Raw genomic sequence first — 69,987 nt, forward strand, 5'->3', positions numbered from 1 at the left:
GCTTCAGTGCAAACATGCTGTCATAAATTGCGCTTAAATAGACATGAAAAAATAAAAGTAAGAATAAGAATTAAAAGTGCTACGTGGAAAGATATATGCATGAGCTATACATGAGATATATGCATGAGAATAAGAATTAAAAGTGCTACGTAGAAAGATATATACATGAGTGCAGGTGGTGATCAGTGCCAAACATGGAATGATGCAGTGAACACAGCGTAGGGTCATGTGTTAGTGGCGGGGACAGTCATATGGTTATTGTTCATGTGTCCAACAGCAGAGGGGAAGAAACTGTTCTTATGGCGAGAGGTTCTGGTGCGAATGGACCGGAGCCTCCTGCCTGAGGGGAGCAGGTCAAACAGACTGTGTCCAGGGTGAGAAGGGTCAGCTGAGATCCGAGCTGCACGCCGCAATGTCCTGGAGGTGTACAGGTCCTGCAGAGATGGGAGTCTGCAGCCAATCACCTTCTCAGCAGAGCGCACAACACGCTGCAGTCTCTGTTTGTCCCTGATAGTGGCTCCAGCGTACCACACGGTGATGGAGGAGGTGAGGATGGACTCGATGATTGCGGTGTAGAACTGCATCATCGTCCGTGTTGGCAGGTTGAATTTCTTCAGCTGCCTCAGGAAGTACATCCTCTGCTGGGCTTTCTTGATGACGGAGGTGATGGTGGGCTCCCACTTCAGGTCCTGGGTGATGGTGGTACCCAGGAAGCGGAATGAGTCCACAGAGGTGATGGGGGTGTCAGTCAGGATGATGGGGGGGAGTGGGGCTGTGTGCTTCCTGAAGTCCACAATAATCTCCACTGTCTTCTGGGCATTCAGCACCAGGTTGTTGTGGCTGCACCAGGACACCAGACGTTCAACCTCCCTCCTGTAGGCAGACTCGTCCCCGTGCAAGATGAGCCCAATAACGGTGGTGTCATCTGCAAACTTGATTAGCTTGACAGACTGGTGGGTGGAGGTGCAGCAGTTGGTGTACAGGGAGAAGAGCAGAGGAGAAAGAACACAGCCCTGAGGGGAGCCGGTGCTGATGGTCCGGGAGTCCGAGAGTAGCCTTCACTACTGCCTTACAAGTAAATGCTGCCCAAAGAGAGTCCTTCTTGTTGGTATAATAGCTACAATATTATCTATAATATCCATTGCTTGTTCCTAACTAGTTTTATGGCCTTTGTTGTAGAAGCACAGTTCCCACCTTGAAGCAGCCCTCTATAAACATGCATTTATGCAGCTGTTACGTTTTATCAAGATTTGTTTGACCGTCTTGAGGAATATATGGAACATTTAAACATATGCTACAGTCATTGTACGTCATAGCTAGTCATAGCTAGAGGTCACTTAAAATCCATCACTAAGATCCATTCATCCTTTATCACTTTCACATGCAATGTGAGGTTTGTGCTTCTCCCATTATTATTAACATTGTGATTCTTTTTACATGGATATTCACTGCTCGTCCAAAGCACACAGCATGCAAGTGAGCTGTCTGAGCTATGACCCTCAGACTGATGTCTCAAATCCAATGAGTCATCAAAGACTTAATATTTGTGAAAGTAGCCTAATGAAGTGGTGTCTTCATTTGTTTATAGATTTACATTTACAGATCACCCCGTCCTTTGATTTCTCAGTGCTCAAAATCAGACATGTTTTATGTGGGTTTAACACTGGGGCAACCATTTATTACTGCCAACTCTTGATCGTGGACTTAAACTATACTAAAATGGACTCATGGATTAAGCTGTTTCAATAGGAATAACAAAGAGCTCAGATTTTAAGGGAATTCTTACTGATTCAGAGGTTTTTGTGTCAGTCTCACAGTGTAATCAGCTGTAAATGACTGGTTGGTGACATTTTTATATTAACATAAACAATGATGTTGGTGTTTCAAACCTGTCAGTGTTAGCAGACATATTACAAGACTTCATAAAATATGATACAAAAGCATGATTACAAACACAATAAATGCTTCTGGATGGCAAATGCTCTGTTCAGTACACACGTTTTACTTTGAACACATAGGTATGCAGCATGCACACAACATGCATTCATCCTTTTTGGTTGAGTCCATGGCGATGGCCTGTGTCTTTCCGAGTTCTCCTCAAACACTTTGGCTTCCCTCTACAATGTTAGGCCTCTTATTAACCTTTGTCATGTCATGCACACATTGCTCAAGAGCTGTTGCCATATTGGATGTGATAACCTGTAGCGATCACATCCAATAACTCATGTGTTGTTTACATACAAATGATCACTGCTTTTTTTTTCACTGCTGTGCTGCTGGTTGCAGCAATCACCAGGGATAGAGATTGCTCTAAAACAAGTGTATAATACTAAATGAATAATGCTTGGTCAGCTACCACTACTTAAAACATAACAAAAAATAACTGAGCAGTCCGGACCATCACGGCAAACGAAGCTTATGACCTTCAAAAGACCAAGTGCCAACTCATCATAAGCACAATTGCAAGGTGTGTCTGAAATTATTGAAACCACTCTTTTTAACAAAAGACAAACAAATTAACAAATCTTCTAAACGCTATTCAGTTCATTTCAATCATTAATTATTAAACATGAAAGTGATGATTTATGCTTTTCACTGATTCTCTAAAAAACCCGGAAACTGACTCAGGTATTTAATATTTTAATCAATGTTGTTTAATTAACTACCACTTTAAACTTAGCAAAAAACATAATTGAATAAAAGACCACAAAGAATAATATGATATCAGTGGTATGTAGGCGCGTGCGGCCCTCTATGCTCGAAGCCTTTCCCCTCCATAGATCAGTCAGACATTCACGCTGATTGTAGCTTTTAACCCTTAATTAACTTGAGCACAACTCTATAATAAGCAACAAACTGCAATATTTATAAGTTGATCATGGTCACATCTGCAATGAAAGATCATATTATTCTGGTACCTGTAAGTAAAAAATCAAACTAGAGTTATAACAATCACTGTAATACAAAAGCTAATGTAAGATCAAAAACTTCAGTATATATTTAATGCAAAGCTGGTTATATGATTCTAATGAACTAATAGTGCCACATTAAAATAATGAAACTAGAAGAGGAAAAAACATCCCCTTTTTATTCTACAACTTCTTCCACACTAAACTTTTTCTACAAGCTGCGTGAGCGCACACCAAAGGTAGGGGAGGTGCTCAGGTTCACTGTCATTGATCATAATCGATCGATGGTGAAAAGTCCCCGCTCAATGCTCAGCTCAAATGCACAAATATATACAATTATGAGATATTCATGAAGCATTTTTATTTTATTTTGCCATTTATATATGTTGTCACTAACAGTGCTCAAGACAATATTTAAGTCTCGAGACTGGTTTATTTGTCTAGAAGGAGACTATCAATGGTAAAACTTTCACAAAATGTCTTTTAGAAAGACAGATTTATTTCTCCCTGTGGGGAAATTGGCTTACAGATAAAAGAAATTCAAATTAACATAAATATACCAACAAAAAACAAACAAACAAGTAACATGCAAACATATACAAAATATTTAAAACGACACTAAAAACTAGCAAATGCACAGGTTCTTACAGAAGCACGGTTCCTATAGGATGGATCTATAGGATAGATTTCTTTTTTACCTCCAAAACAGAAGAACATAGAATTAACAATATTGAAATTTAACCAAGTCACTCTCATGGAACTTAGGATTGACACCAAAATGAAAACTTTGGCGATTAAATGCCTCATTCCTAAATGATAGCCAGTTTTGTGAGTTCATACACACCAAATTAAATACTTAGAATTGAATATAACTCAACATATCGCCCTTAACTCTCTGGGATTGCGCTAAGGCATAAAACATAAACATATGCTACAGTCATTGTAGCATATGAGAGGTTGCATAATATCATTTGCAAGTGCCAGGAAAAAAAGGGAGGCCAGGCGGTGTGAATTGGAGGCCAAAATAAGGCACCTAGAGCAACAACACAAAAAAGCACAAACAGCCAATTTGCTTTCCGATCATAGTGAGATTAATAGTTTAATTAACGAAGAAAATTGAGGGCAATTTAAGATGACTTATTCTGGCTGATTCTGGGCTGTGGAGAGAATTTAAATGGAAGGTGGTCATAAGATATCCTCCTGAGACCCAGCAGTTCATTTTTGTGCACTGTAGTACACATTTAGTTTTTGCTTGTATCTCTCATACTCTACATGCCACTCTGCTAAGTCCTGTTGTTTCTTAGAGAGGACAAGTGTACCTTTAAAATGATGTCACATGTGTGGGGGTGTGGCCTTGCCAACTATCCTTTTCCCTCCTTTTCAAAATCGCTGGCATCCCTACAAGCACATTTTATGGAAGAAGGAAAGGTAAGCATGATATTTACATTTAAAGTGTTTTTGCACCTCATATTTTGATAAATTTTCAAAAATAAACATCTAGTAAGTAATTTGAGGAAGTTTTCAGAACTAAGCTTATTTAATTTCACAGAGCAAATGACTAATTTATTAATGTGTACTCCAGTGCACGTCAGGACTTTGTACTTATTTTTATTTCACATTTTTCTAGTAGACAGCTCTTTGACAGAGGCAGAGAGAATTCTTAACAGAATCATTGAGGGAGATTCAGACATAGATCTTTCAGAAGATGAGAGTCATGTGAGCCAGACAGGAGAGGGTGAGAACCCAGATGAGGGACCAGACGAAGATGACCAAGATGCAGGGCCAGATGTAATGGAGAAAGACACAGGGCCAGCTGAAATCTGCCGTCGTCCTATCTGGTCCAAAACCAACATGTAGGAGAATCTGGAATTTTTGATTTTGAGTACAAAAGTACCAGTAACATACAGAAATGTTTTACAGTAAATTAATTTAACTTGTAAAGATAGTGTAAAAGTGTTTTAAGTGAACTATATCGGATATTTGAGTATAAATAATTTTTCTGACTTTTGTTTTGCTAAGTAATTTTCTTTATCTTAGGTTCATGCCTGTGTTGAAAGAATGCAGAATTCGAGATGATGGCACACTAATGACACGTAATGATTGGAGCCCACAGCGGTATTTCCAGCAGTATGTTGATAAAAAAACTAATTCAGGACTTGTCCTTCTTCACCAACCAGCGTATGGTACGGGATTCAGGGTGTAATTTAAACACAACACCAGAGGAGATCAATACCTTTTTAGGAATCTCTGTGTACATGGCATGCCTTGGATATCCGAGAATTAGAATGTACTGGGCTGCCAAAACAAGAGTCGCAATTATAGCTGATTCCATGACACGTGATCGTTTCTACAAGATCAGGTCCTCGCTGAAAGTGGTTGACGATCTCAGTGTGCCAGAAAGCGAAAAGAAAAAGGATCCCCTGTGGAAAGTCAGACCAGTTCTAAAGAGGGTCCTCCAAGGTTGCCTCAATCTGCCCAGGCCAACCAAGGTCTGTATTGATGAACAGATCGTTCCATTCACTGGCCGTTGTCCAGTTCGTCAGTTTGTACCTGGGAAGCCAAATCCAACAGGATTAAAAGTGTTTGTTCTTGCAAGTCCAGGTGGTTTAGTGCTTGATTTTGAAACCTACATGGGAAAGAACACCTTCACTCAAGTCCAACAGATGGGAATAAGTGGAAATGCAGTCCTGCGTTTAACAGAGACACTTCCTAGAGAATCACTAGTCTACTTTGACCGGTATTTTACCACCATCAGTCTTCTGGATGCTCTTAAAGAAAGGGGCCTTCTAGGTACAGGAACAATTCAAAAGAATCGAATCCCAAAAGAGTGCCACTTCACGGCTGACAACATCCTGAGCTCAAAACCAAGAGGTTCGTCAGAAATGATTGTACGGAGACCTGATGAAATAGCAGTCACCAAGTGGATGGACAACAAGCCTGTTGTCATGGCATCAACTGCTCATGGAATTGAGCCCCAGGATACCTGTTCCAGATGGTCAAAGAAAGAACAGAGACAAATCCAAGTCCCAAGACCTGCAGTGGTTGCAGAATATAATATCAACATGGGAGGGGATGACCTATGTGATGGCATGCTCAGCTTCTCCAGAATATCTAGCCGGACCAAGAAGTGGACTGTTCGCACCATACTTCATTTCATTGATCTAGCCATCACCAACTGATGGTTTCATTATCGACAAGACAGCGAGGCCATGCAACAAGCTGAAAAGAATACACAGTACCTGGAGTTCAAGCTCCTCTTGGCTGAAGAACTGATAAACAAGGGACAAACATGGGAACTAGGGCTGCACGATATTAGGAAAACCTGCGATGTGCGATAACTGTGATCAATACTGCGATAACGATATGACTTGCGATAAAATAAATAGCAAAAAAAAAACAAAAAACAAATACATAATTTCCGTTTTACTGCACAGTTTTATTTAATGAAAGCTGCTGTATTAGCAGTGTAACAACAAAGTGCAGTCAAACATTGAAACATTGCCCCCATAAAAAAATTTCTGAGGCTTGAATTCTGAAAGACATCCTTCCCGGTCTCTATAATTAGTTTTAAATAAACATAACTTAAATTATACTGCAAATTATCTCTATGCAGTTGTTCATCATTTTACCACTCACCAAGTAGTTATGATGCAAGTCAAAACTGGAGTGGAAACTTTACTAGATTAAACTATAGGTAAGAACTTGTCTGCTGTGGGAACACACCAAAGAACAATTGTCTACCTTTGTGGTCGTACTGGCCAAGACTAATATTATCAACAATTAAGAACAATGTAGGTAGTGTATTTTTGTAATTTTTTGAAAAAAAAAAAAGGTTTCTCTATCTTGCATTCATCCTTCCTGAGTGAATGTTTTTTATGGCAAGTTCTTGTTAAGGAAAACCAACATGTTTACTCTCCAAGGTTTTAAACATGTGCGCTGACATGTTACTATGTTTCCTGATGTACTAAAAAGTCTCTCTGAAGGTGAGCTACTTGCAGGTATGCAGAGATACTTCCTTGCAAGCTTGCTTAGCTGTGGGAATGTCATTTTGTGGAGTTTCCACCATGCCAAGGGGTCTTCCTCACTGTCTATGGCCGTGGATAGCAAGTAGCTGTTAAGCTCAGCTTCAACAGCTTGTGAGAGATGCATAAAAGAGGAGGTAGGGATTGGAGCTGCCTTGAAGAAACTGCCCAGGGACTTTTTTGCCTTCTTCAGGGGACGACTGGGTGGATCATCTGTCTGGGCCTCTGGTTCAGCGGAGCTTCTCTCCTGGAACAGAAAGCAGATTATAAGAAAAGTAAACATTTTGGACTAAATATGAATTGAAAGGTTTTATATATAAGCATGCATGAATACCTTCTGTGCCACTGCTTCCATTTCTGACATCACTCTGGTCTTGATGTCTGAGACTCGATCAGTGCTGGTGTAGCTGACTTTAAATCTGGGATCCATGAAGCACGCCATGTCCATAAGTTCCTGGGTAGCTGGATTTTCATATTTAGTAATCAGGTACTCGAGGATTTTCTTCTTAATTGATTTTGTCAAATCACTGTCTTCTTCCTTCTCTGCAAGCACCGACGTCTTCATCAGATGAAGGACTGGTTTTACATATGAAACACTAACGTAGCTCTCACCAGACAGGGCATCTGTAAAGTCTTGCAGGGGGTGTAATGCCTGGTTGACAGACTCCAGTACCTCAAGATCCTGCCAAGTAGGAATCAAGTGTCTTGATTTCTTGTCTGCTGAGATGACATCAGAAATGGCCCGCTGCTGCTCCAGGACTCTCTCAATCATCTTCTGCCTGGAACCCCACCTGGTTGGGCATTCTGTGATCAGTGTGTGCTCTGGGAGGTTGAGCTTCTGCTGTGCTTTTTTCAGAGCCATCTTTGCTTTCCAGCTGTGGCAAAAATGTCCAACTAACTTTTTGCAAAGTCCAATGGCTCGGGCAATGCGGGCATCATCTTTGATAGAATTTTCTGGAGAAATAAGAGGAAACAAAAAAACTGTCATGTTTAAAACCTTTTTTAAAAAAAAAAAAAACTAATTGAAATTTATAACTAAAGTTGTCTAAAAAGGTAACATTATCCTTATCAATATCAATTTGATAATAATGTATAGCACATTTTCATTGCTAAAAAGATCTGCCTTGAATAAAACTTACCGATTGCAAGGTGCAGCCTGTGTCCAAAACACTGAAGTCTGACCCAGTTGTTTAGCTCCGTGGCTCTCACAACATTGGCACCGTTGTCTGTGGTGATGCACACTTGTCGATCTTCTTTAACCTTCCTGCCTTCTTGGGACCTTTTTGTGCCACTGCTATGTGTTAAATGGCTGCCATTTCCACTGTGTTCAGTGGAATATAACCAAACTTGCCACAGGATAGTTTTTACCTGTCAATGTTAATATTCCAGTGTGAATTCCTTAAATCAGCCTAAAATGGCTGAGCAGCAGAAATCCCCACACCCATCACCCTGGGGACCATTTTCTGCCCATTGACTTCCATTATAAACGCTATTTTTCAACCCCAAATTATCATCATATGATTTTATTTTTTCTTCTTTTCTTGGATGTCAATGAAGACTCAGGGCCTTGAAGTTTTAATTTTTAAATTGCAAAAAAAATGCAAAAAAAATAATGGCAGGTCAAAATGTATGTTGGTGCCAATCTTTGGTCCATCTAAAGGCCTACTTATAATGACAATCACATATTACTTCAACTGGTTTTTTGTGGAAATATTTAGTTTCGTTTTTTGGTTTTTGGGGCTTATAACACAGGGCGCTCATGTAATAACACTGGGATTTGAAGGGTTAAAACAACGAAAATATAATTAAAACTTTACATGAATATTTCAGGGAGAAGTAGTTTTACAAGGTTGGCTAATTTAAAGTGGAATAAAATATGGATATATGGTCTTTTTATGGCGTGGCTGAGAATGGTCCCTAGGGTGATGGGTGTGAGTTTTTTAAAGGATGGCAGGAGGGTTAAGATCCCAGCTGGCTAACACTTCACGTAATACATGGGCTATATTTTCACTAGTGTGGGAGTCTGGAAAATACACAGTCTCTAGACACCGTGTTTTCAGTTCAAAGTCTTCGGTGAGGAAGTGCACTGTGAAACTCATATATGGTTCCGTTGTACGACTTGACCATAGGTCTGTAGTGCTTGCGTAGTTTTCAGCTTGGCTCAGTTCAAACATGACGGTCTTGCGGCATGTTTCATACATTTGTGGAATGGCGACATGTGAAAAGTAGTTTCGTGAGGGGATGCGGTATCTCTGGTCCACTTTATGTATCAGACTGGTGAAGCCCTCTCTGCTAACTGTATTTATAGGCATCATGTCTTTAGCCAAAAAATGTGTAATGGCCTCTGTTATTTCTTTGTACCGCTTCGACGTTTTCTCATAAGGAATTCCACTTGAAAAACTCTGATACAGAGACGGCTGTTGGACTGCTGCGCTCTTTGTCTTAACATTAGCAACCTTTGTTTGGCTAGCCCTATCTTTCTGGAACTCTTCAAACAGTTCTCTGTGGTTGTATTGAAGATGATGGTGGAGATTAGTCGTGTTTCCTCTGGTGGTTGCCACGAGTGTTCGGCAAGTTTTGCAGAGTACCTGTGTTTGGAGAACGTCGTCTTTATCAAATCCAAAGTACCTCCAAATAAGTGAGGTACTATTTTTTTTTTTAGCCACGAGTTCAGTAGCATTCTCGTCACGCGTCTCGCTCTCAGCCATTACAACTCTGACTCGTTGCTGCAGCGTTGTTCGCGCCCGACCTGCGTAGGAGGCGGGCCTCTAATCCATTTGATTGGTTAATGCCGTGAAGGGCTCTATTCGACTGGTCAAATGTGTAAATGGATTTCTTTGATTGGTAAATTCTTTACAGCACGTGTGTAAACATTTTAAGGTACCCAATTATCGCAGTTTACGCCGTCTTTTGCGATGGGCCCATCGCGCAGGCTGATATCGCGATGACAATAAATTTTCGATTTATCGTGCAGCCCTAATGGGAACAAGACCTAAATAATACCAGTGAGGAAGAGTTCTCTCCAGAAATCAAGAAAAGGAAGCCCCAACCAGATGAGAGTGTAAGAAAATATGGTGCACTCCACTTGCCTGAAATGGTTAACAGCCCAAGGCCTTTCCGGTGCAGAATGCTTGGGTGCAACAGTAAAACATATGTGAGATGTGTGAAGTGCCAAATGTTCCTCTGTGTATCCAAAAAATCATAGTGCTTTCTTAGATATCATAAATGAATGGAAGTTTGTGAAATAAATTTAAAAAAAACCCAGTGCAATCAGTTTTTCCTAGACGAATGGCCTACAGCCAGTGAAATGTCAGTGACTTCTAAGTTGACCCATGATCTACTGTTTTGTGATGTTTTTATTAGAGATGGCACGATACCACTTTTTTATGTCCGATACTGATATCATAAATTTGGATATCTGCCGATACCGATATGAATCCGATATAGTGTGTTTTAATCAACAAAACTGTTTTTTTAAATATCTTGCTGCATTTTGTATAAGTTCATACTCAAGTTTAAAACAACAACTACACTAAAGCTATTCTGTTATACCTGTTTGCAAAAAAAAATTTCATAGTTCAGCAATACTGATCAATCTAATAAACTTAAACCTGCACCATCCTCCCTATTCTGGTATTTTAAAGAGTACTTAGCGTAAATATTAAGCAACCTAACTAATAGGGTTCCAACTCCTAGCAACAACAAAAATAAATAAATAAAAAATAGGGAACCACCCCTCACGCTCCACCTCATGATGCTTAATCGACGTAATCAACCTTAATTTGATGCAGTGTGAAAAAAAATGCACAGAAATAAATTATTTTTCAATATATTAAAATATTAAATAGATTCAACATCTTTCTTCAACAAAATTGCAGACTGCACAGATGGTACCTTCCCAAAGGAAAAAGTACTATAGCTTACTAGGGTATATTAGACTTAATAGTCACTATATACAGTAATGGACTTCTATTCATTTTACATCAAATTAAAACTTTGGGTGTCAGATAATTATTTATTAAAAGCTCGACATTTTAAATGAGAATAAGAAAGAAAAGTATGTCTTTGTGCCCCCTTTTCCCTGTTCATGCCCTATCGGCCCCCCTGGCTAAACTTTGCTAGATCCGCCCCTGCACAGTTACATCAGCAGTAGAAAAAGATCCTCCAGTAGAAAGTAACATTAAATAAATTCTAACAACAGCTGATCAAGCTTAAACGTGCTGCTGTTGTTCAGCCGCTGGTTTCCTCTTTCTGGTGCAAAGTGGGCCAAAAACAAACAAGAGAGACGGACTCGCGACAGAAAAGCCGATCAGCTGATCATTGATCAGTTTCATGATTGAAGAAGCAGCAAGAAGAGGCAGTCACTCCATATATCAGTTGTTAAGCTTAACGCAGGAATGCTTTACAAACATTCAGAGATGGACTTACACACTTGCTTTACTTCTCTCGGGGATAACTTTGTCGGTGATGAAATGCCAGGTTGCTAGCGAAGCTCCACATGCTATCCAGACCACCGACAGGTCCCCATGCCACAGCCGCTCTATCACGTGATGCATACTGCTCCGACTGCTAACGTTCTGAGGTGAGTTACGGCATGTTGCAAGTTTTGTGAGGTGCTTTCGTGATATTTAATGGATCGGATTACATTTTTTATTTTTCTCCGATATCCGATCCAGTAATTTAGGTCAGTATCGGACTGATACCGATACGTAATATCGGATCGGTCCATCTCTAGTTTTTATGTAAATATGTTTTAAAATCCTGCTTACAAAGATTTCAGTGCAGCATTTAATTTTTTTAATCAGCTCTTGAATTTTGTTAGTTTCACATTCGTGATCAATGAACTCCCCTTGTGCACTGCAGTGCACATGTTGTAAAATTTAAATAAAATCTGTTAAAAACAAAATTGTTTTTGCAATGTGTTTTTTACCAAGCCAATACTTGATTTATATTAAAAAAATCAAAATCAAAATACTTTTTTTTCCCTGGGTCTCAGGAGGATATTTTAGAACCCCCGAGATAATTGCTAAATCGAACCCAACAACTCCTGACACTTGTTGGCGAAATTGTGGTCCTCACTTAGGAACCCATTCACACATATTATGGTCATGTCCAAAAATTTGCTCATTTTGGACATGACATATTTAAAGCTCATGAACATGCAGCACTGAGGAGAGAAACGAGAGGTCGCTGCAGGAACTCACTGCTGTCAAACTTCCTGTTTTATCCTCATTTCTGACTCTGGCAGGCCCAGGCTGTGTCCCAATCCAGCGACCGCACGCGTACTATGTACGGCGCGTACTATAAGTACGAGAAGTGCGAAAGTGAGAGGCTTGTGAAATGGGACGGTCTAGCCTTCGTCGCGCTGTTCAGGTTGCCTAGCAACCATGATACTAACCGTGAGAAACGTGTCATACGGCTTTGTGTGACAGAAATGAAGGAGAACATATTTTGTTCATCTGAGACCAAAGGACTGTAAACATGATTGTTGGGCTTCATTTCTGTGCTGAACAGTCATTTAAGATTAGTTAGTAAATAACAATTAGCTGATGTTGTTTATGAGACTAAAGTCATCTCACTGTGGCAATGTAAATATAATATGGCCAATATTATATGTATTGTCAGATTATTATGATATATATATATATATTACAGGATATATTACAGCAGTGAGCTTGAACTCTGGGTCAGAGATTCAAGTTGTAGTTATTTATGTCCTGAATCAGTCTTATTAGGTAATGTTCAAATAATGTTATCATCCCAGTGTTTCCAGTGTGGGAGAAAGTACTCAGGGCCTTCAAGGTACACACTATGAAAGACAAAGCTGACCTTTGCATTTAAATCATTCAGAAATTTAACTTTTTTGAGCTTTAAACCTCCAAAGAAATGTCACAGGGAACGTCGAATAATCCATCTGGAAGCAGAGATCAGTCAGACCCAGTGCAGCCAACAGTTGAATCTCTACATAGTACTTAGGAGACTACACAGAGAACTCCTTGAATATAACGCAAAACTCAGGAAAGAAAACAAAAAACTCATGCATGAAAACACACAACTCCAGCGAGAGAATACACAACCCAGGCAAGAGCCCATACAACCCAGTGAAGAAATCATACAACTCAGGCAAGAAATCATTAAAACTACATCAAGAGAACTCACTCAGTCAGACCCAGTGCAGCGTACGGCAGTTGAAATTCTACATATTGTTGTTAGTCAAAACTTAGACATCGCTGCATTTAACACACGCCTCAGGGAAGAAAACAGACATCACAGGCAATCGAGACAACGCACAAGTCAATCGAGAATACATGGAACTTGGGCAAGTGATCACACGACTCAGGCAACAGAACGAAGAACTCAGGCAAGAGAGAAGACGACTCTGTGAAGAGATCAGACAACTCAGGGAAAGGAACGAAGAACTCACAAATGTCGGATGGTTCATTGTTCTTTCTGCAGCTGCTTTCTGGGTCGCCTCTAAGATTTTCGGCTGAAGCGAATGTCCCGCTCTGTGGGGTCATGATTATTGTCATGACCCCACAGAGCGGGGATGGCTTGCGTGTGCTTGCATGCACACGTCCCATCGACAATTGTGGACTGTGGTCCACATCCACAATTACAGCTGTAATTGTGGATGTGGACCAGTTACCCTTTAAAAACAGTAATGATCTTTTCCAGCCACAGTCCACCTTCATCCTGGCGTTGTTCCCGCTGGTGCAGGGTCCGCTCCTCAGCAAAGGTTTCTCCGTTTGGTTCTGTCCAAGGCGTCCTCAGGTGACGCGTTGATGGTCTTAATGTCTTCCTTGATTTTGTCCATCCACCGTTTTTTCGGTCTGCCTCGAGGCCGGCGCCGTCTGGGTCGATCCTTAATAGTCGTTTTTGCTGAGTTCTCATCGCTTCGAATCACGTGTCCATACCACCTCAGGCGGGATTCGAGCATCTTTTAAACTCGAGCCACAGTCCACCGACCTGTGCTCTCCTTTATGTTTGATTTTATTTTGCCCCTCACCTCCCAACCAGTCATGGCAGAAGACCGCCCCTCCCTGAGCCTGGTTCTGCCAGAGGTTTCTTCCTGTTAAAAGGGAGTTTTTCCTCTCCACCGTTGCCAGAGTGCTTGCTCATAGGGGATCATTTGATTGTTGGGTTGAATTTTTGGATTTCATTTCATTGGCTTGAACTGAAAAACCTAAAAATTCAGCTGAGGGGTTCACATAGTGGAGAGCACTACATTTGTTAACTGCACTTTGTTTATTTGTGGATTTTGTAGTTCTTCCTACTACAAAAACTACAAATGAAAACAAGGCAGTTAGCAGCAAATGAAAATAAATAAAACACATTAAAAAAATCTGCTACTGCTCTGTGTGTTTACTTTAGTGAACACTGTTTGTTTTTGTGTTAGAAGATCATAGATTGTCCTGACGTGTCCACAGACGTGTGGATTTGTGTGCTGCTGTGTTCACTTGTGTGTTTTTGTGCACTCAGGAGGACGGTACCTGTCTCGTCGTCATCTCGTAGACAAATATTTGACGACGTCTAGAAGAGAAGTCTGAGTCGCCGTCCAAACGTCTGCCTGCAGCACAACCTCCGTCTCTCAGCGCTCGGCATGCACGCTGAATAAGAGCCCTCAGGTGAACTTCTCTCACCTGCATAAACACTTTGCATCGGTTTCTCGGCTGCAGGTCCATGAAGGCACTTTTGGAGGAATGTTATGGTCTGACCATCATCCTTCAGCTCACTCTGAACTCGCTGAGCAGCTCTCTGGCGTCTCTGTGAGGACCTGCAGGAACACTTCTCCAGACTTCTTGAAGGACATTCAAAGCTCTTCTGCCTTCTGTTGATGATGTTGATGACTCCACACTGTTTATGTCCTGCTGAGCTTTGTGCTCTGGGAATGCCAGACCATGACTGATAGTGTTATTGTCACTGCTTATATCTGAAGTCCTGCTGGCAGAAATGCCCTTCAGTCAGAAAGGTTGATGGTCAGGATGAACCTGGACACTTCTTTGCACACGTGTGTCGTATCTTTTGAATGATAAGTGCTGACAGAGACAGACGTGAGTCTGTATTTATATTTCTTGCAGCCTGTTAGCACTGTACCTCCTGCCTTTCCAAACGGCTCTTCTGTGTTTCTGTCTCATCGTTCTGCTGATGAACATTTGTCGCCCACTGTGATCTCAGCATGTCGTCCTGGTTCTGGAGAGCAGACGTGTGTTGATCTGAGTCCTGTGATTTCCAGTAGTGATTTATTCCCAAGACCAAATCAAATCGTCCTCTGCTGCCGTGTTGTTGCACAATAAAAACGATGCAGCTGTCAGAAACGGTCCGACCCTGGTTATTGTCTCAGATACGACGCTCGTCTTATCCTGTCTGCTTCTGTCGGTTTCCTTCATTTACTTCTTGTTATTTTCCTAAAATGTGCTCCAGAGTGACAAAAATATCTGCTGGAGTTGATGCTGCCCTAAAACCTCTGTGACATCGTTGCACTCACTTGCTTGACTCAGTTGTGCGTTTTCTTGACTCAGTTGTGCGTTTTCTTGACTGAGTTGTGCGTTTGCTTGACTGAGTTGTGCGTTTGCTTGACTCAGTTGTGCGTTTGCTTGACTCAGTTGTGCGTTTTCTTGACTCAGTTGTGCGTTTGCTTGACTCAGTTGTGCGTTTTCTTGACTTTTGGCCTGTATTTGTATAGCGCTTTTACTTGTCCTTAATGGGGAGAAGCATAACATCTTTAGCTAGCAGGTAGAACTGGGTTAATTTACTGTCATTGTCTTTGGCAAAAATAATTAAAAGTTAATTACTAAACTCTTACTGCCTATATTCTACTCAATAAAGTTCATCTTTTCTTATTCTGTTTTCATTCCTCCATTCTCTCTCTACAGTTTTTGAATTTACATACTGTAACGTACACGGCAGTTTTTTTCTGTACTTCTGCAACCTTTTCTTAGGTTTTCCTATAAGGTATTTGTAATTAATTAACATGAAATTTCCCCTTGTGGGACTAATAAAGGTATCTTATCTTTAAAAAAATTATTCTTTATTTGGCTTTACTGGATTCCCACTCAGGTAACTCGGCCATTATGCACTACCCAGTAAACAAAATGGCTGAACAGTATCTTAAATGTTTGAACATGAGCTAGTCATGCCATGTCACGTAATATTCATGTGCAGTGTAACAAGCTCACCTTATAGGGGTGTAAAGCATGAGGCGTATGAGGTGATTGTTTAAATTACAGCAGTAGATGCCTGCAGCTGAAACGGTTTTCTGATCTGAACCTGACCCTACTGGTCACGTTTACGGTAATGTTACCAGATATGCCTTGTACTATAGGAAAACGGTGGTGGATCAGTGTGCAAAAAGCCCCCAAAAGAAACACAGCTTCTTTAGCTCAAACACTGTCTGATCTCTCTCTTAGATACTGTGCTGTTCCATCTAGTTATTGGTTACTGAGAAATGTTTGGTTATTAATTTATTAAGACAGTGCAGCTGTTCAGTGAGTAGGAAAATGCAAAACATGTTACTATAGCTGAATGCTGTGTAAAATACTAGTAATAAATCGAACTCCCATTTATGGCTTTTACTACTGTGGGGCTAAATAAAAAATTACAGACATAATGAAATCTGCTACAATTACAAAGCTTAAGTTTCAAACAATTGTTATTTATTAAGCATTTGTTTTGCTCTTTTTAAAATTCTTTTTGCTAATAATGGACTCAATTTTATTATCAAGTTCAAAGACCTATTAAACTTTTAAATCATTAAATCCAGGAAATTAAATGCTCGTAAATGTACGAGACCCTCTTTATTTCGTGCTAACAATGAAGGTTTCATAGAAGATTCCATAGGAACTGCTTGGGGTCATTTTCGACCCCACTTGTGGAAGAGTGGGATAGTGATAAAAAAAACTGCTTTTTTTTTTTAATTAATGAAAAAATAAATAAAAATAGAAATGGCTTCATGTTACAAACATATTTTTTGAGGAGTACCTGGAATATGAATATATTACAACTTTTCATTTTAAAGATTTTGAAGAAAAACAACCCGTGGGGTCATTTTTGACAAGAAAGATCGTGATGACACTCAGGCTGTAGGAGAGGGAATGGGGTCTTTCAAGCAGTCACACTTCAACTGTGTAACTCCCTTGTGGTGCATTGACACTATTGAAACTTTTCAAAAGCAGTCTAATGTTAGAAGAGCTTTTAGGTAAACTGTTTCTGTTGTTATTATTATTCTTATCATCATTATTATATATTTTATTAATTATATTTTATTATGATGTTGATTTGGGTGACAATTATTTGACAAATATTATATATTAATTTTCTAAACATATTAACCATCCCTATGCTTAAAAAAAACTCTTAAAAATAATTTTTTTCTTTTAAACTTGTGTATTGTTTTCACTTTTAAAATGTTTGTATCAGGTGTAAAATTACTTTTTAAATAAAGTTTTTAATGTGAGCAGCTCCTATTTGCTCATTTAAAAAGAGGGAGGAGCAGATTGCACCGCCTAGCGTCTAGTCTTCGCGGTCTTTCGTCAGTTGCGGCCTTTTGTCAGTTGCGGCCTTTTCTCTCCCTGGTGTTTGAGAACGTGGAGGACAAAAGGATACCAAAGAATCGAAAACTATGACAAAGCTAAATACTGAAAGTTTGATAATTTTTCATCCATGATTATTTTAGTAACTTTCTATAGTTGCCCTAAACGGTATAAATGGTAAATGGCCTGTATTTGTATAGCGCTTTTACTTGTCCTTAATGGGGAGAAGCATAACATCTTTAGCTAGCAAGTAGAACTGGGTTAATTTACTGTCATTGTCTTTGGCAAAAATAATTAAAAGTTAATTACTAAACTCTTACTGCCTATATTCTACTCAATAAAGTTCATCTTTTCTTATTCTGTTTTCATTCCTCCATTCTCTCTCTACAGTTTTTGAATTTACATACTGTAACGTACACGGCAGTTTTTTTCTGTACTTCTGCAACCTTTTCTTAGGTTTTCCTATAAGGTATTTGTAATTAATTAACATGAAATTTCCCCTTGTGGGACTAATAAAGGTATCTTATCTTTAAAAAAATTATTCTTTATTTGGCTTTACTGGATTCCCACTCAGGTAACTCGGCCATTATGCACTACCCAGTAAACAAAATGGCTGAACAGTATCTTAAATGTTTGAACATGAGCTAGTCATGCCATGTCACGTAATATTCATGTGCAGTGTAACAAGCTCACCTTATAGGGGTGTAAAGCATGAGGCGTATGAGGTGATTGTTTAAATTACAGCAGTAGATGCCTGCAGCTGAAACGGTTTTCTGATCTGAACCTGACCCTACTGGTCACGTTTACGGTAATGTTACCAGATATGCCTTGTACTATAGGAAAACGGTGGTGGATCAGTGTGCAAAAAGCCCCCAAAAGAAACACAGCTTCTTTAGCTCAAACACTGTCTGATCTCTCTCTTAGATACTGTGCTGTTCCATCTAGTTATTGGTTACTGAGAAATGTTTGGTTATTAATTTATTAAGACAGTGCAGCTGTTCAGTGAGTAGGAAAATGCAAAACATGTTACTATAGCTGAATGCTGTGTAAAATACTAGTAATAAATCGAACTCCCATTTATGGCTTTTACTACTGTGGGGCTAAATAAAAAATTACAGACATAATGAAATCTGCTACAATTACAAAGCTTAAGTTTCAAACAATTGTTATTTATTAAGCATTTGTTTTGCTCTTTTTAAAATTCTTTTTGCTAATAATGGATTCAATTTTTATTATCAAGTTCAAAGACCTATTAAACTTTTAAATCATTAAATCCAGGAAATTAAATGCTCGTAAATGTACGAGACCCTCTTTATTTCGTGCTAACAATGAAGGTTTCATAGAAGATTCCATAGGAACTGCTTGGGGTCATTTTCGACCCCACTTGTGGAAGAGTGGGATAGTGATAAAAAAACTGCTTTTTTTTTTTAATTAATGAAAAAATAAATAAAAATAGAAATGGCTTCATGTTACAAACATATTTTTTGAGGAGTACCTGGAATATGAATATATTACAACTTTTCATTTTAAAGATTTTGAAGAAAAACAACCCGTGGGGTCATTTTTGACAAGAAAGATCGTGATGACACTCAGGCTGTAGGAGAGGGAATGGGGTCTTTCAAGCAGTCACACTTCAACTGTGTAACTCCCTTGTGGTGCATTGACACTATTGAAACTTTTCAAAAGCAGTCTAATGTTAGAAGAGCTTTTAGGTAAACTGTTTCTGTTGTTATTATTATTCTTATCATCATTATTATATATTTTATTAATTATATTTTATTATGATGTTGATTTGGGTGACAATTATTTGACAAATATTATATATTAATTTTCTAAACATATTAACCATCCCTATGCTTAAAAAAAACTCTTAAAAATAATTTTTTTCTTTTAAACTTGTGTATTGTTTTCACTTTTAAAATGTTTGTATCAGGTGTAAAATTACTTTTTAAATAAAGTTTTTAATGTGAGCAGCTCCTATTTGCTCATTTAAAAAGAGGGAGGAGCAGATTGCACCGCCTAGCGTCTAGTCTTCGCGGTCTTTCGTCAGTTGCGGCCTTTTGTCAGTTGCGGCCTTTTCTCTCCCTGGTGTTTGAGAACGTGGAGGACAAAAGGATACCAAAGAATCGAAAACTATGACAAAGCTAAATACTGAAAGTTTGATAATTTTTCATCCATGATTATTTTAGTAACTTTCTATAGTTGCCCTAAACGGTATAAATGGTAAATGGCCTGTATTTGTATAGCGCTTTTACTTGTCCTTAATGGGGAGAAGCATAACATCTTTAGCTAGCAAGTAGAACTGGGTTAATTTACTGTCATTGTCTTTGGCAAAAATAATTAAAAGTTAATTACTAAACTCTTACTGCCTATATTCTACTCAATAAAGTTCATCTTTTCTTATTCTGTTTTCATTCCTCCATTCTCTCTCTACAGTTTTTGAATTTACATACTGTAACGTACACGGCAGTTTTTTTCTGTACTTCTGCAACCTTTTCTTAGGTTTTCCTATAAGGTATTTGTAATTAATTAACATGAAATTTCCCCTTGTGGGACTAATAAAGGTATCTTATCTTTAAAAAAATTATTCTTTATTTGGCTTTACTGGATTCCCACTCAGGTAACTCGGCCATTATGCACTACCCAGTAAACAAAATGGCTGAACAGTATCTTAAATGTTTGAACATGAGCTAGTCATGCCATGTCACGTAATATTCATGTGCAGTGTAACAAGCTCACCTTATAGGGGTGTAAAGCATGAGGCGTATGAGGTGATTGTTTAAATTACAGCAGTAGATGCCTGCAGCTGAAACGGTTTTCTGATCTGAACCTGACCCTACTGGTCACGTTTACGGTAATGTTACCAGATATGCCTTGTACTATAGGAAAACGGTGGTGGATCAGTGTGCAAAAAGCCCCCAAAAGAAACACAGCTTCTTTAGCTCAAACACTGTCTGATCTCTCTCTTAGATACTGTGCTGTTCCATCTAGTTATTGGTTACTGAGAAATGTTTGGTTATTAATTTATTAAGACAGTGCAGCTGTTCAGTGAGTAGGAAAATGCAAAACATGTTACTATAGCTGAATGCTGTGTAAAATACTAGTAATAAATCGAACTCCCATTTATGGCTTTTACTACTGTGGGGCTAAATAAAAAATTACAGACATAATGAAATCTGCTACAATTACAAAGCTTAAGTTTCAAACAATTGTTATTTATTAAGCATTTGTTTTGCTCTTTTTAAAATTCTTTTTGCTAATAATGGATTCAATTTTTATTATCAAGTTCAAAGACCTATTAAACTTTTAAATCATTAAATCCAGGAAATTAAATGCTCGTAAATGTACGAGACCCTCTTTATTTCGTGCTAACAATGAAGGTTTCATAGAAGATTCCATAGGAACTGCTTGGGGTCATTTTCGACCCCACTTGTGGAAGAGTGGGGTAGTGATACAAAAACTGCTTTTTTTTTTTAATTAATGAAAAAATAAATAAAAATAGAAATGGCTTCATGTTACAAACATATTTTTTGAGGAGTACCTGGAATATGAATATATTACAACTTTTCATTTTAAAGATTTTGAAGAAAAACAACCCGTGGGGTCATTTATGACTCCACGTGTGCATCTAAGGGTTAAAAGGAAAAAGCTGAAAATTTAAATAGTTAAAAGTTGAAATGTAAATAGTTGGTTTTTGTATTATATGATTTATTTATTAGATTTTATGTGGAGTGAATAAATAAAAGTTTATTTATGGTGCCTGCTAGAGACAAAGCACGTAAAAATTCCAAAGCACGTAAAAATTCCAAAACACGTAAAAACTCCATAGCACGTACAAAGGCTGTGTAATTTTTAAAAGTTTACGCACTTTGGAGTGCAGTTACGTAAAGTCACAGTTGTTGTACAAAATAAATGTGAAAAATGTTGTTTTGTGTACCCTCGTGATTTTTGAAATGGTTTTATTTACAAACTTGTTTTTGTTTGCGGTCAGCTTTAATATATTTGGTGTCGTATTGGCCGTCTGATAAATTGATTTTGTGACTGTTTTGCTACATTGGGCCCACCCAGTGCCAGAAATTAGCCAATTCAAACTAGAAGTAAGATGCAACTACAGAACCCACTGATAATGCATTTCCAACTTTTTAGCTCATGTTGTACCCACAAAAAACTTGAAAGATGGGGCCCGGGTGGATTTCTATGTACTTTGCCTAGTTGGGGCCCATTTAGTTCCCAGATTTTACCAACATAACACCTATAAGGTGTCGGGATGAAATATTATTTTATATTCATAATCTATGTTACTATTCATAATCAGTATTATTACTGTGGCATCACTTATGATTCATCATTATTACTATTTCATTGACACATTTATTGAAACCGATGATGTTATATTAAAGTCTGTATTTCAGGTGTTGGTATAACTACACTATAATCTTATATACACATATATATTGCTTTTTGTGCTGAGTAAAGGGTTGAAGTTAATTAAGATAAGATAACCTTTATTAGTCCCACACGTGGGAAATTTGTTTTGTCACAGCAGGAAGTGGACAGTGCAAAAGTTATGATGCAAAAATTAGAATACAATAAGAATAAATACAGTACACAGCTGTACAGAATAGAATAAAATAATATACTATATACAGTAGAATAAAATAGAATAAAAATATACAATAAGATAAAAATAGAATACGAATGCTATATACAACTGAGTAAAAATACAACGATGCCAGAAAAGATTATTGCACTTAGTATTATTGCACATGTGTGGATGTGTGTGTTTGTTCAGTTAAAGTCTTTGTTGTGGAGTCTGACAGCAGTGGGGAGGAAAGACCTGCGAAATCTCTCCATCCCACACCGTGGGTGCCGCAGTCTCCCACTGAAGGAGCTGCTCAGTGCTGTCACAGTCTGCTGCATGGGGTGGGAGACGTTGTCCAACAGGGATGACAGCTTAGCCGCCGTTCTCCTGTCACTCACCACCTCCACTGGGTCCAGAGGGCATCCTAGAACAGAGCTGGCCCTACGGATCACCCTGTTCAGTCTCTTCCTGTCCCCAGCAGAGATGCTGCCGCCCCAGCAGACCACACCATAAAAGATAGCAGAAGCCACCACAGAGTCATAGAAGGTCTTCAGGAGTGGGCCCTCCACCCCAAACGACCTGAGTCTCCGCAGCAGGTACAGCCTGCTCTAAGGGTTTGAAGCTACAGTCGGCGCGAGTCCGACTGATCAATGGAGCAAAGTTCAAGCTGGAAGGATTGCTTATATATATACAATTTAACACATATTTTACATGATTGTTTAAGAAAGGAAATAAAGGCCGTGTGCCCTGTGCTATGGATGTTTGCCTGGTAACAAATGTGGATGATGATAATAATGATAATAATCATGACCCCACAGAGCGGGACATTCTCTTCAGCCAAAAATCTTAGAGGCGACCCAGAAAGCAGCTGTAGAGAACAATGAACCCTCCGACATTTGTGAGTTCTTCGTTCCTTTCCCTGAGTTGTCTGATCTCTTCACAGAGTCGTCTTCTCTCTTGCCTCAGTTCTTCGTTCTGTTGCCTGAGTCGTGTGATCACTTGCCCAAGTTCCATGTATTCTCGATTGACTTGTGCGTTGTCTCTATTGAGTTGAATGATCTCTTGCCTGTGATGTCTGTTTTCTTCCGTGAGGCGTGTGATCACTTGCCCAAGTTCTATGTTTTCTCGATTGACTTGTGCGTTTTCTTGATTGATTTGAATGATCTCTTGCCTGTGATGTCTGTTTTCTTCCGTGAGGCGTGTGTTTAATGCAGCGATGTCTAAGTTTTGACTAACAACAATTTGTAGAATTTCAACTGCCGTACGCTGCACTGGGTCTGACTGATCTCTGCTTCCAGATGGATTATTCGACGTTCCCTGTGACATTTCTTTGGAGGTTTAAAGCTCAAAAAAGTTAAATCTCTGAATGATTTAAATGCAAAGGTCAGCTTTGTCTAAGGTCAGCTTTGTCTAAAACAACTGGCTCTTTCTGATGTAAACTGTTAAACGACCTCTCTATTTATAGACTTGGTGGGTGTGGCAGAGAATGTGATGTCCCTGTGACATCACGATGATCCTTTGATCTTCTTTCTTCTTTTTTTTTTCTTTTTTTTTTCTTGGCCTGTCCCGTTTGGCTCTTTTGCATCAGAATTGTTGTCTAAAGGCAAAGAAAGATGCCCAACGGATTTACTTTACCAAACTGACCATCCCAGCCTTGCCGTAATGGTCCATTTGATTCACCTTTTATTGTTTATTTTATTTTCACTTAATGAATATGGGACAGACTTGACTGGGGGAAAGAAGGGGAGAAAGAAAGAGGGAAAGAGAAACAGCTGAGAAGAGGGACGGGGGAGAAGGGCAAAAGACAAAAACCAACAGAACGGGCAGAGAAAAAAAATGCATATATCAATCACCTGGATCACCTGCTGAGAAAGAAAAAAGAAAACAAGCAGAAGAGAACAAGAGTAATAGAATAAACAACATCACAATGATATATGGGAATATGACAGTAAATACTAAATGTTAAACATTATTGTGCAGCACATAAGATCAACAGAACACAGTGTGCTTTGAGGTAGGAGCCAAAAAGGGTGTAGTTTGTGGGTGTGATCACCCGTGTGTACACCTGTGAGCATGGACGCGCTTGTTTTTTTAAAAGGTTCCTTCATGTAATGATCTGCTAGAGGGTGTGGGGGGGCCACAGCCCCGTCCTCCAGGGCGTGAAGCAGGTGTGGAGGAGATCAAAACTCCAGACATCCAGAGGCCCCCAGAACACAAGAGACCAAGGAAGACCAACAGAGGGGCAGCTGCGCCACTGTCCCAGAAAGAGCTGAGGAGAGTCCCAGATGAGGGCTCACTCAGCTGCCGCGGAGCAGAAGCCAGGGGGAGTTGCAGTGACGCACCCGTGAGCTCCGCCGGCAGCCAGCTGCGCCTGAGTGACCGAGCCCCAGGCCGAGAGGCCGGGGGCACCCCACCTCCGAAGTGGCCCGAGCGAGCCCCAGGCTCCAGGCCCCGATAAGCGGCCGCCAAGGAGTGAGCCGGTGTGTACCTGGACGCCCATCCCCGGACACAAAGAACCACCAACGCACCGATCTCTGAGGGGGTCCGCCACTGGCAGGGGAAGTGGTGGTAGGGGGAGATAGGCCTCCAAACCTTGGAGGGCCTGAGATGTCCCCAGAGAGGTGGCGCCTGACACCCAACCTGACATATAGACACAGACATACAGGCACACACAGATACAAACATCCATTCCCACCCTCATGCTCTCATATGCACTTACTCCACACTCAACCAACGTGGAGACAGACATAAAGAGACGTTGTACACACGATCACACTCCCCAAGCGTACTCTACAAACCGGGTCTAGGTGCCCTTGCCCCTGGAGGGGGGAACTGCACCCAGACCCAGGTGGTGTTTCCCTTTTCCCTGCGGTGGGGGGAGGCAGATCGCCCCGACTCCGCAGCAGCAGGAAGGCTCCACACTCCAGACCGCAGTCGGACAGCCAACTCCTCCTCCTAGTCCTAGCCCCCCTGCTCCAGCAGGTCGCAGAGAACGGGGGTGAGAGAAGACTCCAAACCTCCCTCTACCCGCTCATTGTAATGTTGATGCATGTGTGTTCATTGTGATGTCACCGTGACGTCACAATGATCGTTCGAGAAGATCAAAGGATCAAAGGAGCGCTGTGGATCATTCTGAGCATGCTCAGATCAATGAACGGTCATTGTGACGTCACGGCGACATCACATTCTCTGCTACACTCACTAAGTCCTTAAATAGAGGAGGTCCTTTAACAGTTTAGACAAAGCTGACCTTTGCATTTAAATCATTCAGAGATTTAACTTTTTTGACACTTTTGAGCTTTAAACCTTTAAAGAAATGTCACAGGGAAACGGTGATCAGTTAGACCCACTGCAGCGTACGATAGAGGAACTCAGGGAAGAACACATACAACTCAGTGAAACGTGCATAGAATTCAGTCAATATATCGGACAAGTCAGTGGAGAAAACACACAACTCAGTCAAGCAAACGCACAACTCAGTGAAAACTACATACAACTCTATCAAGAAAACACACAACTCGGGCAAGGAAACGCACAATTGAGGCAAGAGATGGCAGAACTCAGACAAACCGTGGAAAATCTTCAGCGCCCAGCGGTACATGAACAAGAGACAACAGAAAGAGAATCGCCTGGTTCGTGGGGTCTAAACCTACTTAAAGTAGGTTTAACTGCTGCCGGATGTGTCATTGCTCTTCCTGCAGCTTTCTGGGTCGCCTCTAAGATTTTCGGCTGAAGCGAATGTCCCGCTCTGTGGGGTCGTGATTATTGTCATCATGTACTCATATATGTAAGCATTGAGCCAAATGTAATAATTCTAACATATTAAACAAACAATATTTGTCTCTTATGTATAATACATCTGTAGATACACTGTCACAGATACTTGTCTTTGAGTGAAGATTTAAGGTGATAGGAAATATAAATAACTGCAACTTGAATCTCTGACCCAGAGTTCAAGCTCACTGCTGTAATATATATATATATATATATCATAATAATCTGACAATACATATAATATTGGCCATATTATATTTACATTACCACAGTGAGATGACTTTAGTCCCATGATTTTGGCCCGATCCGCCATTTTGGGGGTCGAAACAAAGCGCAAGCGAAAAAGGAGCGAAGGCACACACAACAGCCATGGTTCGTTCTTGCTGTGTGGTCGGCTGCAATGTTCGATCGCACGACCGGCAAGAGAATAAGCTCGAAAAGGGTTTGTCTTTTCATTCTTCCCCAACCTGGAAGCAACATGAGGCAGCTCGTGTATCGATGTTACCAAACGAAGGCGTCCAGCCTGGATAGCAGCTGTGAGACGAGCTGACGTGCAGTTCTCTTCCATCTCCAAATATCTGTTGGTGCTCCAGACATTTTCATTCCGGTAAGTTCTAAATATGTTCATATCTTTATAGCCTATTAGTTTTATTTTCTATGCGCTCTGAGCTCATAGCAAATTAGAACAAACATCCTACTGAGTGATTTTGCAGAACTACCTTCTATTTATAGAGTTGCTAATTATTTGGCATTATTGCAGCAAACCAGCCGATGAAATGGATGAAACATCGTGACTGAGTTCCAGCGCTACACGAGGGACCTGCTTCAAACGTACCACCATGCCAATCAGATTACTTCTTCCATGTGAGGGTGAAGAGGTGACCCTCCTGGATAAGATGGTGAAGGTTTGCTGCGTTTGGTGAACAGTGATAATAAAACCAGGGAAAATGAAACCTGCTCCTGTTAAATATTCTTTAGTCTTTTGCTGTATAAATAGCTGTATTTTTTCAAAAGACACAGTAAATAAAGTAATGTTAGTAGTGGGTGATATCATGTAAACACTGTCATGATTTTGTGTAAACATTTTGTCATTTGTAAACTATAAATGACATCATCATTGTAACTGATGTGATGTTCTATGAAGTGATTTTAATTTTAAAAAAAGAGGCAAAAATTAGTTTGTTTCTTTATTCAACTTTTGAACAGCGGGACTCAGTCAGTACATATTCAGTAAATGCAAATTATTTACACGGCAGTGCACTACAGGCATAAATCTAGACCCCTAGATAAAACATGATGGCATTATAGCAGTGACGACTCCTCCACAGTAGCAGGTGGGGTTTTTCTTTTTTGAGGACGGCTCCTTTTACCTGTCACTACAGATGGTCTGTGAATGTTTTGATCAAGAGCCTTTTTTGGGCAGCTGAAGAGGAGAAGTCTATCTTATGGCCAACCTCTGGCTGTATCTTGGTGACATTACCCAGCAAAACCCAGTATGCAGGTTCATCTGTAACAGTCCTTGTGCCACGGATCAACACTGTTGCTTCTACTTTAAACAGAAGAGCAGCGACGTGGGTGCAGGTCTCTGCGACTCCGGCCATGCAGGTGCAGCGGGCGGCTTCAACCTTCCCTGTGATGCTCACAGTGACCCATGGCTGCAATGCTGGTTCATTCAGTCTTTGAGAGTGCAGGACCTGAAACACACACAGACAAAGTTCATTTAAAGACAAGAACTATGAGCCAAGGCCGACACAAATGTGTTTAATCTACTTTATCATAAATGTAACAAAGTGTTTAGAAAGTTAGCACATACATGTCATTTTTCATTTCTTTATGTGTCCATCGCTGCAGGTTATAGTGTAAACCTGCCTGTTCTCTGTCAGAAACCTGCCTGCAGAAAATGAACCTAAAGTATGTAATGCAAGGATGTCATCACTGTAGAGATGGAGAAAGCATAAAGTGACAATTATGAATCACTTAATATGATAAGGAGATTCTGCAGGTCATTAATCAATGTATAAAACTAAAATAAAATGTATTTTTAGTGACTCAAGATACAAATATTGACGCAAGATGTATAATTAGAATTATTTATAATAAACATTAATAAATCATTGCAATTTCTTTAACCATAAAGAATAACTAAATCCTTCAGGACAGTGTCTCATCAATGCACTGAACTCACTATGTTATCCCTCTAACAGCCTCCACATGTTCTCACTGTAATTTCCCCTCATGAATGAATTTATGCTGCACTAATGTGAATGTTCGGATGGAAATCAAACGCATTTCACTCGCAGTACTCGAGCTGACTTACCTTTGTTTGAATGACGACTTGTACGCGCTGACTCCACAGATAAGGTACGAGAATATGTCAGGCTACGTCAATAGTGGTTGGTCTTCAGGGTTTTTACTCCACGGCCGTATTTCATACGGGTCCACATTTCCAATGCAGGCTATTTTCTGCAAGTACCGCCGCTTCGCCTCTGAACGAAATCGGTCTCTATGCAGTCCGTTCTCTTTTGAGCTGCTTTTAAGCATCTTGTAATCGTCGTTCCAACACAGTGTGTTTGTTTTGACTCGTAGACCCCGAAAATGCCGCTGCGCTCCCACAATGCATTTAATTAATCCAGGACAAACTGAAAGCACAAAGGTGTCTGTATGTCTGCGTCTCCTAATACTCAAATCTAAACCAAAGATGGAGGGCTCACTGTTCCTTCTGAAATGAAAGTGTCGTGTAAGTATTAGGTATTTTATTCTACTCACTTTAAAGTGTTTATTAAAACTGAGAAACTGGGACTTTTCCCGACTCTGGACTCTTTCGATGCACATTTTGACAAAATGTGACGAAAGAGAGCCGAGTTTCCTGTTGTTTTAGTTTCATGTTTGTAATTTCAGCTCTCTGGTTAACTTACAGCACCAGCAGTACTTGATTAGGTTTAGCAGTAAGTCCCACAACAAACCTGTGGCTTTGCAGTGTCAGAGCAGACACTGTTGCCCAAACACTGCAGGACTCAAAGTCTACTGGACAGAAACATACAGGAGATACCTGCTCACTAAAATGTGACAATAAGAGTCACGGCTCTGGGTCAGTGTTTTGAGTTCTCGTGTTTGGTTTAATGTTGATTGTATTCTTATTCGGATGCATTGTTGACCATTATTACAGGTTTCTGCTTATTCACGTTTAAGGATTTGTTCCTTGGTTGTGTCTCATGTTTTTATAGTTCGAGTTTCATGTGTTATATTCTGTCTGCGTCCTTGTTTAGTGGTTTCTTGTTTCCTGTTTTATTGTGAAGGTCTGTGTCTCATGTGATTCAGCTCTGCTGCTCCCCTGTCTCGTTAGTCCAGTTTCTCCCAGCTGTGTCTCCCTCCTGTTGCTCACTCCCTGGTTACCACCCTGTGTATATTGGCCCTGTGTTTTCCTCAGATCCTGCCTGTGTGCTCCTGTTTCTGTTTCGTGGCAGCAATAAAAGCTGTGGTTTTCAGTCACATTTCCCTCAGAGTCCTGCATTTGGATCCACATCTGCACCTGCCCGCACACACAGCCCTGACAGTAAGACTTTATTCGTACCATGACATGTTCCAAACATTGGACTGGTGTCAGCACATATCTAACTTTTCAGGTTTTCTGTTTTTCACGCACCTTAGAAGATTAGGTGCTAGGACTCTGATTTTACAAGCACACACCAGATTGTTATGTCGACATCTTCAGGCTTATTTGTTTAATTTTGATTGAACCCTTTCCAGAGAAAATGAAACTGAGATAAAGAACGCTCAGTTCAGCTTTTGGCTTGTCAGATACAGACCTCGCGTCGACTACAGTATCCAAACTCTTTGCTTTTACTGCTCCAGGTACATCATCTTGTCCTACTGGAGATGTCTCGGGTGGTAGTAAAATTAACTATTCATGTAGCACTTTTTTACACAATGTTTAACAGTTTGGATTTTAAAAAGTGCATATTTATATGTGCAGATGCAAACCTTCATTCATTACTACCCACTCCTGCACACATACAAGGCCGATGGGCAAAAGATTCAAGAGAAGCTGAACCATGGAAATGAGTTTTGAAGCTGCAGCAAGCTGCTCCAAAGTTTAGACACGACAGCCTCTGGAGCGTGATCACCTCTGGTTTAAAACAAGACAGTGGCTCAGTGCAGAGACCCTGATCAGATCATCAGAGAGGCCAGCTGCAGTCAGAAGGGCTCATTAGCTGTACACAGAGCAGCATGTCAGGCCTCATCAATACGACTTTTAAATGAAGGAAATAAAATGATAGTATTTCAATCAGTACAGAGGCCTTTTCTCTGCATGAACATCGTCTCCATCTTTTATCAGCAGCACTAAATCAAGCACACAGTGTTTTATTCACTGGTGTTTGTTTATTGTGGGACAATACTATGAGTCTGCAACAAAGACCGGACTGACACAACATTTACACCTTATTTGTCGCTGCTGTTATCTTATGAGTGATAAGCAACAGATAAGGAGCACATAAAGCAGCAGGCAGGCCATTTATGACTTTTTCCACCACGTTCTTCTTTCACAAGTTACAAATCTAGTTTATCATCATTAGAAACAGCTTGTCTTTCAGCACAATTATGATATAAATGACTGGACATTCAACGACATTTGAAACAAGCAGAACACATCACTGCTTAGCACAGTTTGAGAAATACCGTGGACACATGTGTGAGGAAATCAAACCTTCTTGACTTGACGATTAAAACAAACCACAACGCCGATTCTACAGACGTTCACATGCTGTGTGAAATGGAAATGAAAAATAAACCCGTTTTATTTACAATGGAAGACATGTTGAATGTTTATGTCCCATTTTAACAAGATCACAGGGTCATTTGGAATTTGCTGGAAGGAAAACATCTTTAAAAGTTGTTACAAGGCCACGTTTACCAGTGCGTAGCGTTCTTTTAACAGCAGTCAGGAAACATCTGTGAACTGATTTGATGAGTCTGATTCAGATCAGCACACAGGCCCTTCTGCTGTGAGGCCCAGTTCACATTGTCCTGCTGAAATGCACCAATCAGGAGCATGAAGTGCAATGATTTCTTTCTACGTGGTGGGACGAATATTCAGCGTCTTTAATGACTGAAAAACAAGAAACAGGTGCAGAAAGGTTTTGTGGTGTTTTTTACTCATGTACATCAGCTGTGTCGTACTTTCTAAAATATCGCCTTAAAACTCTTTGCACCCGTTATGTGAATTTATAATGTTCACAACCGATGTGGTCATTGGTTGTGAACTTAAACAACCAACGGCGACTCTTCAGTTTTGTCTCCTGATAGAAATAAGGCCCAAAGAGTGGAAAGTGATTGTAATTCAGAGGGTTTTGACCACTGCACTGTGGCTGATCATTCAGCATGATGTGGCATAACAAAGACTGGACTGAGCCATGTTGGTCATGCACACATTCATGAAGAAAAGCGGTTTCATTGTAATTTCTAACCCAGTTTATAATGACTCTCCATCCCTGCTGACTTAAAGCTGCACACATGTGAACATGTTTAACTTTAATGCCACAGTGTGGGCGTGGTTTAACTTTTTAGGCAAGGCAAGGCAAGGCAAGGCAAGTTTATTTGTATAGCACAATTCAACAACAAGGTGATTCAAAGTGCTTTACAGAGACATTAGAAACAAGAACAAATAAAAAGCATGATTTAAAATTGAATAAAACAAGCAAATAAACTAACTAACTAATTAACAAACAAACAAACAAACAAACAAACAAAACAGTATATAAAATCAAAACAGATAAAATCAGAACAGTAGATAAAATCAGATACTGATACTGATACTGACAAACCTGCTTCCTGCAGCACACACACCAGGTGCACAACGGCACAAACAACCTTTAAAGCCGTGTCCCCTCCTAACATGCTACTTGAGTTTTATCTTATCCTGTTTGTGCTGTCCACATCCTCGAGCTACTAAAAGTTGCAGGTTATCAGTGAGAACAAAGGTCAAGGGTACGTCAGACATCCAGCATTTGTAATCCTACTTGAAAGAATGACATCATCGTCACTGCTGTTAATAATTACAGTTGTGATAAGTGGGAGAGATGGTATTTATTGGTGGCACGAGCGTCTGAGACCCCAGTTGATTTCCAGGATCTGGAGCAGGAGGAAGAGACGGCGGAAGCTTCGACACAGACTGGGACGCTCTCAGGTATGTAGGACGAGCTGCTCTGCATATACGTACGTGTTGGAAAGTAAAGAGGGAGCTGTGGGGAAGTGAGGACTGCTAACACTCAAACCAAACTTCTCTGGTGTTTCTTCAACCTGACAATCTCACCCTCTGGGACGACGCACGCTCTGACCTGCCTTATGTGCTCTGTCTTGTATTTGGGGGTCTGGACCTTTGCTGTTTTCTGTTAATGTGCTTTGATAAGTGATGTTCAAAGGAAGGACGGGATCCTTTTGCTAACCTGATGTGATTAATGGACCTCAGAGCCACACAGAGAGGAAGCAGCAAAGGAGATGATGATGCGCCCGGCAGCTCAGCAGTACGTAGTGACCAGGCCGCTGTACTCGGAGGAGTCCTTCGCTCAGGACCATGAAAAGATCTACAGGCACCGCAAAACTATGCTGGACCACATCAAGCAATATTTCACGTAAGCAACATGTCAGACTGTTTGCTGTGTTTTCTGTTTGGTTCCTGTGATCACTGGATGCAAACCTACGTTCCAAACGACGACTCTGCAAAGGTTTGATGAACTGTGGTGATTCAGCAGCAGCTGCTCTCATTTCCATCAACAAAGGTTCAAGCTTGTTTGGCTCAGTTTACACAGGTTACGTTTATAGTGATTAAGGTCTGACGAGACACTTTACCTGATACAAAAACATTATGTGTTATGTAAGACAAGTATTAAGTTTAATTTTGAGATTGAATTCAATTCAAATGTATTTGTATAGCACAGCAACAACAGTCGCCTCAAGGCGCTTCATCTCTATTAGATTAAAGTCAACATTTTGAGATTAAACATGAAATAGTATTTTGAGGGAAACGGTGGGAATGTGGAGACTCGCAGCTCCTCTAACATCTACAAAATGTCTTGTGAAAGAACTTGATCAGCTGTCTTATCGTGTCTTGTGTTACAACATGCATCTTCTTTATTGCACGAGGGTGTAACCACCGCTATCATCGGTCCACTGTCACCTGTTTCGTTTTCTTCCAAGTTTGTGTGTTTTTCCCTTCCGAGCTTTTTCCTGCGCCATCACCACACAGTGTTCATGTGCTAACAGAGACGTGCGATTTCACTCTCAGTGATACTGTCTACAGTATACATTTTGCCGAGGGTGGAGGGCAGCTTGTCTTGAAACAACCACATTTCACCATTTTATCTCAAAATAGATTTTCATCTTTAAACTCGAAATGATCACTAATCTTTTTTCTTAATGTGGCCCTAATCCTGCTGTTTGCTGTGTTTGTCTATCTTTATATTAATGGTGCTTTAATGCTTTGATACTCAGCGTGACGTTAGACTACACAGGTACACAATATCAATTTTACTGTAGTTTCAAGTCTGAACATTTTTGAAAAATCCAGATTCTTATTATTTTGACCCTACACGCACACGCACAGGCAGCGTTAGTCCAGTTTCATCACCGACACCGGATTGGCTAATCGAGCCTCTTACCGCAGCCGGGCCCTCCCCTCTGTGCGCACACACGAGAGGCGAGAAAGTTGAGCAGAAAAGCAAAGAGAGAAAAACTAAGTAAAAATAGATAAAGCAGAATGTGTGAGATTACCGGACATGTCAGCTGTCGGTGCTGCTGCACCAGCAACACGCAGCCCTCGCAGCCTCTGGTTGACAGCACGAGTTCTAAACAGAGTTACATCCGTACATGATGCATCCATGACAGTCTCTCTCTCCCTTTATATAGAAATACATTATGTGTTTATTGGGTGATCACGTCGGGCCAGTCGGACCAAATATGTCACGGTCGATGTTTTTGTCCCAGTCCAGCCGCGACGCAGATCAGCACTCGTCTGACATTAAGATTGTCACTGATGTCTAAAACGTTAAAAATGAGATGTAGCGGGTGTTTTGGTGAAACGCTGGCAGGCCTGTGCTTTCTACAGGATAATGTGGGTGTAACTATGTGGATGGATTTATCTTAAGACAGCGCAGATCTAAATAAAAATAATGTGTTCACTTTATATAGTTATTAGTATTTCTGTGATATTAACTAATTCAAAAGTCGTAATTGGGCAGGGTGGAGCTCATTGAAGACGTTTCTCCTGCTGTGCAGAATATATTTTTCATATCTTTAAAAAGAACAAACAAACGCAGGACTTAAACTGATCGATGTTTGTACACTTTAATCAGTTTAAATAATCTTGTGAAGCATAAATGTAAAAAGTGGTTACTCTGGTTTTGGTTCATTATCGTTTCAGATGTGACGCGAAACGAGCCAAGAGCACGGCTCTGTCTCTTCTCCCAGTCATCGGCTGGATGAAAGCGTACCGATTCAAAGAATGGCTGCTGGGTGACATCGTGTCCGGTGTCAGCACTGGACTGGTGGCTGTGCTGCAAGGTGAGTATCACAGAAAGTTACAGCCTCTGAACTCTGTGAAGTAATGATAACAATAATGACTGTGCAGCTTGGGCCCTATCTGACTAACTGTGATAACCTGTGATAACAGACAGCTGTGAGAACCTCTGCGCTCTTATCTGAGCTGTTTAAACGATAGTGAGTGTGCTTAACAGCAGCTTGGAAATGAGGAAATAACCATTTCATCGCTTGATGATTTTGCTCATTTTAATGGAGACACAATATCATCTAAAACATTCAGAAAAAGGAAAACATTAAATTTATAGATCAATTTGCATGTTGGTGCAGCCCTTTGAAACCTTTAGCAGCTTTCTTTTAATTGGCTGCTCCTCAGCAGCAGGTGAGTGGAGGTGACATCGTAACAGTATAGATGTAAAAAGAAATTAGGAGGACGGGTTTGTGTACTTTACTTACTTATTGAGAGCCCAGAGATTTACTCAACTGGTGTTTCTGTCTTGCAGGGCTGGCCTACTGTTTGTTGGCCTCTCTGCCACCCTGGTATGGGCTCTTCTCCGCCTTCTTCCCTGTTATCATCTACTTTTTCCTCGGCACCTCCAGACACATCTCAGTGGGTAAGGCCATCGTCCATTTCTATGTAGCTGCTCTCTAAATGTTAGAGTGTAAGTATATCTGCCATCCTCCTGTCTCCCCGAAGGTCCGTTTCCAGTGCTCTGTCTGATGATTGGCTCGGCGGTCACCAGGCTGGTCCCAGACGAGGGGCCGGCGTTCAACATCACGGGGTTTGAAGGCCTGACCAGAGACGAGCAGAGAGTGCTGGTGGCCTCTTCTGTCACCTTCCTTGCCGGCGTCATGCAGGTGAATCGGCTCGCCACAGCCAATAAGTTGCTCTAGTCGACACTGAGTCACCTTGTCAACAAGCATGCTTTCTGAGGATCAAACACAAACCTGTAGGATCTCAAACATACGTTTGTGATGTGGAAACAACAAAAAGCTTTGTGTCCTTGACAGAAAAAAGATGTTGTGTTTCGTCCTTCTTAATAAGGCTCCTTGAGAGCCGTTCATCACAACTTCATTTGTGAGCTCTGGCTTTCAAAGGAGCACACTTCGCTCCATCTTTCCATCAAAAAATACTATTGAGCAGCAAATGTAGCATAATAGTGTTAGCATGAAAACACTGACGGACTGAAAAGTAGGTTGACATTTTAAAAGTCATGAGAATATTGACTGTACTCTCACATTTATCCGTTTAAGGCGAAGGTTAGCTGGACGCACCAAGAAGGCTGTGCTCTTTTTTTGGAATAGGTGAAACAAACCTAAATCCCAGTCAGTGAGCATGAGAGGCGCTCATAGATGGACTTACTACGTTTGGGTTTGTTAGCTTTGGACTGAGGTGGGATAAGATGAGCTCCATACAAGAGCAGTTATTACCTGCAGCGAGAGTCACAGAGCAATGAGGATATATGATCATGTCATATTTGACCTAGAATCTCACTCTTACATTTCACGTCCGCCTTTCTTTCAAGTCTTTAGAGAAAGTGATGGCAGGAACAATAAGCAGCCCAGTTACAGTAGTTAGAAAGTAGTTATGTAATAAACTCAAGTTATTCATGTTACTCCTGCGCAACAATTGTGTAATCAAAGACAGGATCTGTCATGCTACACAAAATCAGATTTTTCACTGCACTACAAACTACAGTTATAAATGAAAAATACAGCATTATTCTCTTGAAAGCAAACTGCCCAGAGAGTGAGCAGGCAGAGGCTCGCACTCCCTCGCTGTTTCCTGCTGTGTGCTCTGACAGCTGTGCTTTAGGGAAAGTTATATGTAAAGTATGATGCTTAGTAGATCACTTCATCAATTATGTGATTTACAGAAAACTGGCAGTTGCTTTTATAACTGTTGAGAGGACTGCAGTTGACAATGTAAACATTCATTGGTCCCACGTGGACTCTTATCGGTACTTTAAGGGTATTTTTGTAATACTAATCACACAGAGAGGTACTTTTACTGTGTTTAGCTATTTATGTTACGGATGTGAAAACCAGATCATGACATATATGCTGCTGTCTGCTAATCAAAGCAGCACATTCAGATGAACAGCTGTTGTTAACCTTGATGTAGTCGTACACAGAGGGACGTCACAGGGTTTTCATTCCTAAAAGAAATTCAAAAAACCGTTTTTCTTTTTCTGGTAACTCGCAGTTTAATAATACACTATTTTGTTTATCATGTTGGGTTTTTCAGCCTCAATGACTGAATCTGTTTGTGACTCCTGTCTCTGGCAGCTTGCGATGGGCGTTCTGCAGGTGGGCTTCGTTGTCATGTACCTTTCCGACACACTTGTGTCAGGTTTCACCACAGCTGCTGCGATCCACATTCTGGTGTCGCAGCTCAAGTTTGTGTTGGGGCTGGAAGTTCCAGGGATCAGCGGGCCTCTGTCACTCATATATGTAAGTACAGGCCAGCTTGAAGCTTGCTCTGTTCATCCAACAGGTTGTTCATCTGCTGGTTTCATTCTTCAGACCTTGGAGATCATCTTTAACAAGATCACCTCCACCAATGTGTGTGATGTGGTGATCTCCATCGTGATCATGGTGGTGGTGTTCATCGTAAAGGAGATAAATGAGCGATTTAAATCCAAGCTGCCTGTGCCGATCCCCATAGAGGTCGTCATGGTGAGCAACACTGCACGACTCCTGACATTTTTGCATCTCTTTGAAGGCTTGTTGGTTCCACAAACAACAACACTGATATTTATTACGCTGGTTTTGGCTCTTCACTGTAACGACTGCACTCAGCAGGTGAATAACACTCATTAAAGTGAGTAATGTTCATTTATGGGCCGGAAAAAGATTTCAGCGAGAGATACCGGTCACAGGTTGACACCTGCAGTTAATAAATGCTCTCTGACTTTTGTATTTAAAAGAGTAAATAGCTGTGAATAATCATTTGTCATTTCTTTCACAGACTGTTATTGCATGTGGAGTTTCATATGCATTCGACTTTAAGACAAGATATGGCATTGATGTTGTTGGTTATATACCAAAAGGGTAAGAATACATCAAGCTCACAGTGAAACCTGTCGATTATTTTATCTTTGCTGGAAAAGAGTCAGAACATCAGCAGCAGGAGTTATCAATGACAAACTTCCCCTGTAATATTATACTGTGGTTTTAATATCCTGACACTGTGCATAACTCACAAGTACATAAGACGTTTATAAGGTGATAATAGCTAAAAGCTAACAGTTTGTTTTGGAGCCTGTAAAAGTGTGAAATCAGAAAGGCAGTCAAAGAGAGGTCAAACCACTTCCACAACATCATAGTTCTAAAATGCAACATGCAAACTTTACACGTGTTATGTCTCTTTCTGCTTTGGCCAAAGTTAAATATGTTTTTGATTTGAGGACCCAAACGCAGACTCGTGGAGGCGAGACAGAAACTCAACAGGTAGCTTTATTGCTGAACATCAGAAAATACAAAAATAACTAAACTTGTAATGGAACTAAACAGGCTTAAACACACAGCACAACGTCCAGAGAAGAGGAAACACACAGTGAACACAGCCGAGACAAGTCAGACATGAACACGAGAGAGAGACACAGAGGACAAAGACACAAGGGGAACCGAATAGTCCGAGAACTAAACAAGAACACTCAGAATAACTACGACCATGAATGACCCTGAACATCAGCCATAATACAAAATATTACCAGAATACAAGAAGGTCAAAATGCTGGGTCACAGTGACCCAGAACCATCAGCCTGTATTTTGAAACAGTAACATAATGTTACGCTTTAGCTAAGGGTTCTGGCTCTGAATTGTTCCTCTTATCACTTGTGGCTGATCCACCTGAGCGTGTCCATGTTTAGAGGCACAATGATCTGACAGACTTGTACCGTTTCAGGTACGAGGCGCCAGTCGCCCCAAACCCGCAGATCTTCCAAGAAACGGCAGTGGAAGCGTTTCCTATAGCCATCGTGGGTTTTGCTGTGGCCTTCTCTGTGGCCAAGGTTTATTCTATAAAACACGATTACACCATAGATGGAAACCAGGTGGGTAACAACTCAGCCACATGTAGGTTAACGTCGCGTCAGGACGTCAGTGTGATTTCTTATCTCTGTGACCCGGCTACAGGAGCTGATAGCCTTTGGAGTCAGCAACATCTTTGGAGCTTCCTTCAGGTCTTTTGCAGCGAGTACAGCTCTTTCTAGGAGTGCAGTTCAGGAGAGCACAGGAGGGAAAACTCAGGTAAACTAAGCTGATCCCGGATCTGTCCATGTCAGGCAGGGTTTTCTGTATTATTGTAGGGTCGACCTTACAGTACAAAGCACCGTGAGGTGACTGTTGTTGTGATTTGGTGCTGTATAAATAAAGCTGTATTGAATAATATTGAAACTGAAGTCCAGTTTCGTGACACAAACGTTTGAAGTATCTTTACAATGAAAATCTTTATAATGAAATCTTTGCTTTTTCACTACAATTCATTTGTTGAATCCCTGGAAAACATTTAAATATGACCAACTGCATGAGATCAGGTCACAGAATCTGTCATTCTCTTCTGTTTATACACGTTCATAGAGACTCTGTGATTAACTGCAAATGAATTGACAGCAGTTCCTGTGACACTGCGGCTCGTCGCTCTGACTTACAGTTGCACAAATGCATTAAATTCACAGCGAGTGACCAATAGAAAGGCCAGCCAACAGTGACCTCTAGTGTTTAGAGGAGAAAGTGTATCAATCAACTGATCTGATAAAGTCCTTTTTAAATCAGCACAAACAGAATCTGATTTCCATCATGTTGGTTTTTCAATCCTCTGCCTCTTCTGTCGTTTCCAGGTAGCTGGTTTACTGTCAGCTGTCATAGTGATGATCGTCACATTGGCTATTGGATTCCTACTGGAGCCCCTACCAAAGGTATGTACCCCTCCCTGTGCCTCTGACATGCTGTCTATACTCTGAAAGCCGATCTCTGGCCCTCTGCTTTAACAGTCCGTGCTGGGCGCCGTGATCATCGTCAACCTGAAGGGCAGTCTGATGCAGTTCAGAGAGATCCCATATCTGTGGAGGAGGGACAAAGCCGACTGTGTAAGACCTCACAAACTTTCAGTACTCTTAAAGACCATGTTTATATGTTGTAAGAAAGGACACGTGGCCTCCTTGTTAGTAAACAACATGTTTCTTACCACAACAAGGTGGTGTGGCTGGCTAGCTGCATCGGTGCCTTCTTGCTGGGGCTGGATCTGGGACTGGCTGTCGGCCTCGGTGTGGAGCTGATCAGTGTCATCCTCAGGACTCAGTTGTGAGTATTTGGTGTACAATGTGATCATGTAACTGATTACTGTTGTTCTTTCATCACGCTATTGTCACGAGGTTCAAAGTGATGGCTTTTCTTCTGTCAGCTGTTAGATAAATGACCCCGACAGCGAGTACAAACACGTGACGCTGATTCTTGTAAATGATACAGTAATTTACATCAAACCTGTCATCGTTGTATCATCATCATTGTGAGCGTGTTAGCATGTCATGTTTGCTTGTTTGCTTCAGTCCTCGCTGCAGTCTGCTGGCCAACATCAGGGGCACCGATATCTACAAAGACCGAAAGGACTACATCAGCGTGAGTTAGCGTGTGGCCCCTCAGGTGGCTTCAGTTTACCTTTCAAATATTTACACAGCTGTTGGGATATTATCTCAGGCATTTGGATTAGTTCTACAGGCCACAACAAAATGTATGGTTTTGTAATTATACAAATTAAAATAATGATCAAACTAGAGGTGAAAACCTGTGACCAAGTCTTTTAAGTAGGCTATTAAAGAATAAAATACAGAGGGTCATGATTTTATGATGAACACAGTGAGTCCTTCCTTACTCTGAATGAATGTTTATGTAAAGGACAAATGCACATTTGTAATGTGCAAAGGCTTTTATTAGAGGCTATGATGCATGTAGAGCAATCAGCTCACTTACAAAATGTACATACTCAGCAAGTTTCATGTGATTTCAAGATCTATAAGAGTCAGAGAAAGCAGTGGCGATTAAAGGTGCTGAGAGAGACTTTACCCTCATTTACACTGTATCTGTGAATGAGTGTTGTTTTTAAATATAACGTAAAGGATACGTAATAACTAAGCACTTGACTGTCTTGAAAATGACCAATACAAAAGCAGCGGTATTACTAATTACAACTAAAAAACAACAAACTTTTCACAGGAAGTGCTTATGCCTTATTATCTCATAGCCAGCCTGCTAGGAGACATTGCAGTTACATTCCCTCAGAGTGTGTCAGGGCCAGGCAGGCCGGCGTGTTTGCGGTGTGGAGCCAAAAGCAGGCACGGGAGAGAGAACGAGCTGTAACAAAAGGCGAGGCTTTTATTGAGGCTGATAGCCAAAACAGAAAACAAGGCAAAGCAAAACTAAACTCAATGAAACACCTGACCTGACGAGATAAACAGACGACCCGACAATGAACACAGAGAGACAGAGGACTTAAATACACAGAAGGGTAATGAGGGAAGTAGAAACACCTGGAAACACAGCTGAACGCCACAGGAAGACTAAACTAAACACACTGAACATGGAACACAAGACTAAATAAAACAGGAACAAGGAAAGGACGTACACCTGACAACACGGAGCACCAGGAGAACCTACATAGACAGTAATGACCCATAAAGGAAACACAAACCTGACTAAAAACTCAACCAAGAGAAACTAATAATCATACTAGAACTTAACACATCTCACAAGTAATACAAAATAAGTCAACTACACCCTTAACTTTAAAATGACACATGAGTTTAACATGAGTTTAACATAGGAAAGCAACCTCACCAAATAAACTCAAAGATGCTGGGACCCACCTGACCGAGTGCAGAGCGCCCCGATCGAAAAATCCATGGAGTCCCCCTTCATCTGCTCTTGCTCTTGAGTATTTCCAAGTTTGGATATTTATGTCCTCCAATAATGCAGAAGCAAGGTCTTTTTGTGGATGCTTTGATACTAAATGTACCTGACAGTTTACCAGCTGATTTTCAAATTGAGATTTGAACAACTAGTCATTGATTTTGATTTTGCAGTACTTTAAAACTCTTTGCAGATATACGAGCCAGAAGGAGTGAAGATCTTCAGGATCCCATCTCCAATCTTCTTTGCCAACATTGAGTTCTTCAGGAACAAGCTGGTGGAAGCTGTAAGTCACATCTGCCTTTAATGGAGCTGTTAAAGAATAAAAGCATCAGTTTGGATAATTTAGTTTTTAAAAAGCATCATATTCTTCACAGGACAATAAAATAGATGGAGTAAAATCTCATCTCTGATACTATCTCCTATGATTACTTGTGATAAATGACACACTTACTGTATGTCTTCCCAGGTCGGCTTTAACCCATTACGGGTGTTGAGAAAGAGAAATAAAGCAGTGAGGATGATACGGAAACTTCTGAAGAAGGGCAAGTTGCAGTGGACATCTGTGAGTATCTGAGCTTGGTTTGATAGTAACGGCACAAATGTTGCCTGTGTCGACACATTAACAAGGCAACGAAGCCTCATTTACTCATTTTTAATATTAACATTTGCTTCTTGCTCATCTCTTTCAACTCAATTTAGGTAAACACTGTAAATCTGCATGTTTAGAAATGTACAGAAAACAGCAGCTCTCATTTCTAGAAATATAGACACATTTATTAAACCCCCCAAAATATGACTATCCAGAGTTGGGACCAGGAAGCAGAGTTGCAGTCTTACACGCCTCTCTGCAGCTTCTCTCCTCCTGCTACCCCCCCAAAAATCCATCTCCATAGAGACTGTGTCAGCTTCCAAACAGACAAAAAACAAACTAAAAACCAGCAACAAAACGATTTAGAGCAGGAACACGGATTCTGCACAAAGACGTAAACACAAAGTGCGGAGCCAACGCATCCGAATCAGCGAGCTCACCCGACGGCACGGACACGGTCGGGGCTGAAAGCCGACAGCTCGCTGATTCTGAAGCGTCAGTGGGCGCTTTGTGTTTACGTCCTTTTTGCGCTGATTCTGAAGCTGCAGGTTTGATCTCTTTCCAAACAATATTGACCGAACCAGCAGCCAAAGACGATCCAAACTAGCTTCACATTTCGCTTCACATGAACATTGTCACGAATTTCCTCTGACTTTTGCTGTTTTGCTTCCACCACGATAAAAATCACACTTCATGTAGAGCTCTCTCTAAATCAATAATCAAAACCCACCCCTGCTTATTACCCAGCAGTCTACGGTGTCGGCCGCTGTTTTTGTTTTTAGTTTTTTTTTTTACTTACTTCTGACAAGAAAGCCTCATTTCTGCTGTTCAATACTGAACAAATTTAAACTTTTTGAAATTATGCAAAATTGCAAAATGCTGTGTCTCTAATCAAAGCTCAGTAACTTTGCTCTGCTTCACTTCGTTTTTGACTGCACAATATTTTTAAGGTCATCTGCTATAAAAACCCAGACCAGGAAAATCACCGTCACATTTTTCTGTGTTTTATCTTCAGCTACTTTGACACAAAGGCACCTGCTGTGATGCTCACACCTTTGATAAAGTCTCACAAGTGTCAGGTTTCTTTAATAGATATAAAAATATAGATATATGTACTGATAAGTGATCAGAATTATAATATTTCTGACTGTCTGAGGCAAAAATTTCCCCGATTCAAATCTAATCGTAATCAAATCGATTCTAGAAATCAGTGACGATACCCAGCCCTACAATACAGCATCCACATCTGAACCACAGAGTAAAACAGTGAAATGTGGATTATTAAATATTAGGTCTCTCTCCTCCAAGTCTCTGTTAGTACATGACTTAATAATTGATCAACAAATTGATTTACTCTGCCTTACAGAAACCTGGTTGCAGCAGGATGATTATGTTAGTTTAAATGAATCAACACCCCCGAGTCATTCTAACTACCAGAAACCTCGAAGCACAGGCCGAGGGGGAGGTGTGGCAGCAATTTTTCACACCAGCCTATTAATCAACCAAAGACCCAGACAGACTTTTAATTCATTTGAAAGCCTGATGCTTAGCCTCGTCCACCCCAGCTGTAAAACTCAGAAACCAGTCTTACTTGTTATCATCTACCTGACTCCGTGGTATAATTCCCAAACACGTAGCCTAAAGCAGATGACTCGTAATCTGGAGAGGAAATGGCGTGTCACAAATTTAGAGGATCATCATTTAGCCTGGAGAAATAGTTTGCTGCTTTATAAGAAAGCCCTCCACAAAGCCAGAACATCTTACTATTCATCACTGATTGAAGAAAATAAGAACCCCAGGTTTCTCTTCAGCTCTGTAGCCAGGCTGACAAACAGTCAGAGCTCTGTTGAGCCAACCATCCCTTTAACGTTAACTAGTAATGACTTCATGAACTTCTTCACAAATAAAATTTTTATCATTAGAGAAAAAATTACCAGTAATCATCCCACAGATGTAATATTATCTACAGCTACTCTTAGTACCATTGATGTTAAGTTAGACTCTTTTTCTCTAATTGATCTTTCTGAGTTAACTTCAATAATTACTTCCTCCAAACCATCAACCTGTCTTTTAGACCCCATTCCTACAAAACTGCTCAAAGAAGTCCTGCCATTAATTAATTCTTCGATCTTAAATATGATCAACCTATCTCTAATAATCGGCTATGTACCACAGGCCTTCAAGCTGGCTGTAGTTAAACCTTTACTCAAAAAGCATCTCTAGACCCAGCAGTCTTAGCTAATTATAGGCCAATCTCCAACCTTCCTTTCATATCAAACATCCTTGAAAGAGTAGTTGTCAAACAGCTAACAGATCATCTGCAGAGGTTTATTTGAAGAGTTTCAGTCAGGTTTCAGAGCTCATCACAGCACAGAAACAGCTTTAGTGAAGGTTACAAATGATCTTCTTATGGCCTCTGACAGTGGACTCATCTCTGTGCTTGTCCTGCTAGACCTCAGTGCAGCGTTCGATACTGTCGACCATAATATCCTATTAGAGCGATTAGAACATGCTGTAGGTATTACAGGTACTGTGCTGCAGTGGTTTGTATCATATCTATCTAATAGACTCCAGTTTGTGCATGTAAATGGAGAGTCCTCTTCACACACTGAGGTATTAAAGGACTGTTGTATTGGCAGTGGTATGATATAAAATTGGTGGAGAAAAATGACAGTGTCATTTGTACAACAAACAGTACAAGGTCCAGCATCACTTATCTGAGACATGAGCGATTGCATGAATATGATACGAGGTAGAGCCTGGTGATAAAACAATAAAAATGAATATTGTGCAAAAACATTCCTCGACTGTGATATAAAATATGTTCAATATAAAGTCAGTAAGCTCATTGCATCCATGTTTCGACGGACAACATGAAAGGCAACAACAATTATACTGAACCAATCGTGTGGTTGGAAGGAGCATAGGAGGAGGAGCTGACAGCAGCACATGCTCTTGCTACACACTATACGTAGGAGTGCGAACGAAAGATAAAACGACGACAAAAATTGTTAACGAAAACTCGACAAACAGCATTAACAAACGAAACAGCCCAGTGGACACAGCGTGTTTAATATTTATACGGCTTTGTAATGTGTGAGTTTGTCTCTGGTTTAAAGCGCGTCTACAACTTCGCTCGATCAGTCACAACATGAGAGTCTTGTGCGAGAGCAGAAAGGCTCATTATGGATTCATCATCTGGAATGTGTTCCCGTGTGGTGAAGTCTGACATAGAAAACATATTTCGCTGTTACAGATCGGCCTCCTGAATACCTCGTGTGGACCCATAAATGAATCAGAGGACGAGAGCAACATGGAAGAGCTGGACCAACCGACTGACTTCAAAGACTTTCCTGCCCGGATCGACTGGAACGCCGAGCTTCCGGCCAACATTGCGGTTCCCAGAGTTGAGATTCACAGCCTGGTCCTGGACTTTGCCGCCGTCTCCTTCTTAGACATCTCTGGACTGAAGGGACTCAGAGCAGTGCGTTTGTATTCATGCAGCAGCAGCAGATGTTTCGCTCTGGCTCTGTTTAATTCATTTCTCTTTGCAGCTGCTGAAAGAGCTGATCCGAGTTGAGGTTGAGGTCTACATTGTGGCCTGTGACCGTAAGTACTAGCGTATTGTCTGTATTAGTTTAGTAATCATGTTAGCCTACCATGCTAACCTAAACACCTGCCACATACTCAGCTGTATGTTTGTCTACCATATTTGGACCTTCTGCTGCAGCTTACATCCTGGAGAAACTCCATGATTGTAGCTTCTTTGATGATGAAGTTCAGTCTTCAATGTTCTACCTGACACTGCATGACGCCATGCTGCACATCCTGGAGAAACATCCGGAGCCTATTCCAAAAAAGTCTGATTATGAGAAGGTAAAGAAGAGCAACAAACACAATATTCAGGGAGTATTTGACATCTTACTGTTGGAAATATGTACACAATACTATTACACACATGTAGGGTTTTTACAGCATAAAGCACCTTGAGGCGACTGTGCTGTGACCATAAATACATTTTAAAAAAGAAACTAAATTGAATCTGACGTTCTTTATGTTGTTTTACAGATAATGACAGGAGTCACTATTCATCATCTGCCCGGCAATTTGAGGAGCAGAGACAGAAATGTAGGTATCAGTCTCAAACTGTGCTTTTCAGTGTTTGTGGTTTTTGAGAAATAACTTTCATCTATTTTACTGGTTACAATACAGAAGCCAAAAGCAGAAAAATAAAATCCGATGATTTATTTCCAACTTCTGAAACGAAAAAACCCCCACAGAATTTTATTATTTCTTTAACTCATTCACTGCCAGCCATTGGCAGTGAATGAGTTAAATCCATTGACTCATTCACTGCAATTGACGGCTATAGACGTCAATGGCAGTGAATGAGTTAAACTTGGTCATTTAAAAATATATATATATAAAAACTCATTTCAGCAGCCTGATGACCAAGACAAGTCTTTGATTTAATAACTGATAAGCTTTCTAACACATGCAGTCCCATGAAAAAGAAAGTTTCCACAGGACTATACAACTACTGTGAAAACCTAAGTACGCCCCAAAACTAATACACAGCCCGAAATAATAGGGGTCCTCAATTTGATGCTGCAAGATAAAGAAGAAAAATCATGGAGGACAACGGTCATGTGATCTGTCAGTGGAAACACATGGGGAAACAGCTGACACCAATGAACATAATGACGTCACAGTGGAAGAGAAAAACTAAACACAATGAACACAGGAACACAAGACCTCTCCAAAATAAAACAGGAAACATAATGAGACACAGAGATGACAACATGAACTTGACAACACAAGACATGCAGACACGAAACACATGACGGGCAAGGGAGACGTAACAGAGGGGTGAAGACACAAAGGGAATCTAATAACAAAGAACTAGAATGACAACCTAATGATAGAAATAAACTTCGAAAAATTAAAGGACTTAAACATAAAAATAAACTCAAAACACTGGGTCACAATGGCCCAGGACTGTGACAGGAAGTCGCTTTGATGACAGATGAGATTGACTGAACGTGACTGAACGTCAGCTCCTTCTTCTCCCACAGGCTTCACCCACACAAACAAAGTTATAACTTCAGAGTGACGATGATGAGGACGACCAAAGACGAGGAAGATGAACCTATCAACCGTGTGTGTGTGTGTGTGTGTGTGTGTGTGGCTTTTAATGCAATGCATGAAACTGCATTGATTCTATTGCTTTTTTATCGTATACATCATATAGATTTGTAGACAATTACTGTATAATTTATTTGACATGTTTATTTTCATTTTCATGATGGTGAGGATGAATGTCTTTGCAATGGTAACATTACTTTCAAGAGTTAAAACTGACTGAAATGCTGGAATAATTTTTTTACTCTCTAAATAATGCTGTTTGTTGCCTTTTTTAATCCATTAACTTTGTTACATGTTAACATCAAAAGATAACATGCATTAAAAGTGCAGTGGGCATGGTTATAAGTATCTTAACTGTTACTGTTAGCTTTACTGTTATCCAGAAATGATTAAAGCCACAGTATTGCTCTGGACAACATGCTACTTTTGTTACCATGACTACTGCATACTTTGCCTCAATAAACAAACTCTATAATTTAGCTGTAAATTCTTCATATTGTAACAAAACACATCACAGAAAATTCAATTATTTATATATATTGTCTCCAATTATTTCTATACTTTATCCTCTAAGGACTATCAAAGGTTCACGTTGGTCCTTTTAGCTGTTTCACGTTGTTGATGTTAAATTGAGTTCTAAAATAGGAAATGTAAGAAATATTTCTCTCATTCATCGTTTCTAGAATAACTGTGAAAAGTGAATTTCAGCACATGCAGCAAAGGTTTGTATGGGTGTGTCGCTGAATGAGCAAACATGTGAGAAATCCTCGTGCCTGTCATCCTGCAATAACTGCAGGTGAATAAAAATCTGTTTGTGTTAATGATTGATTTGAACAAAGATAAAACCAACAGAGTGATGAGACTGATCTCAGATTAGATACAGCAGACAAAGGTTGTTTGAAGAATCTGTTTTGTTTTTCATTTTGTGACTTTGAGTCTCACATCAAAGGTTCTTTTACATTATTTATTTTACAGTATTATGTAATGAAATCATAGCCGCCGTTTTCAATCTGATTATAATTTATGTATGCTCAAAATATTTTAATTATTCCGTTGTTTGACATTTCGAATGCATTTGTCCCAAATTAAAGATTCTGATGGCAAAAAAGACCAATAAAAATATCAGTTTTAAGTATTTGATATATAAAACTAAAATTTCATGGCAGTTATAAATGTTGAAATTTTGCACCATAAAACTTTTATGCAAACTATTGACAGTCAAGCAGTAATTGTTGTACGAACTGGCTGATTTGAGATGGAATAACCCATGAGAAAAATGTTCAACAAATCAAACAAAAAACAATTAAAATACCTTCCCACATTGAGACAAATCAGCACAGCTAATATCAGATGACATTAAAGTCGTGTAGTATAACAGAGTGTTAAGCTGAGTTGACAGGGGAGCACCTGGGAGTCTCTGTGACACAGACGCACTGAGGTATTGTAAAAAGGTATGAATCTTGTTTTTACTCAACATAATGGAAAGTGTTGTTGAAGGAAATTGCCGTCCCGGGTTTCCTCCGTGGCGTGAGCGATAAGCAGAGTTTTGTCCTTTCCTTATAAGACTCCTAATTATTCAAAGTAACACTCAGGTATGCCGTTCAGCTGGGTTAGTTACGATATCGGGAGCAGTTAGGAGAACAAAGTGATACAGAGACTGTTCAGATTGCTTTCCCAGAATCAACTCAAAGGTTTATTTGGTACACAGCAGTTTATATAGAGAAAAAAAGGTTCGTGTGTCAGCTTTCCCAGTTCAAACCGGTACAGACTAAATAAGGAAACGTCTTCCTGCCTTCTGAGCAAAGTATCCCTTGTGTAGTTTATCAGTTCAGCTACAATTTATGATCATCCCAGCAAAATACACTCCTAGACATAGAATACAGAGTTCTTTCATTAGTGAATTCTGAAACAAACCACCTGGCCTTTAACAAGCCTTTTTCTAAGAGATAAAGAAAAAGGGAGGATGGGAGTAAGGAAGTGGTCTCGTCTCTGTGGTGTTTTCGACCTTGGGGTACCAGCTTGTGAGTCTTACACATTAATTCTTGGGTCACAGAGAAAGAGAAAAACAACTAGTAGATGGGCCTTATTGAGTAACAGTTTTCCTGTATAAAACAATATCCTGTAAATGCTAACCGTGGTATCAAAATATCACAACAGTTGTCAATCATAAAAAATGATAATGATAATAATGATGACTCATAAAAGATAATACAGACCGACTCGCTGACCTTCACCTCGCCGGTCTTTTCACAGTTTAACCAGAAAATCCTGGAATGGCTTCTTGCCGCATCAAATAAAATCTCTAATTGTCCTGTTGTAATCTGGCACTAGATAAGACTTTTTAAAGTTATTGATCATACATAAGAGTCATAACAACAAGCAACAAGAAAATGTGCGTCAGCATAATAGAACTTACTTTGATAAAGGATGACATAAGCATCTACTAAACAATGTATGGACAATGAGACAGATGTAGGAGAAACCTACACATGCCTCTCAGCTATAGTCTAACCTCTGAGCAGATGCTAGCATGCTAATAGGCTAACATGGCAGTCTTAAAGTTTGGCTCACATTAGCAAGTTCTGGCTAACTTACACACAGCATTCATATCTAAATTAAACTTAGCACTTCACTAGTGCAGTGTGTTTTTCATAATCTCATTCTGAAACCTGCGTCCTTATTTAGGACGTGCCTTCGCTCAGCTGGCAGAGCTTCCTCCAACCTATGAAGCGCCTTGAGGCGATTTTTGTTGTGATTTGGCGCTATATAAATAAAATTGAATTGAATTGAATTGAATGACCTCTACACAGCTTTTCCCCCCATGCTAACGTACCGCTTTCTGGGTGCATGAAGACATATCAGTGTAGGTATGTGGATCTTATCATTTTCACAAGCAGAGATAAGATTGAATGTTATATAGCTTAACAGTTTCTTTCCACCCACTCTCTGCAGGTTTCTTCCTGCCTTGAGCCTGATGGCTGTGGCGATGGGCCTGGTCACAGATCCTGAGGGTCTTAGTGATGACCACAAAAGAGTCCCAGTGGCCTCCTCTGTGACATTCCTCATGGGGACTTTTTTAATAGATTATGAGCTATGTAAGTAATGTTGCAGGTTTATGGAGGTGTCTTCATAGCAAGTTATTTAACTTTAGGTCTATCGGTTTGCATAGAGGTCTGCCCGCCCCTCATTGAGCCTGGTTCTGCTGGAGGTTTCTTCCTGTTTAAAGGGAGTTTTTCCTTCCCGCTGTCGCCAAGGCACTTGTTCATGGGGTGGGGGTCATAAGATTATTGGGCTTTCTCTGTTTCCTTTGTATTATTGTACGGCAATTGTGATTTGCAAGCAAGCAGGCAATTTATTTATATAGCACTTTCAGAACAACTCTCAGCTGAACACAAAGTGCTGGACACTGGACACGCCAGAAATGATACATTAAATAAGTTAAAATAAATAAATAAATAAAATAAAGATAAAGATAAAAATAAATAAGATGCTAATTAAAATGACATTTAAAATAATAAATTAGCACAAATAGCAAAAAATAAAATAGTATAAAATGATAATTAGAATTACATTTAAAACAATAAAATCAGCACATGACATTAAAACAATAAAATGAGGGTCATACTGTGTCAGCTGAGATGGTCTGGACAGGTTCAGAGGGGGAAAGGGGATGTACTGGGGAAAGAGTGTTGAACGTGGAGCTGCCAGGAAGGAGGAAACAGTGCTTAACAAGTTTATTAGAGTACCACCTAATGCAGTGTCTTTACTTCTGCTCCTCTAGTGTTGGACAGACTGGTGGTGGCTACGCTGACTTGCTACCCCATCTTGTGGTACAACATTGTGGCCCAGCCCTCATTTAACTAACTTCATCTCGTCATCACACTTTTCTACAGTTTATTTTAAAGATTTAGTTAAGAGTCGGATTAATAATGCAAACTGTAATTTATTAAATAACATTCAAAAGTTACCCAACAGCACATAGAACATAGTTCAGTAAAGTTCAGTATTCTTGGAAAAGTGGTTGCAGGAGGTGAGCTGGCTTCAAACAAATGACGAACGCACAGAGATGTGGTGCAGAATGTGCCGTTTGCCATTTGTTTGAAGCCAGCTCACCTCCTGCAACCACGTTTCTGAGAATACGCGCTTCTTTTGTGGTTCGGACTCCTCCTGACATTTCTTTGGAGGTGGAGGAACACCAAAGTAAAGGAGCTTCTTCGACATCTTTAAGAGTTCTGAACAAACGTCTGTCCTCCTCCAGAAAATCTTATGTACGCAAACACGCGTTGCAACTTCTTATCTGGTGCGTCTTTTATTTTGACAGCGAATGCGCACCTGCGGACCACTTATGTGCAGCCCTGGCTCTCACACATAAAGCAGTATAAAGCAGCTGTTGTCTTTCTACACGTCTCCATCTACACATCTCCGTGATTCGGAAAACTCTCATCTTATATCCTGATGGGCAGGGCAGCATTTTCATTCCACTTTTCAGGCTAAGGCCAGAGGTGTTTCTATTCTAATTGACCAAAATGTTCCCTTTGAGAAACATAATGTAATTTCTGATACGAGTGGCCGGTATGTTTTTGTTTCGGGTAAACTTTATCATTTAAAAGTAGTGTTGGCCAACATATATGCCCCAATATTGATAATGTAGATTTCTTTCAGCGTGCTTTCTCATTGCTGCCTGATCTGAGCTCATACTCTCTCATACTTGGTGGTGACCTCAACTGCTGGCTGGACCCTGTGTTCGACCGATCCTCCCTGAATCCCTGCACTGTCAGTAAATCTGCTCGTTTCATTCGATCCTTTTTATCTAACTGTGGTGTCTCTGATGTTTGGCGCTGTTTACGCCCCCACAGAAGAGAGCACTCTTTTTTTCCACAGGTACACCACACTTATTCTAGGATTGATTATTTTCTCGTTGATAATCAGCTGACTCCATGGGTCCAATCCTGTGAATATCAGACCATAGTAATATCAGACCAAAGCCCTGTTGTGCTATCAATGAGTTTCCCAGACGTCCCTCAATCCAGACGACACGGGTGTTTTAATTCGACTCTCCTGGCAGATGTAAACTTCCTGGAATTCATGAAAGAACAAATAACCTTGTTTCTTAAAACAAATACCACAGGAGAAACTTCTAGCTTAATAATTTGGGTTTATACTGAAATTCTATACACTGTATTTATATGTTCTATTTCTATTGTATATATTAATCGGCATCTGTGGGTGGACAGCAAAGAAAGATTTCATTGCACAGAGAAATGCCTTTTCCCTTGTGACACATGACAATAAACACTTCTTGAATCTTGAAAGCCTTTCTCAGGGGGCAAGTTATTTCCTACACTGCTAATATGAAGAAAAAGGCCCGTATAGAACGACTCGATTTAGTCAACCGAATCAAAGAAGTAGACCTGCTCTATGCTAAGGTAAAAAGCCCAGATTTATACAATGGAGCTTCAGACTAAATTCGATCTCCTCTCAACGCACTCAACTGAACGTCAGCTCCTGAAGAGTAAGAGTTTGTTTTATATTCATAGTGACAAAGCGGGTAGGATGCTTGCCAGCCAGTTAAGGGGCTTCCAGGCAAAATAACACATCACAAAGGTTAGAATGGCTAATGGTAATATCACTTCGGATCCTTCCAAAATTAATGATACGTTTAGGACTTTTTTACTCTCAACTTTACACCTCTGAATCACCGCAGGAAAGCACCTTAATGGATAACTTTTTAAAGCCTTTGAATGTACCTATGCTTTCCTCTGATAGTAAAAACAGATTAGACAAACCCATCACGCCAGAGGAGCTGGGTGCAGCCATTTCTTCACTGCAGCCTGGAAAATCCCCTGGTCCTGACGGCTTTCCTGTAGAATTTTTCAAAGCATTTTCCCCCTTGCTTTTATCTCAATTACATTTAACCCTCTCCTACTCATGGAAGCGTGGTAAACTTCCGCCATCCTTTTACGGGGCAAGTATCGCTCTTGTCCGAAAGAAAGGTAAGGATCCAGTGGAATGCTCATCCTACAGGCCAATCTCTCTATTAACCTCCTAGGACCTGGCATCCACATATGTGGACATCACATTTTGGGATGTCTAGACCAAAATAGTTAATTTTTCTCTACAAGTGCCTGATATCCACTTACAAGGACATTATGCTGCCACTGTTCTATCAAAATTTAAAACGAATGTCCTCATATGTGGATCTCATTTTTCTCAGAAACAAAAATTAGGTAAAAACAAAACAAATTCATCAGGTCCCAATCAGCCCAAATAGCAAAGAAAATTTCAAAATGCGTGCCATGAAAGAGTTCGGGTCTAAGGAGGGTAAATGTCAATGCTCAAATTTTGGCTCGAAGTTTTGGCAATGCAGACTGGAAAATATTTTGCCCTCAATTATATCCGAAGATCAAACAGGCTTCATTAAGAATCGTTACTCTTATTCCAATATCCGCCGACTATTGGATACATTATACACCCCTTCCGGCCAGAGTCCTGAGTGCATTCTCTCCTTAGACGCGGAGAGGGCGTTCGATCGGGTCGAGTGGAAATACTTATTCACAATTCTAGATACATTCAATTTTGGATCGAAATTTATTTCATGGATAAGGTTATTATATACGTGTATATAGCTGTGCAGCTCGGCTGCTATGTGTGTTAACACAGAGGGGATACGGCTTCAGCGTCCCAGGCGTTCGCTGTTGGCCTGCTTAACACTGTGGGGAATAAACAGCGGGGAATTATGCTACGGTTCGTGCCAGCTAATCGTTAGCCGGCCTGCGAGTAGCATTCCAGCTGGTTGGCCTGTCTGGCGTGTCGCCCGCAGCTTGCGGGTTAACGCGACCAGCAGGGCGCCGCTCGTAGCTCGGCTACATTGGGGAAATGTGTTCCAAGCATATACTTTTACCTGTCAGAATAAAATGTGAAGGGGAATTCAAGTTGCGGCTAGCGCCGGCTACCTGTTAGCACTTCCTGGTTAGCGTGTGCCCCCGCCCCCTTGCTTGGTAGCAGAAGTACGGCAGCCCACATGTCCCAAACATCTGTGTGTATGGCATTTTTGCCTTTTTATGATAGGCACGAGCAGTGTGGCTGTGCCTGGGTGAAAAAGGAAAGATATATGACTACATAAAAGCAGCCTAGAGCATGCTGTGCTGGCTAAAGTAGCTGATGCTTGCATCCACTGCTTTGTTGCCAGCGTGGACTAGGCAGACCGTGCTTGGTTTCTGAAAGCATTAAATGTAGTGATGTGCGGATCGATCCTGAAATATCGATTCCTCCGATACCAATCATTTATGTTCTAGAATCGATTCTCACATTAAAATATCGATATTTTAGTAATTTAGGGTAAATTTGTAGTTTATCATTAAAAGGGACACAGTGGAAAGAAACTATAACATTCGGATTTTCTACATTCAAAGGAACTACTTCCCCTTCCGCCTTTCATAGTTATGGGCGAAATACGGCTGTATAAATGTCTTGCAGCCGCTGGCGTGCGCACTCACAACAATGGCTGAGCGTAATTGGAGTCATGTGCGAACGTATTTTACCTCCACAAACAGCTGAGACATGGTTTGCGATACATGTGGCAAAAAAGTGCTCCAAGAGTGAGGTGTTGTGGCCATACTTGCCAACCTTGAGACCTCAGAATTAGGGAGATATTCAAAAGGGCTGTTAGGGGGGGTGATAAATACATTTTACAGGGTTTATTTATCGGATAAAATATATTAAATGTCACCGTTATTATTGACCGGCCTGGAAACAGTGGGAGTGTCCAAATTCAGAGGCTGCTTCCACCTGAGGACCCGGCCTTCGTGGTCTAAAGAAAGCCGGGGTACGTCATGCGCTTCCTCGGTGGAGTGAAACTCTGCCGTCTGCTCCTTGCTCTCTAAAATATAACCGGGCGCTGACGTAAACTCTCCACCGTCTCTCACTTCTGTTTAATCATTTTCTGTTTGACGTTTATTCAGCTGTGTGGAATAATAAAGTTACATTTAATTTAATCTAAACTTTAATCTCAGCCAAACCGATTTACTCACGAACAAATAAAACACTGAAAAAGCCAAACAAGAACATTTTTAAGTTATCAAAGTGACTTATATACAGTGTTGGGAAGGTTACTTTTAAAATGTATTCCATTACAGAATACAGATTACATGCCCCAAAATGTATTCTGTAACGTATTCCGTTACGTTACTCAATGACAGTAACGTATTCTGAATACTTTGGATTACTTAATATATTATCATGCTTTTTACAACAACGTGAATGTACTATTGCTGTGTGATTTATTACTGTTACTGAAGGTCCGCGACTCCGAACTGTAGTAAAGGGACCTCTGACTAATACGGCGGGGTCCCTGTCGGCTCGTAGCCGAAAAATAGCTTTACTTTGTTGTGTGGGTCAACTTTTCTTGCGAGAGACAGAGAGAGGCGTTGAAAGACTGCTCCAACGGAACTTATTGTTTTCAGAGGAAAACACGAACACGGTGTACAGTCGAGTCTTAATAGCGTACTTACAGCTGGGCTCGTCAGGCACTCTTCTTGGCTGCAGTGGTTATTATTATATTTACATGCTTCCAGCTCCCGTTTTTCCTCGATGACAACTCGTACCTTTCCACTCCCCTTTTTCTCCCTCCTAGCGCTCACAGACACATAACGTGTATGGCAGTCCATTCTCCCTGCAACACGGACTACACTGCCCATGATGCTACATTCTTTAGAGCTATGCTTGTAGCATTCTGCCTGTTAGCTTAGCACAACAACAACGAAAAGGCGCTCTCTCACCCAGGAAACACACAGTCGCAGAGAGAGAGTGTCGCCCTGTAACCATGGCAACCGTAACGCTGCCACCTGGAACGACAGAACGTAGCTGTCAAACAAAACCCAAACAGTCCTGACCCGCGACAAAATGAAACAGGAAAGTACTGCAGTGTAATCCATTTATTTCAACAAAGTAACTGTATTCTGAATACCACCTTTTTAAACGGTAACTGTAACGGAATACAGTTACCCATATTTTGTATTTTAAATACGTAACGGCGGTACATGTATTCCGTTACTCCCCAACACTGCTTATGTTACAGGTACCGGGTGGCAGCACCTGTAGACAGCTATATATGTGTCCTGTAAACAGGAGAGAAATGATCAGACAGGGAGACGTGGCTTGCCGTTTCCTGAATACTCCGCCATTATTTATTCAAATTCACAATTATGCACTCCTTTCATTACTTTTACAGTATTACAACTGTGTATTTACTTATTCTTAACATAGCTCACACACACATTCTCCATAACACATTCCAATGTTATAAACATGACCAATTTTCTTGTAAGACTTGGTTCAAAATGAATTCCAACAAGACAAATCTATAAATCTCAAATAGCTTGAAAGAATGGTATAATCAGCACCATCTTGACATGTGCACTGAATTCACGGAAACACTTTATGGCAGAAACAAGATACTAAAACAATACAGAATAACGGTGGAGCCGATCACTAATATCACAGAGCATAGGAGGTGTGCGACCCAAACTAACATGCTAACCTTAGCATGCTGCTAAAGCCGTAAACAAATACTTACAAAAGTGTAATTTACTGTACTACACAATGTTGTACGCTTTCACTTTCCAACCGTAATGGTTAGTCTATGCTATATAATGGATGTGATTGCTATTATATTCTATTTCGGGCACGATACGAACCTGTAAACAGGAGAGAAATGATCAGACAGGGAGACGTGGCTTGCCGTTTCCTGAATACTCCGCCATTATGAGAAAACAGCGCGGAGCATGCGCTTCAGGCTGCTAACAACAGGCCAAACCATGGTCTCACACTGCCACCTATTGGTATAAAAATGAAGCGTCTGCTACAAATATCCCAGGGTAGTTACCAAGTTTCCTGTTACAATTACTGTAGTTATTTAGGGCATTTCCAAATGGAAATATCACTTACATTGAAAGTGAAATTACTTAAATTAATTCACATAAATGTGATCACACATTAGTGGGTATCACACACTCCCTGACAAAAATAAAATGGCTCCCAACATTCACAAAATCATGACATTTTTAACTTTTGATTCTCAAATTCTTATTAACTCTTATCAGTCCAAGAACTAGTTATGAAACAAGCAGTGGGGGTGGTGTGTATGCAGATGGGGTCAGTGATGCGTGATACTGGTATGGTGAGTATGGTATTGGGGTGCAGTACATTGGTGACTGTGACATACACACGGGCGGCACAATTGCCAATGGTGGGTATGGAAATACAGTGTATGATGGTATGGTTGTGGCAGGTAACTGTGGTGCTGTGCGTTCCCCAACTAGATTAACTGCCGCATGTGACTGCACTGAGGGTTTACCCAGTGATTCATAAGTCAGAAACTGTCGTGGCTTCCTGTGACGGGTAGATCTTCTAATGTCCGTACAAGTATCTCCCGGTGGTTGAACCTGTACGTTAGACTGCAAATGAGTTTCACACTCCTCACCAGACCCTCTGGGTTCAGATAGGTTGTCACTACCCACTTGCATTTCTTCCATCTCCTCTCTCAGAGAACATGGCAGGTGTGAGCATTCTCTCCCAGTTTCCTCTTCGAATTGTTCAATGCTGACGGATGGTGAATGCTCAGGCATAGTCAGTATGTCTTCCATCGTCTGCACAGGTGAATGTCCATTTGTTGTGTTTGTCGTCACTCTAATAGGTTCTTTGGTCTGGTATGACTGAGATGCAGGGTGTTGCTCATGGTCCAGGTTCCTTCTCACAGTCCTTTCAACAGGTGCTCTTAGCCAGTACCCCGAGCAATCACTCTCAGAACCACTGTCAGAGTTGTCCCACATATCTGTTTGTCTTTGTGCATCTGTAGATCTTTCCATCCTTCGTCTGTTGCATGTTGTCTTTCCAATCGCAGGCTTTGCCAGGGGGGGAGTGACTTGAACAGGTAAGTCATTTACAAGTAACAGCAGATTGTGATGCAATGTTCGGGTTCTTTTTGGGTCTCCAGCTTCAGGATGGACTACGTAAACTGGGCTATCTGCTAACTGCTCTTTTACTATATAAATAGTCCTCTCCCAATATGATCTCAACTTGCCAGGTCCTCCCCGCTCACTGAGGTTTCTGACCAGAACTCTGTCTCCTGGCTGAAGCATGACTCCTTTTGCCTTTTTATCATATGTTATTTTGCCTCTTGCACTAGACTTCTTGCTATTTTCACTAGCAATCCGATAAGCTTCCGACATTCGTTCGGCCCATTTCTTGGCATATCCTGTAGGTGAGTATGTTTCATTCTCCCCCTTCAATCCAAACAGCAGATCAACTGGTAGATGCGGGTGTCGTCCATAGAGGAGATAGAATGGTGAGTAGCCGGTGGACTCATGTCGAGTACAGTTGTACGCATGTACAAGATGTGGGAGGTGGTCTTTCCACTGTACTTTTTCCTTTTCGGTTAATGTTCTCAACATCTGGAGTATTGTCCTGTTGAGACGTTCTGAAGGGTTACTTTGAGGATGGTAAGGTGATGTTCTAGAATGTCCGACACCAGATAATTTCTGTAGTGTTCTGAACAGTTCATTCTCAAATTCACGACCCTGGTCGTGATGTAGTTTGGATGGGTATCCAAATCTGGGTATGAAATCCTGGAAAATCCGTTCAGCAGCTGTTTTCCCACTCTTGTTCCTTGTGGGGTATGCTTGAGCAAATCTAGTGAAATGGTCAATTACCACGAGAATATACTCATACCCTCCACGGCTGGCTTCCAAATGCAAAAAGTCAATACACACCAGTTCTAAAGGGTAGTCCGATCTTATACTACCCATGGGAGCCCTGACGTGTGTTACTGGTTTCTTGGACATGATACAGGGACACTTCTGGGTCACATAGGCTTCAATGTCCTTAGCCATAAAGGGCCAATAGAATCTGTCCCTTGCGAGATGTAGCACTCGGTCTGTCCCAACATGACCCATTGTGTCATGTAAATGTCTTAATGCTAACGTCCTGTACTTGGCAGGAAGCACCAATTGTCTTCTGTCACTGGTACATCTATACAAGAGGTCATTTTCAAGATGTAACTTACCCCACTCGTGGAGGAGTTTATGGGCAGTTCCTCTTACCATCTTGCGTATTTCATCTGTCAGTTTTGCTCCATCTAGTTTCAGCTTGAGGATTTGGCCAATGGCTGGATCCTCTCTTTGAGCTTTAACCAGATCATCATGGCTGATGCTCAGCGAGTTGATATGAGGCTGCTGATGGGGGTCCAGAGAAGAGATATTGAGCATGGCTACCCAAGCAACATCTTTCTGTCTGGCCACCTGGCTTCCATCCCAGACTGCCTGCACTGCCTCATCTGGAAATCCCTCTGTACAAGCAGTTTCATATTTCTCTATATCCAAGGGGAGACGAGAAAGAGTATCTGCGTCTACATTTGACTTTCCTGGCCTGTATCTGATGTCGAACCGGAAGTCTGAGAGCTCTCCAACCCACCTATGTCCCACTGCGTTTAACTTTGCGGTACTCATTACATAGGTTAGGGGGTTGTTATCTGTATAAACTGTGAAGTGTGGGGCATAGTACAGGTAGTCACGGAATTTTTCACATACAGCCCATTTCAACGCAAGGAACTCTAATTTTCCACTATGCAGGTGGTAGTTGCGTTCTGCTTGTGTCAGAGTCCTAGATCCATAGCCAATTACTCTCAATGTCCCATGTTGACGCTGATACAGGACAGCTCCTAAGCCCTGGTCAGATGCATCTGTATGCAATGTGAAAGGCAGGCTAAAATCGGGATATGTCAGAACAGGGGGGTTGGTGAGGAGGGTCACCAACTGTTCTAACGCTCTCTGGTGTTTCAGGGTCCACTCAACGTGCTCTCGAGAGGACAGCTGTGGGTGTTTGCTGTTTCTCACAGATTTTGGACACTGAGTTTTGCCTGGCTTGGTCTGAAGGAGTTCATAGATTGGTTTAGCTATCCGGGAAAAATCCTGGATATACGAGCGGTAGTAGCTTAGAAAGCCTGCCAGCTTCCTCACATCACCGACTGTTTGAGGTGTCTTAGATGTCAGGGTTCAGCCTCCAGGTCTGCCGGGTCTATTTTGACTCCTTCAGCGGACACAAGCCGACCCACATATCTGACTTCTTGTTTGAAGAGGTCACATTTCTCCGGCCTCAATTTTACTCCATGTTCTTGGAGTGCCTGGAGAACCTTGCGGAGGGTCTCAACATGGTCGTCAAATGTTTTTGCATAGCAAAGTACATCGTCGAGGTATGGGATGCAACATTCATCTCTAAGAGAGCCAAGCATCTCTTCCATGCTCCGCTGAAAAGCAGCTGGGGCATTTGTGAGACCAAATGGGATGCGAACCCATTCATAAAGACCCCATGGTGTTATGAAGGCAGTGAGGTGGCGAGAGCCCTCAGCTACAAAACCCTGGTGGTAAGCTTTTCCTTGGTCTAAGATGCTAAACCACGAGTACCCACCCAGAGTATCAATCAGATCCTGTATCCTGGGCAGTGGGTGTCGATCAGGAACAGTCTTTTTGTTCAGAAGGCGATAGTCTATGCATAAGCGTAAACTGCCATCTTTCTTTCTGACACAGACGACTGGGGCGGCGTACGGGGACTGAGACTTTACTATCCAGCCTTTTACCAAAAGTTCTTGTATGTACTCTTTAACCTCGTTAAAAAGTGGCTTAGGGATGGATGAGTAGGTTTTCTGAACAGGGATATCATCTTTCAAGTTGATTGCCATTTGCAAACTGGGTATGCAGCCTATATCACTACTGTCACGAGCAAAAGCCCCAGCTTCCTCACAAAGCATTTTGTTAACTTTTGCCTGTTGTTCCTCGACAGGAAGCTGCCATAGGGGTAAGTTGGTATGAGTAGATGTAGAGGTGGCACTATTGGCTGTCACTGTGGGCTTAGATTCTCCTAGTGAGTCCATTGTAATCACCTTCTCAACAGAATGAATACTGCCAAGGGCTGTTTTCCTTGGTAGTGTGATGTTATGTTTTGTGTTGTTGCCCACAGGTACCTCTACAAAGTAGGGCTGCCACAAACGATTATTTTGATAGTCGACTAGTCACTGATTATTTTTGCGATTAGTCGACTAATCAGATCATCATCCATTGGACGTAAAACGTACAGCTTATTGCACCAGCAGCATCTGCTCTTATATAACTATCATTAGCTTACAGCTTTAAGTGTGTAAGGTCTGTGCTAACTAAAAATAAAGACAAGATGATAGTTTATTAAATTTTAATGAAATTTGCAGATTGTTTCGGTGAAGTTTAATAAACTCCTTGCTATCTAAAATATAACGGGACACCGGAGTAAATTCTGGAGCATCTCACACTTCTGATGATCAGCTGTCTGCTTGATGTTTATTCAGCTGTGTAAAAACTATAACTTTAATCTCAGCCAAACCGATTTACTCAGGAACAAATAAAATACTAAAAAAAGCCAAACAATAACATTGTTAAGTTATCTAAGTGACTTATATATCATGTTTAACCTGAGTAGCGAAAGACGGCGGTGGGTTTGAAAACGATTTGCCGGGAGTCCGGTGTTCTCCCGGCTAGCAATGGAGCTAGTGGGTAACAGACGTCTCCGAAAATGTCGGAGCGCTTTTGAAAATATGTGGTGTCCTGATAAACTGAGCAGATATTTGAGGTTTACACAGCTACATTCTCGCCTGAAAATATGTTAAAAGTTTATTTTGTGACCCAGAAAGAATAATAAGAGTAATATAAAACTAACTAGCTGCCGCCATTGTTGGAAACTGAGCTGGGCTGCGCTATGAATTCTGGGACACAGCTGCTTCTTCTTCTTCGGGGTTTAACGGCAGCTGGCATCCTTGAACATGCAGTGCTGCCATCTTCTGTTTCAGTCCGTTATTACACTCTTAAATCCTGCTACTTATTCCTGCATCTTTTGTGATCTTACAAAGCTTCAAACGATGCGTCGACTATTAAATCAGTCGTCGACGATTTTGATAGTCGACGTAATCGTGACTAGTCGACTAATCGTGGCAGCCCTACTACAAAGGGCCTCTTGGTGCTTTGCACTTCAAGCAGTCCTTCACAGACATCTAGCTCAGCAAGCTGTGTGTTGTTATCATCAGGCTCAAAGAGGAAAACAGATTCGGACAGGTTCATGGCAGGTGAGACTGGACACTTAACCCAAATCACCTGACCCGCTGGAATGAGGGTGTCATACCTGCCAGTCCGCAGACGTCCACATTGTGCAGGGGCTTCATCAGCCTTGATGAGGTTTACCAGGAGCTCTGCCTTTTCTGTTGGTATTGACATGGCATTGCAAAGCAGGGTGACGAGAGTTGGCATGAACCGTCCTGGTTGTTCCTGCACAAGTTCCTCCATCACATTGAAACCCAGCAGCGGTCTCTCCAAAACGAAACTGCTTACAAGAAAAGGCACAGTTATTGACAAATTAGGGTCTTCATTCCCTCTCAAATTAACTGTGATTGGCACCCAGCCATCAAATGGGAGAGTGTCACCATTCACAGCACGGACTTTTAACTCTTCTTCATTATCAATGACTTCATCAAGTGACCTTACAGGTGTATCTGGTAGATATTTATTTTTCCACTCTCTGTCAATCATGCTCACTTGAGCTCCCGTGTCCAACAAAGCACTAACTGCTAAACCATTTAGATGGCACTGGGTGAGAGCTTTTTTTCCAATTAGTTTGGCTAATTTTTCACTTTTACTGTTGGGTGAACTGCCAAGAAGTATAGCAGATTTATTTTCTTGGTTATTCTGTCTCTGGGTTGGCACTACATTATGTTTGGTGTCAGCGTCACACTTTGCCAAACTTACAGCAACAGTCTCACTAGTACTACATAGGTCAGATTGGGACGGAGAGTGGGACACGGTCACTGTTTGTCCCGTGACAGGGACCGGCTCCCGTTTCCCTGACGTATTGTTTTCTTCATGCAGCCAACTGCGCGGTGGCCTTCCTCACCACAGTGAAAACACTGGGGACAGTCGGGGCGGTCTTGTTCTATGCACTTTTCACAGCCATACTTTCTTTCTCTGTGGTGATCGGTTTTGATTTTCTTGTACTGGCTGCTCTGTTCAGCTGTTATTTGTAGTGACTGTGTCATTTGTTCAACAATGCTTGCAAGTTTTTCCACTTTCTCTGACAGCTGCTGGATCATATCCACCTTAGGTCTTTTTCCTGCATTTTCCTCTTTCAATACAGGACACTGCATACCGTTAATCTCAACTTGTGTGCTGTGCACATTGGTGTTTCTCTGACGGGTGACTGATCCTAGACGACGCTGTCTTTCACTTTCATCACTCATTACTTTCTTCATTTGCTTAAGGATAGCCTCATCTGTGACATTGGCATCTGCAAGGAGTGGCTTTAACTCTCTACGAATGTCACTATGTTTGTGGCCCAGTCCTTGATACACAGTATGAAGAAATACATCCTGAACTGTACTGGCTGAGTACTTTACATCTGAGTTGGTATGCTTCGAGGTGAGCAAAATCTTTTGTTTGAGACCTATGACTCGATACAGAAACTGTTGTGGTGTCTCACTGTCACTTTGTTTGGTGCACATGAGTTCCTGGAAGAGTTCTGTGTTGTTTTGCTCACCAAGGTGAGAATGGAGGAAGTCTTTAAGCTCCTCTACTGTCAGTTCATCCTTGTTCATTAGCATGTCTTTGAAATTACCAGGTTTGATAACTCTCATGACAGCCCTCACAATTTCGGCATCATTAAACTGTTCTTTGAGACCCTCTTCAATCTGGCGGCAGATGCTGTTATAACTGATGTCTGATCCCTGGTCTCCAATCTGGCCCCCGTGAATCTTAAACTCCCTGCGATGGAGGTAAGACAAGTCTCTTAGGGACACCACCTTGTCATGTCTCATGGGTGCTTGAGTTTCAACTAAGCTGTCATTGTGTGGTGTGCTTCTACAATGAGCCTGTGATGGTGTCTGAGAGGTGAGTTGAGAACCTGATGTGGGCATGTACTGCTTAATTTTCTTAGAGAGCTCTTCGTAACTGAAGAGTATTTTTTGTAGTTCTATATCACGTTGGGAAACAGCAGTAGAGCTGGTATTCTGGGTCACACTGTCAGTTACTTCTGTACCACTATTATGACCATCTTCTAAAAACATTGCATTAGTTGGACTCATTTCAACACTGACATCATGAGGCTGAGCATTTGGACATAGATCACATGAATCATTACCAGTGGCAGCCTGAATCTGCAAATCAGAAACATGACCCTGGGTAACAGCATCAACAACATCTTTCAGTGACAATAAGTGTGACATGCCCTGATCTTCTGACTCTAATAAAGCCTTACTGCACATGAAACCACTGATGTACTCGAAGCAGCTGTCTTCATCCCCTGACTTAAGGCAAGACTGATCCACTCCTGGCACTGGACCCAGAGACTTGGCAATCTGGAACAGTTCATCAGCAGAGAGGGTGAGAAGGTCTTTCTTGATGGCCCACACCAAGCTCCTCCTCTCACCTTCCGCCATGGTTGCTTCCCTATCCCTTGCAGTGGGTCACACAATGTCAGCTTTCGTACAGTTTTTGCCTTGATGGGCGATGGTCCGAGCACCAAGCAGCACCAAGCAGCACCAAGCAGTCCTTATTTGTCTTTTTTTCCTTACTTCTTGTCCATTGCGCTAGTTGTGACACATGGCCAATGCATTTCCTGCACAATCAGTAGCATCTATTCTCCATCAGGCAGCAGCAGGAGGTGTAGGTAACAACCAGCAGACTGGAGTTGTTGGTGTTTTCTTGCCACTCTTGGCCCAAAGTACCGGTATTACTGGATCAGCTCCCAGCCTCAAAGGCAGGACTGATCCCGGACGAGCCCCCAGAAAACTGTTACAGGTACCGGGTGGCAGCACCTGTAGACAGCTATATATGTGTCCTGTAAACAGGAGAGAAATGATCAGACAGGGAGACGTGGCTTGCCGTTTCCTGAATACTCCGCCATTATGAGAAAACAGCGCGGAGCATGCGCTTCAGGCTGCTAACAACAGGCCAAACCATGGTCTCACACTGCCACCTATTGGTATAAAAATGAAGCGTCTGCTACAAATATCCCAGGGTAGTTACCAAGTTTCCTGTTACAATTACTGTAGTTATTTAGGGCATTTCCAAATGGAAATATCACTTACATTGAAAGTGAAATTACTTAAATTAATTCACATAAATGTGATCACACATTAGTGGGTATCACACTTATATATCATGTTTAACCCGAGTAGTGAAAGACCGCGGGGGTTTGAAGACGATGTGTCGGCTCAGATGTTTGAAGTTTACACAGCTACATTCTCACCTGAAAATATGTTAAAAGTTTTTTTGCGACCCAGGAAGAGAAATAAGAGTAATATTAAAACTAAGTCGCTGCCGCCATTGTTGGAAACTGGAATTGGCTGGGCCGCGCTATGAATTCTGCAACATGGTTTTTCAATTTTGTTGTCTGGCTGGAAAATCAACAGAAATTCGGGAGAATGGTGGCTCCGGGAGATTTTCAGGAGGGGCACTGAAATTTGGGATTCTCCCGGAAAAATCGGGAGGGTTGGCATGTATGGTTGTGGCAACATCACTAACCTTGTCAAACACCTCAGAGTAAATCATATCACAGAATATGACGAACGTATGTTGAGGCGAACTGAAGAGGAGGAGAGGGACAGGTGCTGCTAGGGCGAGACAGACGTCTCTCACGGAGTCCTTTAGTGCTGCAGGCAGGCAAGGTGTTCAAATAGCCACAACTTCAGTTTTTTATTTCTATATGATGAACTCTGCATTATTAAGTGATAAGAACAAGTAATCTGATGTCCTGTAATCATTATGACGCTATAATTTGAGATACAATAAATAAAATAAGTTTTTGTGCAAAGTATTGGTATCGGATCAGTATCGTCGATACCACCCTGAATATTACTTGGTATCGGATCGGAAAGGAAATCAGTGGTATCGCACATCACTAATTAAATGGCCCGCCCCTCCACCTTCTCCTGCCTCCAAAAATAGGAGAGCAGGCTACTATGAGGTACATGGCTGCCACTGCTGTGACTCCAGTTGGGCAGGCCATGGGCTGGGTCCCCTCCCACACCTGTTGCTGATTTACTGCTGGCCCCTCCCACAGTATCCCTCCCATGGCTCCACCTCTGTGAGGCCTGGGCTTGTGGAGGTTGACTGTCAGGTGGCAGATGTTGAAGAAGCTTCCATCCTCTCCTCCAGTGTTGCCCACCTGTCCCTGGACTGCCCCCTGCTGGTCCCCGGGCACAGTGTCGGGCGAGATGGGTCCCTTCAGCTCTTGATTGGAGCATTCCGGGTGTGGGAATTAGCCCTTCCTGAGGTCCAATCTAGCAGAGTGGACCTCAAGGTTGTTGCTATCACGCAGCCTCAGCACCTACTGCCTAAGGTGCCGTTGCTGCCTGGTTGGACTGGTTGCAGGCAGTGAGTGCCCTGCCTCCCAGCATTTATGGTCCCCTGCCCGCAGTTGGTTGCTGCCGTGCATGGCGGGAGTAGTTGCCTTTGGCCCCGTTAGCCCCCCGGTCCCTAGTTGCCTCTTCAGGCCTTCCCTTTGCAGGGCGGCATGCCCTGACAGGGGCGTGAGGGTTACTTATGCCCTGCTGGTGGCCATTTTGTCACTCCCTCTATGGATGGAGCTTGACACGACAGCTGCAGGCGGGCTGGGCATGGAGAGCCTACCCAATCCTGTGCCTCTCAGGCTAAATGAGGATGATGGCTGCAGCGTTCCCTCCCAGGGCCCCGCCTCTGCAAGGCCTGGGCCGGTGGAGGTTGATTATCGTGAGGTGGATGTTGAAGAAGCTTCCATCCCCTCTGGCTGTCACTGGGGTAGGGTCCGAACGGGTGAACCCATGTCTGGGTTCCCTGGTTCTGGGACCCTCCCACAGCATTCCCTCCCATGGCCCCGCCTCTGTGAGGCCCGGGCCGGTGGATGTTGCTTATCGTGCGGTGGATGTTGAAGAACTTCCATCCCCTCTGGCTACCACTGGAGTGGGGCCCGGACGGGTGAACCCATGTCTGGTTCACCTGATTCCGGGCCCCTCCCACAGCATTCCCTCCCATGGCCCCGCCTCCTTGAGGCCTGGGCTGGTGGAGGTTTGATTGTCAGGAGGTTGATGTTTATGATGCTTGGCTCCGGACAGACGACCAGGGTTGCCTGATGGAACTGCCTGTCTACCCTGAGAAGAACTGAGGGATCTATGCCGGCGTGCGGAGACGGCCGTGTTCAGTTGAGGTTGGGAGGACTCGGAGCCTAGGCTCAGCTGTCCTCCAGCCGCCCTCCTCCCTCCTGACACTCTTGAGTTGGGCCTGGTGGCCAGCTCTGCTGCAGGCTGTGTTCCCCTGGCCTGTTGCCCGCGCTTCGCCGGTTTCATACGCCAGTCGGACCGCTGCATCTGACCGCTCGGTCAGCGGTTGACAGTTCTCCGGTCTGCGGCGCTGGCTCTCTGTCTGGCACATTGCCCAAATGTTGCGGGTGGCTGGCTGCTGCTGCTGCTGCTGCTACTGCTGCAGCTGCAGGCTGTTTCCCTGGCGTATTGCCCGCGCTTTGCCGGTTTACGCGCCAGCTGGACCTTGCTGTGTCTGATGCTCAGCCAGCGAGTGAGTGTTCTCCAGTCTAGTGTAGCCTGTTTTGTCTGGCGTGTTGCCCGCAGTGCGTGGTTCACACGGCCAGCAGGGCTCCTGTCATTGCTCGAGTAGGGCGGCTTCTCGGCTCTGACTGCGGCTTAAGCCCCCGCCGCTGCTGCTGCTGCAGCTGCAGACTGTGTTCCCCTGGCGTATTGCCCGCGTTTCGCCGGTTTACGCACCAGCTGGACCTCGCTGTGTCTGATGCTCAGCCAGCGAGTGATGTTCTCCAGCCTGCAGCGCCAGGCTCCCTGCAGGTGGTTCACCCATTACACATTAGCCGGGCCTCGCTGTGTCTGATAAGCCAGCCAGCGAGTGTGTTGTGCCGCTTGGCCCTGGGATGACCTGTGGGTCGCATCCCTGGCTTGGAGCTCCTCTCCAGCGGCTTCACTACAGCTGCTTGCTGTGTTCCCCTGGCGTGTTGCCCGCATTCGCCGGCTTACGCCAGTTGGTCCTCGCTGTGTCTGATGCCTCAACCAGCGAGTGAGTTTTCCCCAGCCTGCAGCGATGGGTCCCTGTCTGGCGTTGCCCGCTTCTTGCAGATAACGAGTAGGGTCTCCTCTCAGCGGCTCAGTGAGCTACGCTTCCTCTCCTCTCTCTGTTCCTGGGATTTCAGGTTCGGGTCCTGAAACCGGAGGCTCCAGCTGGAGATCCTTGGGGAGCGTACGCACGGGCTCGTCCTAGCCGACCGCCCGTGCTTCTGGCATTCCGTTGCTCCAACCGCATGAGCTTATCAGACCTTGCTGTGTCTGACAATTCGGCCAATGAGTGAGAGGTCCCCAGCCTGCGATGCTGGCTCCCTGTTGGTGCTTTGCCTGTGTGTCACAGACTTACACGGCCAGCATGGGGACGCCCAGTAGCCGGGACTTTGTGTCTCACCTCGAGTGTCTTGTTGCGAGTTCACTCTTGAGGCTCCTCTGTCTATGGACAGGCACGTGATGACGGTGCTGGGGGTGGACCTTTGGGTCATCGCCTTGCTTTGCCCTCCACTTACGCAGGCTAGGCTGCTCGCTTAAAAGCAGTACAAAAGAACAGCTATGTCTGCAGTGTCGGTGTCTTCAGTGAGAGCCAAAACAACAACTTTTCAGTGTGAAAAAACTCAGCTCGTGTAACCTGAGGAAACGGTCTCTAAATATCTTTTAGCTGTGGTTAGCTGGATGTCAGTCTTATGTTACAGACGCTGTGTCGAGGTCGAGCTGCAAGTCATATTTTCGGCACTACGTTGTAGTGAGATAAGTTTGTGGGTGTTTTGTGCAGCTTCGGCTGTCCTGTTAACTGCTCTCTGGTTAGCCTATAAGCTAACAGCTAGCCTGGTTAATGACGCTAGAGTTCCACGCACATGCAAACAGCTCGTCTCTACTGCTTTAACTGTTAAAACAGAGGCAATACTGCGGCTGGCAGGGTTTATTATGTGAAGCTTGTTCAGTTTAAACAGTCTGCATTAAGCTGGGCAAACACTGTGCGATTTTTTTCAGTCACGTTATTCAGCTCCTGCTCAAACTGTACAGGGTCTCACACTATACAGCCTGATGCTCTGATGCGACCTGATGCTCAAACTGTGCGTTTATAACATGAAGCTTATCATACAAAATCTGTCCCTCGCTCTCCCTCTCTCTGTCTTACAGACACACACACACACCACCATCAACTTTGCTAAATTGCTAATGACAAACATTGACCAGGCAGCTGTGATTGAGCAGGAATGTCCATCCAACTCTTTTCATGGTTGCTGTAGTCGTGATAATTTTGTGAGGCCACATTGAAAAGCCTCGGATACGGAAGTGTGGAGCTGCCACCCAGGCAAAAGAAAAATAGAGCTGAAAAGTTTATTGTTCTAACAATATACCTTTCATGTTGGTACAATATACCTTTCACGTTTGAACAATATAATATCACGTTCGTACAATATATTGTACGAACGTGATATTATATTGTACCAACATGAAAGGTATATTGTTAGAACAATAAACTTTTCACGTTATAACGTGACATAGCTCTATTTTTCTTTTGCCTGGGTGGCAGCTCTACACTTACGTACTCAGATGAGCTTGCTTCATCCTACAAGTTGTGCCTCCATCTCTTGTGTCCAGATCACACGCTGCACTGCTGTGCTGCTCCTCCTTTTCTTTCATTTCTGTGTTTGTGCGTGCGCAGTGTGAGAGGCTGCGTTGAGGGGCGACAGGATTTCAAACAGGTTTGATTATCATGCGACCAAACGATTGATGATTGGGAGCTGGTCGTTAACTGCTTTTCGTTACCCCATGTATACGACACGATGCACACACGATTAAGGCAAAACACGGCCGATCCCCAAAACGGTTGCGCGACTGAAAAATCGGCTCAAAATGGGCCAAAA

The 69,987-nt window shown here is 41.9% G+C and overlaps 2 protein-coding genes across 2 annotated transcripts; one reads left to right on the top strand and one right to left on the bottom strand.

Annotated features, from left to right (window-relative positions):
- Positions 1–6,592: 6,592 nt before the first annotated feature.
- Positions 6,593–7,880, bottom strand: LOC146614416 (E3 SUMO-protein ligase ZBED1-like). Its single transcript, XM_085376560.1, has 3 exons — positions 7,266–7,880; positions 6,902–7,178; positions 6,593–6,618 (listed from the first exon to the last, which is right to left on the bottom strand). Exons 1-3 carry the CDS (start codon positions 7,791–7,793, stop codon positions 6,593–6,595), a joined length of 831 nt encoding a protein of 276 aa, XP_085232686.1. The 5' UTR covers positions 7,794–7,880.
- A 24,431-nt stretch (positions 7,881–32,311) lies between these two features.
- Positions 32,312–46,952, top strand: LOC146614417 (chloride anion exchanger-like). Its single transcript, XM_085375658.1, has 20 exons — positions 32,312–32,445; positions 34,233–34,372; positions 34,852–34,962; positions 35,046–35,206; positions 36,638–36,802; positions 36,875–37,027; positions 37,320–37,402; positions 38,260–38,407; positions 38,490–38,603; positions 39,194–39,271; positions 39,347–39,442; positions 39,550–39,656; positions 39,902–39,971; positions 41,452–41,544; positions 41,728–41,823; positions 45,107–45,334; positions 45,405–45,459; positions 45,581–45,726; positions 45,919–45,978; positions 46,926–46,952. The coding sequence occupies exons 1-20, from the start codon at positions 32,312–32,314 to the stop codon at positions 46,950–46,952; spliced, it is 2,265 nt and encodes a 754-aa protein (XP_085231784.1).
- Positions 46,953–69,987: the final 23,035 nt, after the last annotated feature.

The sequence above is a fragment of the Diplotaxodon limnothrissa genome, linkage group LG17 (genome assembly GCF_057381915.1).
Source record: "Diplotaxodon limnothrissa isolate DT_005_m linkage group LG17, D_limnothrissa_male_GT1.1, whole genome shotgun sequence".
NCBI lineage: Eukaryota > Metazoa > Chordata > Actinopteri > Cichliformes > Cichlidae > Diplotaxodon > Diplotaxodon limnothrissa.

What these genes read in the sequence shown, in the direction of transcription:
- LOC146614417 (XM_085375658.1), top strand. Translation starts at nt 32,312, where the DNA reads ATGATGATGCGCCCGGCAGCTCAGCAGTACGTAGTGACCAGGCCGCTG. An exon ending in GCAAGTTGCAGTGGACATCT is followed by an intron (nt 41,824 to 45,106) that starts GTGAGTATCTGA and finishes TCGCTGTTACAG; the next exon opens with ATCGGCCTCCTGAATACCTC. An exon ending in GACTGAAGGGACTCAGAGCA is followed by an intron (nt 45,335 to 45,404) that starts GTGCGTTTGTAT and finishes TTCTCTTTGCAG; the next exon opens with CTGCTGAAAGAGCTGATCCG.
- LOC146614416 (XM_085376560.1), bottom strand. Translation starts at nt 7,793, where the DNA reads ATGGCTCTGAAAAAAGCACAGCAGAAGCTCAACCTCCCAGAGCACACA. An exon ending in TGGAAGCAGTGGCACAGAAG is followed by an intron (nt 7,179 to 7,265) that starts GTATTCATGCAT and finishes TTTCTGTTCCAG; the next exon opens with GAGAGAAGCTCCGCTGAACC. An exon ending in GTATCTCTGCATACCTGCAA is followed by an intron (nt 6,619 to 6,901) that starts GTAGCTCACCTT and finishes GTGTTCCCACAG; the next exon opens with CAGACAAGTTCTTACCTATA.